This window comes from Strix uralensis, chromosome 4, assembly GCF_047716275.1.
Source record: "Strix uralensis isolate ZFMK-TIS-50842 chromosome 4, bStrUra1, whole genome shotgun sequence".
NCBI lineage: Eukaryota > Metazoa > Chordata > Aves > Strigiformes > Strigidae > Strix > Strix uralensis.
This window is the reverse complement of record NC_133975.1, coordinates 28,337,403-28,409,491: the sequence shown is the minus strand read 5'-3', so window position 1 is coordinate 28,409,491 and position 72,089 is coordinate 28,337,403. Positions and strand designations below refer to the sequence as shown.

Below are 72,089 nucleotides of genomic sequence, written 5' to 3'. Positions count from 1 at the left end.
GACTGCAAGCCTTCCTCCGAAAGACCCCCGAAGACAACCACCAGGAAGCAATGCGCAGGCACAAAGATGATATAAACATTTTAGAACTGCTGACACAAGCCTTTTGAACTAACTCCACCTTACTTATGCATATGTATGTTTGTATTGTGTTATCCTATGAATATGCATATCTACACTGTATAAATTTCTGGGAAAATGTGCTGTTGGTTTGCAAGCTTTGTGGAGAAATACCCTTGCACCCCTGCACCGTAATAAACATACCTGCTTTATAACTCTTCAGGAGTTGTAGAGTTTGTTTCCATGTGTCACTGTGAAGAGCTGAGTAGCCGCAAAGTTAACTGGAAAAAAACCCAGATGCCAAACTCGAGAATACTGAACATATCCTCCTGCTACACACGATGGCTATATACAGCCTTCCTTGTTATTGTTCATATCTCTACCCCAACCTCAGAAGAGGTTTCATCTTGATATAATACAGAAATGTTTTACAGTGAGAACAATCCTTCACTAGAACAACCTCCCCAGGGATGTGGTGGAGTCCCTATCACTGGAGGTTTTCAAGACGTGACTGGACAGGGTGTTAGATAACGTCATCTAGGCTCCCTTTCCCACGAAAGGTTGGACAGTCTTTTGAGGTTTCTTCCAACTTGGGCTGTTCTATCATGCTATGAACTTCTTACTCACATACCTTTAACTAAATTGACTCTAGCATAGAAAATGGTGTTGTCTGCTTAAAACTGTAATTATGCCCCAACTGTTCCTGAATTTCAAAGTTTAGTATAAGAGCAACTTTAGAACATCCCACTTTTGAAACAGCCACCAACTGACTATAACAAATTTGACCTCAACATCTGCTTTGTTATTAATTTTTCTCTCAGTCTGATTATACAGTATTATAGTTTGGAGGAAATAATCCAGATACTCCCTATTTGAATATGGTTGTCATTTCATTGAAAAGCCTTTTTTTCACAGGAATGTCAATAATGACTTCTGCTGCCCGCACTCTGTCATGTGAGAGCAGATTGGACTCAAAAAATGAGCAGGGCTTGCTTCTGATATCTGGGAAGTTGCCTTGGCCAACAGATCAGCAAGACCACCCTCCCCATCCACTCCCTCTCCACTTCCCCATTGTTCATTGTTCACTTCAGAGCTGGGACAGGAGGTTACCATACAGTAAGGGCAGAAACCGGCTGCCACAGCACTGAAAACTGCAACCCCCTGTGACTTTGGTGCCTGACCAGCTGCAGCAGTGCCAGATGGTGGTGGTTTCATAGCTCCCCAGCTCTGTTGCGTGCTGCCACTGCCTAGGTCCTGGTAGGGGGGTTCCTCCGTCCCAACAGGAGAATAAGGTCTCGCTCTGGTGTGTGCAGGCATGCCTGTGGTGGAGCAGAAGGCACACTGGGAGTGAGCTCAGCGTTAGCTTTACATCTAAGATGTCTTCAGCCAGTTCTGGCTCAAGAAATTATACAATTACAAAAATTCCTAATCGTTATATGAGGCTTACTGAGCTTTTCTGAGTTACCTTTTCTCCCTGCTTGCCTCCCCCTTCTCCCAGTGATTCGTCTTAAAATCATCTTTTGATTGACAGCTGGCTGAACATGAGCCAGCAGTGTGCCCAGGTGGCCAAGAAGGCCAATGGCATCCTGGCTTGTATCAGAAATAGCGTGGCCAGCAGGGACAGGGAAGTGATCTCACCCCTGTACTCGGCACTGGTGAGGCCGCACCTCGATTACTGTGTTCACTTTTGGGCCCCTCACTACAAAAAGGACATTGAATTACTCGAGCGTGTCCAGAGAAGGGCAACGAAGCTGGTGAAGGGTCTGGAGCACATGTCATACGAGGAGCGGCTGAGGGAACTGGGGTTGTTTAGTTTGGAGAAGAGGAGGCTGAGGGGAGACCTCATCGCCCTCTACAACTACCTGAAAGGAGGTTGCAGAGAGCTGGGGATGAGCCTCTTTAACCAAGTAATGAGTGATAAGACAAGAGGTAATGGCCTCAAGTTGCACCAGGGAAGGTTTAGACTGGATATTAGGAAGTATTTCTTTATAGAACGGGTTGTTAGGCGTTGGAATGGGCTGCCCAGGGAGGTGGTGGAGTCCCCATCCCTGGAGGTGTTTAAGAGTTGGGTCGACATAGCGCTGAGGGATCTGGTGTAGTTGGGAACTGTCAGTGCTAGGTTAAAGGTTGGACTAGATGATCTTCAAGGTCCTTTCCAACCTAGATGATTCTGTGATTCTGTGATTCTGTACATTGGTCTCCTATAGATTTGCTTGCTAATATCTGTATCTAAAGTCTTCTTCCAGTTACTGGTAGAGAGTTGACATAGGATGTAAGGGAGCCCTTATAGCTAACAAGACTTCTCTGTCTGCAAAACAAATATTTAGACAGCATAATATACTCTGATTTGAGCCTTCCAGTTTCTACGTGCAGGTAAACAAGATGTCATAATGGTTGTCATGTGAAATATGACTTTCATCTTTTACATGGATGCAGTTGAAGCATCTGAAAGCCAAGAGCCTTGTCCTTTACAAAAGTTTGGGTGAACAATGAAAAAAAGCACTGGAAATATCACTTCTCCTTTACAGCTAGACCTTCTCTTTCAGCTTCCTTAGCTGCACAGGGACTGTACATCAAGGCTGAGAAGAGATTTCTGCTCAGCTGCATTAATGATAACATTTCCTAGGTGCATGAGAAATGCTTGAGTAATTCTGAGGACAGTATAACAGAAGTGCCACTACAAGCATTGCAAAGGGACTTTTAATGTCATGATGTTAGAAATATAAGAAAATGTGATTTTTTTCTTAGAAGCATTTGACTCTCTTGTCACATCCTCCTTCTGCAGCCTTATGAAGTTACAGTATACAAGGTCTTGTAACATTTCTCTTCATGGGTTTTTAATGGAGCAGTGAAAAGTATAGTATTGAGTACAATATTAAGGCAAGTTTGCAAAAGATATATTTGACCTCTTCTTTATTTGTATTAAATCAGTTCCAGTGTTTAGGGCACAGCTGCTGAATAAGATGGAGCAAGATCTTTCACGCTGTTCCTCAGTAATGCCACCCTCAAAGCTGCACTATATGATTTAAAACTGCAGCTACGTTTGGAAGGTGGAGATTACACCATCTTTCTTGAATTTGCTGACATCAGCCTCCTTGACAGATGGCTGTTTGTGGGCATATGGAGAGAAGATGATGGATAGCCTATATTTCAAAAGGCAGCAATCAGTCCAGCAATGAGCTCCATGCATCATCCAAGTTGTGCAGAAATGGCATAAATCTTTTTTTCTTCATTGTAATCAGGCTGATCATGTGTTAGAGCTCAAAGAGGGGGTGCATCCAGGTAGTTTCACACTTCACAGTTTCCTGGAACATTCTGTTAATTATTTGGAACTTATGCCTTCTGAAGGAAGAAAGAAGCAGGTTGGCATCTGAGCTTGTTTTCTGATGATGCATTTCCATATGCTGCAATCTCTTGCCATACAGTGAGGATCAGAACATCTGTCTAACTGATCTTCTCAGAAGCATCAGCATTTTCCAATTTTTTGTTTCTTTTGGTTAGTGATGGCAACTCTAAGACCAAAGGTGCTCTTCAGACTGAAGTTTGTGTTCTTTTCCAGGAAAACCCACATATTTATCAAGTGTCCATTTGGCTGCTCCAGGACATTTTCCATCTTTGAGAACAATCATGATTGTGCAGTTAATTCCTCAGTCCTAAAAGAGATGTGTCAGCATTGTGAGTTGTCCTTGGCTGCAGAAAAGTTGTCAAGGAGTTGAGGTGTGTTATAAATTCTTGAACAAACAAGGCTGTTCTGTCTTCCAGACACTGACCTGTCTCTTTCATACTTTGTAGTGTGCCTTTACCTACAGATTTCTGTACCCTCTGAGCTGGTTAAGTGGGGATTGCTTAGTTTTTCTCTAACTTTTTTTGTAGACATGAGTTAGCAGTGCCATCATTATGCGCAGTTGTTTTGTTTTTTTTTTTTTTTTTTCAAACCTGTTTGCTAGAATACTACTATGATGCAGAAAGCTGGTCTCAGCTACTCATTAGCAAGGTTCTGTATGTCCAAATCATCTTCTGAGAGCAGACTGCAGTCTGTCTTTTCAAGGGCAGAGCTACATCAACCTCATTACCTCCATTCAGGCACATCCTCAGAGAAGTCATAACAGTTTTCCCTGTCAGATGTGGCTGTGAGAGGGACTTGGGAGTGCTCTGCCCTTGACAGCACAATTAAGGGCACACCCATGTGCAGTAAAATCAGTTTAGGGTGACCCTGAGCTGACATGTTCCCAGTTCTGCAGCAGCACCAAGGCTGAGGCATTCAGACTCACAAGCTCAACCACAATACTAGTTCAAAAATATTTATGCACCACAAAAACAGCTTTAATGACAAAGGACATTTTCTGTTGTTTTTTTCAGTGTATAAAATATTCTAATGAGACTGGGAAGGGAAATGTTCCCACCCCACATCGAGAGTCCTGGTCAGGACTGGAATCCCAGCAGGGGCTACAGTCTGGCTTCCCAAAATCCCGCTACTACACCCTGCTTATCCCCCCTTTTTCCACATTGTTGGTTCTCCTACATTGGCAGGCTAGCTAAGGAGCCCAGGACTGCCAGGCTCACACCCGTGCCCAGCATAAAGACAGATAAATACTAATACATCTGCATGTCATCCTGTGGTAATTCCTATACGGGTCTTCTAACACTAATGGTCTTGGGCAAACTGCCCTTTTACAGTCCCAGAGAAAGGTCACAGGAAGCTGTAATTTTGATTTAACCCAAACCATGCAATTATTCATGTCATGAATGAGCTTTGGGGTCTGGTTCTTTTTTGTTTGGCTGGGGTTTTTTTAAATAAAATTAACAAGGTCATCCATGTAAATCTCAATTTATGTACCCAAGTAAAAAGAACACTGAGCACCAATCTGTTCATTAGTTTAATCTGTGATTTAGGAAAAAGCAGTAGAGCTTACTTCGTTTAAAATGTAATGTAACCTTTTGCGATGCTTTGTTCTTTACAGAGATCTTGAGAGTTTAGCAATCTGAATACATCTTAATAGGATAAGATTTAGTGCAAATAAATCTCCTTCCACTCCTTCAGCCATCTCTTCTTTGTTGTGTGAAAAGGCTAAATGATTTGCTGTAGCAAGCTTTTTTAACATCTGCGGTAATTTGATAGCAGGGATAACCTCCAAGCCCTCTTACTCTACAGAGACCAAGTCCTTACAATCCATTATCTGTCCAACAATTTCTAACTGCTGCCAACCAACTACTGTCTCCTTCTGTCTAGCCAACAGTCAGAAACAGGCATCATGTGCATCTGCTCCAAGCACCACATATGAGGCAGCATCAGCTTTGCTTAACTGTTGCCATTACTAGGTGAATCATGTCATTTATTCAGGCCATCAACATAAAAAATATTTCATAGTTCTGTCCCAATAAATCAAATTTGTTAAGTTGAAAATCCAGTGAATCAGTGGCATTGAAACATAATGGCACCCAAATGAAATGCTTCATTTTTCAAAGACTCTAATGGGCCTAGTCATTTCTCATTTCACAGTCTGTAGCAGATTTATCAGCTAAATTAAAAACACATATTGCTGGACTTTGAATGACAATATAAATATTGGCACCAAAAGATTGAGGAAAGACATACTGCCTTCTTCTAGACAGAGCCTGAACTTCACCTCTAAACAACTGAACTGATATTCTGGATTGTTCATATACAACTGATGTGTGCAGGGGTGTAGATCTTGTATGAACTTAAGAAAAAAAGAAACCAGCTTTGCATTAAAACCAATAAGTGGTTAAAGGGTATCCATTTGCTAAAGTATTTCTTTGTGGTGATCAATAATAAGCTAAGCATTCACATGCTTACCAAAGCTAGAGAAAGTCCATGCAAGTCATTGGTGTGAGCAGTTACCAGATGGACAGGGATACCCGGTGCCATTAAGGACACTCTACAGATTGCTTAGTCAAGTGCATTCTAAAACTAATCTGAAAGAGCATTAACTGATGCTCAAAATCAACAGTATAAAGTGATGCTTCACTCCCAGGGATTCTGAAAGTGACACAGTGCAGGACGGCAGGATCCTGCTCCTTCCTACAGCTTTTTTGCCTCAGTGGCACAAGTTGGATTCCCATTGTTCAAATCAGCCCCAAGTTCTCAAAAGTGCCTCTTCATGCTCATTTGTCAAGGTATTAACCCACATTTTATAACTTGTTAGATGCTTCTGCCTTCATAGATTCGGCATGATTTTTTTAAGTGATCTGATCTCTTTCCCTGACAACCTCTAGTGCGTCCAGACCTTCCTTAACAACATGCATGCTCAGTTTTAAAAAATATATTAGATCATCAAAAAAAAGAAAGCTAAAAGCTGGATTAAAACTATTTACAGTATCAGTAGTTGTATCAAAATATAAAGGTGATACAATTAGAAACAAGTCATTGTTTCATACAAATATATATATGTATAAATAACCTAAAACTATTCCTTTCTAACTTTATCAACACATGCATCGTCAGGCCTTGAAAGTTTATGGTGATAATTTCTCATACTAATGATTGCAATGTGCTTAATAAATTAGATGTTGCACTCTCCCTTTGTACTTGCATGTAGAATTTTTTCAGTCTTGAATTGCAAAAAACTAGAACTATCTCATTTTCCTGATTGGAGTTCAGATACAAGTGTCTGGATCTGTCTGGGAGATGTCTACTTTAATGGACAGCAGAGTGCTGTTAAAAGACTCACTCAAGCCCATAATGGGTACAGCACAAATTGGAATCTCCTGCTTCAGCTGACATAAAAACTGTAAGTTTTCCTACTGTGCACTGGTCAGGAGTTATCAGCTTTCTATTTTCTAACAGAGCATTTAAAATTACTATAGATTTTTGTTGCCATATCTCACATCTTTTAATGCTGATGCTATCAGAAGAAAATTATGTAAATAAATCTAAGTTTGTGTGGGAAGAAGAGTAATCAGTCCCCTCTTGCTTCATCTAGTGAGGGAATTCTTGAGCTGTATCACTATTTCTAGAAGTCTAGAGAACTAAGGAAAAATCAACCTTCAATATTGTGAATAAGAAAAGCCTCAGGCGTCACATAATACTTATATCAGAGAAACAAAGGTCATACATGCATGATTGTCAAAATACTAGTATGGGACAGTATAATTTTTAGGATTTCACTCAAGTCGTATATAGGAGATTTTAACTTTCCATTTATGATGAATGTATTCAGAGGCCATAGCAGGGGAGGGAAATTCTGAGAAGTAACCTTGGGAGTGTGATTTGGGCTCCATTTACTACAGAGGCAGTGAATTGAGGTTTTTTTATTTCTAAACTGAGTGGGGACTAGAGAAAGCACTATAGCAGGCAGGAATAACACCATCTCTACAACCGCTGGCTCACTGTCTGTTGTTAAAACTAAAGCAGTGTGCACCAGTTTTATTAGTCATTTTCTGATCAGAATTCCTAAATTAGATGTTTGTGGGCATTTGTACCACATAGCCCTGCATGTGAATCCTATGAGGGTTTCAGCAGGAGTTAGGAGCTCAGCTAGTCAGGACTGCCACAACTTAATGCATTTTTAGGCCTAAAATAAAGAGGCCTGGCAAATTTAGGATTAGCCAGTTCCTGTGGATCATTTGATTGACAGCAATTTTGAATTTAGAAAAAAAAATCTCTTCTAGGTGCCAAAATGCTTTTGCAGTTTTGAATTTATAAAATAAGATCACATCACTGTGTAAAGTACTAGGTAGTTACAATTTTGCTGGCCTTTCCTGAGGCAGAGATTTTTCTTTACACATTTATTAAACTGTGTGACACACCTGTGTGACAAATTTATTAAACTGTATGACACACCTTCCTCCTTGAACAATTCCTAATTAAAAGATAAGTGCTTCAAATTTAATGGTTTTGCCACTTTGTTTTACACAGTCATTATACCCTGATCTGTCACCTCTAATAGGACTTCTAGGCAGTTACTCTGAAAACAACTGAACTGATTTGTCCCTGACCATGAATTTGTTAAGAGCACACTTCTACTCCTTACATCTGTTGTTTCTCTGTTTTATCACTCTCATTTATCTCCCTACTGCCTTTTTCACAGCTTCTTCTATTTTTATAAGCTCTGTAATAGCAGCTTCTCTTGGTGTGACTGGGGTGTGTGTGTCTACATGTTTTAAAATAATCTGAGCCTGGCAGCTGAGGAAAATACCTGATCCCCGAATTGCCCTTTGGGTTGCGTATCCATTCTCTGTGCAAGCAGCTGCTACCCCTCAGCTGCAACCGCTGCACAGTCCCCTCTCCTGCTCCTGTCACAGGCAGGCAGAAGGTGGAAGGAAGATAGACAGCTACTGCCCAAAACAAGCCTGGCCCCAAGAGACTAGAGAGGGAGGCTCCATGTCAGCCTTGTTTTTCTCAGCACTCAGTGCTCAACAGTAGAGAGGACAGCATCAGGATCCCTGCAACTGCTCCTTGCTCCCCATCAGGCCTGGACTCATGTCTATGTCCACATATCACACCCCTACATCGGGATGTCACCACACCTACTGTGCCAGCCACATACACCAGGAGAAAAGGACCTATATACATTTCTCCGCTACTTCCCCAGCTGTGACAGCAGCTTTTACAGAAGGCTGTTCCTTGCTCAGCAGAACAGCATAAACCCTTCTTTGCTCAGAAGCATGTGAAAAATCTTAACTCATGGCATCTCTGATTTTCTTCCAAATCTGTGGTTCTTTTCTAAGGCCTCTCCACAAAGTGCAAGAAACTGACAAAGTTGAATTACTTCCTAAAATTGCTATTGAAAGGACTTAGGGTGTCATGCTCATGGGACCAGTGCGAGAAGGAAAATTGAGTAACTTGCCATTCTGAAAGTGGTGAGAGGAAAACTGGATCACTAGACAGAGCAAAGCAGGAGAGCATGCTGTAGTTCCCATGAAAAATGGGAGACTGAAAAAGCAGAGAAGGAGAGGGGGTTTCTTTATTATTTTTACTTTTTTTAAGGAAAAAAAGACACCTTCTTTCTTCCAGTTTGTTCAGTGAGGCAAATTACATTGCACCTAACCATGCATAGGAACAGAGATTCAATGTTACACAGTATACAGGTCCATCAGGTTTGCACTAGCAGTGAGTACATAGCTGCTTTTAAACATTCCTTATCTTCCTGCCTTTCCACCATGGGAAAACAGTCCTGTCTCCTGTGAGAGATAGTCTGCAGGGGGCATTATAAAGCAAGCTGTATGACACTTGGCAGGTCAGAATAGTGTTTCTGGCTTTGGGTGTCTGTGTATCTCCTTAACACAGTATGTTGGCATACACTGCTTCTCTAGACATATTTCAAACTGTTTTAGTCCCACCTGTTTTAACCTAGACCCAGACAATGTTATTTAGGGCTTTAGTTTCAGAATGGCACAGAATACTAGAAGCAAATCCAGCTACTTCATGCCTAACTATCCTTGGGGCTCCTTCCCATCAACCTAGTTAATTTACAAAGATTTAAACCTTTCCATTAGTATTGCCTCAAGGCAGATTCTCTTTTCATCCCCAGTAGCTGTGGTGGTAGAATAATCTATTATTACAGTGCCTTTAGCCTCATTATCTCCTTCTTGGGTAGAATCAAGATACATTTTGTTTGGGTTTTGTGGTTTATTTTCTGCGGGACTGACTTTTAGTCCCTTGCTATCAGTTTGCAAATATCATTATTTGGGAGGAAAATCTGGCATACTTTTATACTGAGTCAAGAAACCCTTAAGAAGCCTCTCTCCCAGGACATGGTTACTTTCTTTTTACTTACATCTTTCACTGTGGTAAGCAAAGAATGCTTTTAAATTGCTTTTGCTGCATAAATGAAGACATCACTGTTTCAGGTTTTGATATTCTGCTGTAGTATATACATTAAGCTACTGCACTTTTAAAACTGTAGTCTTGAGTCTTTAATGTTATTAACTTTAAGAATTACTTTAAAATTAGTCTAGGCAGAGAAAATGAAAATTCAATATTCAATACTAAAAATGAATACAAGATTAAGACATTTATTTCAGGCAGTGTAATCTTGAATGTTTGCTGTCTCATACGCTTTGACTGCACTCAGAAATGAACACCCACAAGAACATTATTATTTCAAAAGATGTAAAAAAAGGTATAGCTGTTTTTCTTACTTCTGGTACATGCTGCATATCTTCCTCCCGCAGTCTTTTTCAGTTGTCTGAGGAACTAAATGTCCATACACACATACAGCTGCTCCCCCCACTTAAGACATTTCAAGGGACAGCTGCTTTGAATTAGTTTGACTTGCAATGAAAGATAGCTATACTAACTACTGTTAAAGTGTAAAAGCAATGGCAAGTTTACCACAGATTAGTCTGCTTTTAAGAACCTTGTTGGCATGCATTAAAACTTGAAATATTGGCTTTTCTTTAAAATATAGATATCAAGAGTCAGAATGACTGTTTAACTTGAAAATTGTAACTATAGGTCAAAGCAGAGTTTAGTAATTCAGGATTCTTGAAAAAGGAGGAGATAAAGCTGATCATAACCCAGTATTTCTCTAGATGGTAATGGCTACACTAACATCTGCTTTTTTTTTCTTTTAATAATTCAGACTCTAAGAAAGAACAGACTTCTCCCCCTTATATGCCAAAGTCCTTCCCTATTGTTTTCCAGAGATACTTCTTTAAATATCACTTCAGTCAGCTTGATGACACTCAGTTGATTCTACAAACAGGCTTAAAAATAACTATCCATGCCTGTGTCTCACAGTCTTTATGTCCCATCTTGGTCACCAAGTGATACTATGATCAACTGTCACTTGTTTTCAGAGAGAGCTGGGATATGGATTGCTGACACCTCCCCATAGCCAGTTTACAGTAACAAGGGAGGGAAGGGCAATAGATGAAGGGACCCTGATGTACACCTCTTTAGAGACCTTATTCCATTAGTGGGGCTTCCAGGTGTACCAACATGAGAGAAAATGCTGGGAGCGGGGAAGGTGAGTGTAGATCTTCTCCCAAATAAATCTGGGAAGTCGGGGATGCAATTAAGTCAGAGAACATGGGGCAGAGAAGCAGGCACAGCAGGTGACAGACAAGCAATGTGCTGAAATCCTGTCTGTCTTCAGAGTGTGGAAGACTGCAACAAGCTCAAGGCTCTTGACAGTATGAAGATCCAAGGTGAATTTGTTGGATGTCTAGTGCCTTTAAGAAGAAGATGTTCCACTATTTCTAAGGCTGGATTAGTGTGAAAGTGCTGATAAGAAAAGGCATCTTTCTCAGATCCAGAGATAATAAGAAAAGGGGTAGTAGCTTTCTGTACCAACCATTTCTCTCTAGACCTGATTTATCTCAATGCTTAACATATTTAAGAAGTTAAAACCATAGTGCAACTACACTGTGGTTTTAGTTCAATGGTATCTACTTACTAAGTTTATCCAAACTATAACTGACGTTTTTGCTGAAAAAGATCTCCCATTGCCTGCACATAAATCCATATTCCTCTCACTTCTAAAATACTTCAAGTGTGCTGTGACCAACTTGTCTCTCCTTGACAAGAAGTTACATTTCCAGTGACCCTCTTGGGATTACCTATTTTCAAGTATTGAAAGTCTGCTGTCTTACTGATGTAAGACCCATCTCTGCAATGTACCACAAATGTTTTCTGAAACAAAGACCTAACAAACATATGTCTAAAGTCTTGCCTTATAAGGACAATTTCCACACCAAAACTCAAGCTCCATGTTACTATTTTCTCAGCAGTAGACCCAGGGTAAGATCTTTCATCCCTATCACTCATTCCTGACGTTGGTAGCAGATTTAGCATTTTTTATGGGAATGATTCTGTGGCAGTACTGTTAATGAAATCTGCTAAAAGAACCAAATAAAACAGGTTGGGTGAGCCAGGAAGAAGGAGCTCTGCTTTTTGCTTTTAAGTTGAACATTTGCTATCTGGGTACACCCAAACTGTTGAATCGGCCCAACTGAGGGGACTGATAACATCTCAGAAAGTGATGATGGAAAAGGGTTTGGAACTTCTTAAACTAGGTTAGTCACCAAAAGAGTCGTGACATGGATCTACAGTTCCCTTCATGCTTTGGTAATATAGAAAGAAACTGTGCCTCAGACAAAAATAATGGATAAAACTGTAATTTATATTCATAGGTTTTTATTATGTCTCTGTAGATGTGTGTCAGTCACTGATCCCTATAAATTACATTTCAAAAAGCAGTTGGGCATGCAAATAGGATCTCTAAGGGGAGCTAGTAGCACAGCTTACAGATGGCATTAGGTGAAGCAAGTAAGAAAGATATTACTAAAGAAATCATTATTTTTTAACTGTAATATTACCCACCTCTACATACAAAGATAATGTGGTAGATTCCTGTGGCTGAGAGCTGCACAAAATGAAAAAAGCAAATTGAATACTTGTTATTTTGAAACACCAGGTGCCCACCAAAGCCTCTCTATCACTCCTCCTCCTCAGCTGGACAAGGGAGAGAAAATAGAATGAAAGGCTTGTGGGTCAAGATAAGGACAGGGAGAGATCATTCACTAGTTACTGTCATGGGCAAAACAGACTCGACTTGGAAAAAATTAGTTTAATTTATTACCAATCAAATCAGAGTAGGATAATGTGAAATAAAACAAAATATTAAAAACCACCTTCTCCCCACCCCTCCCTTCTTCCCAGGCTTAACTTTACTCCTGATTTTCTCTACCTCCTCCACCCTGAGCAGCGCAGGGGGATGGGGAATGGGGGTTGTGGTCAGTTCATCACACACTGTCTCTGCCGCTCCTTCCTCCTCAGGGGGAGGACTCCTAGCATTCTTTCCCTGCTCCAGCGTGGGGTCCCTCCCACAGGAGACAGTCCTCCACAAACTTCTCCAATGTGAGTCCTTCTCACAGGCTACAGCTCATCATGAACTGCTCCAGCGTGGGTCCCTTCCACGGGGTCACAAGTCCTGCCAGCAGACCTGCTCCAGTGTGGGCTCCTCTCTCCAAGGGTCCACAGGTCCTGCCAGGAGCCTGCTCCAGTGCCGGCTCTCCATGGGGTCACAGCCTCCTTTGGGCATCCCCCTGCTCTGGCCTGGTGTCCTCCCCGGGCTGCAGGTGGAGATCTGCTCCACCGTTAACCCCCACAGGCTGCAGGGCACAGCCTGCCTCACCATGGGCTGCACCACGGGCTGCAGGGGAATCTGCTCCGGTGCCTGGAGCACCTCCTCCCCCTCCTTCACTGACCTTTGTGTCTGCAGAGTTGTTTTCTTTCACACATTCTCACTCCTCTCTCCATCTGAAGTTGCTGTTGTGCAGTCTTTTTTCCCCTTCTTAAATGTGTTATCCCAGAGGCGCTACCACCATCACTGATGGGCTCAGCCTCGGCCAGTGGTGGATCCATCTTGGAGCCAGCTGGCATTGGCTCTGTCTGACATAGGGGAAGCTTCTAGCACCTTCTCACAGAAGCCACACCTGTACTCCCCTGCTCCAAAAACCTTGCCACACAAATCCAGTACATATTCATGTAGCAGAAATATGGCTTCTTCCAAAAGTTTGTGAATATCTTCTATTTATTGTGCTGTGTATACCATGGGATTAACCTGAACAATCCCATAAAAAACACTAAAATGCACTTATTTACTGCTGAAGGTCAGTGTTAGCAACACATATTGCTGCAGAATTGCCCCTCTGCGCATCCCAAGTGGTGAGGATATAGCTGCCTTAACGTAGGCAGCTAGAGCTGGCTTGAACATTCACCCCTCACATTACTGCTATCCTGTTAGCACCTGTACCGAGCAGCGTAGATTCCTTCTGATCATATATCACAATTCTCTCCACCCACAGAACATGCACATTGTGTCTAACCTGTGATTAACCTGACAGTTTATCCCTGACATCACTGTTTACAGGCCATTATTTCCAGGTGAGCCCAGATCACAATTTGGTTACCAGAGAGCTCAGAAAGCCAAGTTCTGGATGCGGCATAGCACCGCTTACCCTGGATTGAAAAAGCATGACCTTCACACAGCAATAATGCTAAAAGACCTAATGACATAGCAAGCTGCACTCAAAAGGTCTTTCATAATGCAAAATATTTGTATGCAGGACTCTTCATCAGAATGTGATGAAACAATGTAGAAATGCCTAACTATGAGTTGAACTCAGGTGCTGGCTTAGAAATATACATTGTACAAGTGCCAGAAAGTCCATGAAGTCTACAGAGGAAGAATCCCAGTAATTGTATGAATCATTTTGCATGAAGCCTCAAACTAAGTAACACACAATGGGATCTACAGTATGCTCTCTCCAGCAGGTGAGAGTTAGTTATGAGGGCCTGGAGTCAAGATTTAAATTGAACGACTGTAGGGAGAGGGCTATGAGTGTGTAGTGTTTCTCAATGCTAACTGAACTATAATTTAGCAATAGGTATAGCTGAAGAGAAGACGGGAAGGTATAACAGCAGCTATACAACATTTTTCTTAGCATCTCACTTGTATGCAGTCCCCATAAGCAAAAATTCATTAGATTTATCTCCTGACTTGATCACTTAATTCTCTTTCTCTGACATTTTCCAAGGTCTTATCTTGCCACCCTTTCAATCCTTCTAAAATGCTGCTGTTATGTAGGTGCTGCACTGGGGCCAGACTTTCAAAGCTGTTTCCTACATCCCTAGTCCCACTTGTTTCTTGTTTTCATCCCTGCTTTTTCCAAACCACCTTCCACATTATGTATTATTCTATTCTTCAGTTTTGCTCTCTCCCTGATGGGATATCTTCATCCTGTATGGTTCTAAATAATTAATACTTCAGTACAGGTAGCACTTTATAATATATTTTTCATTCTTGCACCATTCCAGGAATTTCATTAGCATAAGGGTGGGATAGATGCATATTGAACTAGAAGTTTATTTACTGCAGTGCTCTCAGTTCCTATTGTAAGATGACAATTGGATTTCATTAGAGCCAAAGAGTAAAGCTGCTGGTATACACTGTCATTATTTGGTTCTTATTTAAGATTTTGAAAACAAAAATTAGCATTTAAAATGCTGAGAAGAGTAAATTACTAAGCCCCTAGGCACCAGAGATATTCACCTAGCAGGACTCGAGTTAGGTCAAGTCCTTCTGCTATACTGGTTTACCCTGGATTACCTTGATATCTGCATTAGTGATATACCATGCAGTGGGATTCTTTTCACACAACTTTATTGACACCAGCAGCCAAATGGTGTTTTTGCACAGAAATGGTGCACTCAGATGGGATTTCCTCCAGCCAGGACCAGGGCTGGCACTGAATCACTATCACGGAGTGGCAGATCAATCCTAAAGTCATTCCTGAAGAAATCTCTGTTCAACACATCAGTGCGACTCCGTATCTAGATGTGATGACACACAGTGTTGAATCTTCCCCTGACCTCAGGAGCTTTGGATTTTGTTTGTTTTGTTTGCTTCTTTCAGGGCACAGTTTTTTGCCTGGTAGAAAAGTAATAAAAATAGCACCCAAATAAAGATTTCTGGTTGCTAATTCAGATCACAGAATTAGGTTTTAATGCTGTTCAGTTAATTATTCAGTGGCTTTGACTTACAGCAATGTGACTGACAAAATGTCTCAACAGAGTATAAGATGATGGTGATGCTAGGTCATGATAGGTAGTAGTTCATTGACCTTTTAAACCAAAACAGGGATGTGGTTAATTTAAAGAAATCCTCAACATGTTAGTGAATCTGGTTTTAGCTTTGGAACAACCCTGTAGCAGTGGAAAGGTGGCACAAGAGTGAAGTCTTTCTTTCCCCTTCCGATAAACCTGTACATCATGTCACATACTGTTAGACCCCAATGGGAGCCATGACCAAGATGTAGCAGTTGGCTGCATGTACAGCCCCTGCAGAAGATGGCAGTGCCCCAGCCCAGCTGAAAGGTTTCACCAGTTTCTTTGTACAGGACATAAGAGGCTCCAAAATTAACTTTTGGTGTTGACATGTTCTATAGGTGGCTCCACCTTGCTGATAACTTGACAAGTGCATGCTCTACCTTGCAGCATCATGATGGAAAGACACCATCAAATTGTTGTCAACAGTCTGACACTGTCCAGGTATAGCCTCACTATCCACCATGGAAGTAGACATGCAGGTTCTGCCATGATGCAGACTGTCATCATGACAACATTCTGAATTCTGGAGCTGGTGTTTGCCACCTCATGCCCACTGCACAGGCTGGGAGGTCCGGCCCAGATTTTGCTGATCACATGAGATAAAGCAAGGTGTACGGCTATATATTCAAACCACATGGAACCCATGCTCTGAGACATAAGTTTGCATAAAGTCATAAACTTATTCATGACAATGAAAACTCTTGCCAGTCTTCCCAAAACAGTATACTGAGTCTCGAGGATTATGATCAATCAGATCATTGATCTTTGTAACGAGCACTGTCCTGAGCACATGGTGGCAATTAAAGGCAATAAGATGAAAGAGCGGAAGACAGTAAAGGCAAGTTTTCCTAATTCTCAAGAGACTGAACAGACCAAAAAAAAGAAAGCTTGAGTGACATGAGTCAGAGGTCAGCTGCCTCTGAGCGAGACACACAGATGACTGCTTTGCATTGCCTGTTAGGTGGAAACGCATGGTGTGCACCCAGGGCCAGCTTCTGGCATGTCCTTCACTGCTGGAAAATGCATAAGGAGGATGTAAAGTCCTCAGATCAAAACAGTTCTCATGAAATTGAGCACAGGTGACTCTCTTCACTGGCTAATCTACAGGCACCCTCTGTGATATACTGTCAAGTGTTCAATCAGTACACTACTCTTACTTTAAATATTGGATTTTTGGATTGTATTTAAACAGAAAAGACTCCACTAGATGTACCAGCTGAAGTACATAGAGCAGAAGGAACACAAGTTTCACCCAGTGCAGCTTGCATGCATCCATCATCTCTAGGGCACAGAGCAGTTTATTCTTCAACTTCTTAATTTAGATAGGCAAGCTGAGTGTAAGGGATTGGTAGATTTCTTGTAGGATAAACTGGTATATATTATACAGTTTTTGGCAATTATCAGTGGTCTACTGATTTTGCATTTTAGAACAAATCTCCGACCAATTCTCCAGTACCTCTGGGTAACCCACATTTTCAGTTTTTGATAATGATTTATTTCTATTGACATACTAGAAATAAATATAATTTGCTTATTTCTAAATAGATCTCAAACTCATTTCAATGCAGTTTCTGTTAGCAAAGGATTTAACTAAATAGCAAAGGCTTCCATCAGAAACCTCAGCTGTCTCCCCTTCAGAGCAGCACAGTTGATGAAAAGGCACTCTCATATATTCTTGTAGAAATAAAACATTCGTCCCATCTTTTCAGTACTCAATCTTGATCATCTTCATCTTCACTGCTAGTGAAGTGGAAAGACCTGGAAATGGGTTCTGCTTCCTTTCTGACGGTGCAGATGAGTGATTTCATCTTATCTGAGCATCACTCATTACTTTCCCTAGCTTTGTAGCTATCCCGAATCATTTCCTTATATTCTGTGCTTTCATCAAAATTAGAGAAATTGAAATTCTTTGAAGGATCAAACTTAAAGACACTTGCACTGAGTAGCTTACAGTTACAAAGGTTAGAAAAACAACTGTGCTGTCTATTTGGTACTCATGAAAAATTCTCTGTGGCAAAAAGTGACACTAAGGTTTCTTTCCCTTTCTTCCCTCCTGCTCTGGCTTTGTTGTCTTTCTGAGATATTTTTATTAACTCTTCAACAGTTTGAGAGGAACAAAAAACATTGTAGCTTTTCGTCACAAGGTCAAGAGCAGTATTTTTATCTTATTCTCTATAACAGATTTGCAAGTAAATTTTTGTGGCTGTAACTTTCTGTATTTTAACCATAACTCTCCTGCAGAAATGTTGCAAGAACCAAGACGGATCTTAAAAAAACCCACAGAAGATAGAAGAGGGATGGGAGAGAGAACCATTTTAGTGCTGAGGCAGAATACCTCCCTCTGAGATATCCCGTGCACTTCTTTTCATTTCACACACAACTCATTCTTAGGCATTAAACTAAACCCTACATTCAAAGTTTGTGTATCCTACTTTGTTCTACTGTGATTTTGGAGCAATTTCTGCCTCTATCCTATCTTTGTTAGATGAGTCTCAGGCCCACTCAGAAAATTATGCCAAATGGTTATTGAACAGAAAAGGTGAATCATGCTTAATATTCTCAATGTGCAGCTAGCCAGAGAAACAGGAAAGGCAAGCTGGTTTTCTTCTCTTACACAGAAGCAAAGAGAAAACAATCTTATCATCAAGACTGAAAGAGTGTGGGCTGATTTAGGAGGGATGGAAGAACTGAGGGGAAACATCACAGTGATCTTCAAAGAGAAGAAAGGCTTCTGCAATGACAAAAGGAATCCTTGATGCCACGACCTTTGCGTAAGGAGAAATGTAACTGTATCAAATTACACAAAGTGGAAATTTAGGTTAGACATCAGGACAAACATTACAATAGCAAGGATAATCAAGCACTGGAGGAGACTATGAAATAACCATCAGAGAAGTTTTTAAAAATCCGGCTAGACAAGAAACAGTCTGGAAAGATATGGCTACAACTGAAGCTGAGTAATGGACTAAATGGTCTCTTAAGGTCCCTCTCAGTCCAATACTTTTTAATGACACTGTGATTCCACATAGACTTATGGCCTATTCATGCCCTGGATTATTTCCTGGAAGTTAAACTAAACACCCATAATTATTTAATCTGTATTCTATAATAAAACAACACATACTGCAATTTTTTTCTTCTGATCAAAAACACAAATGGGAAACCTTTAACCGTGTTTTGTACCTGGAGGGACTGGCCTTTCCTCTTGTTGCTCACCAGCAGCACCCGCAGTGTGCTACAGTCCACTGCATCTTCTGGCACGAAGACCTACCACCACACTTTCCAGAATGTCTCATTTAGCCCCAAAGGGTCCAAATTTTTTCCTGGTATGGAACATGAGGTAACAGACAGAGACAGCAGCAGAATGGTCAACAATTTAGCCATTTTATTAATGACTATATGAGTGACATATATTATGCAACTGTACTTATGAGTGCATAGTTTCAATGACGCCAGAAGAGAAAGGACAGCACAATACAATACCAAAAAAAGAAAACAAGCACTTCCTTGAAACATGATCAAAAGATCTTGATTTCATGGTTGGGTTGCTGTTGTCTGAAGGGATCCTTATCATACTGCAAGTTACGTAAGCCAGCACCGGCAGCACAAAACAGTGGACTAAAAAAGCACTCTCAAAGAGAGATGCCTAGATTTCATACACTGAGTTTGCACAAAAAGTTCACATATAAATCTGTAGGTGGGAAAAACATTTTAGGAGAACAGACCCCTATGTTCACAAGGACAACCCAGAAAATCGCTGTCATTCTTGCCTCGGTTCTTAGGAAATGCAGAGCACAGCTTTCTAATGTCTTGGTGTTAATTTTGTGGCTGGAGTTGTTTGCAAGTCATAAAGTCAGCATTCAGAAGCTATATCTCCTAACGCTTCTAGTTTGCTGGGCACACATCTGTCTGTGCACCTTGCATTGCTGACTGACTCTTGATTGGCATTAACATACACAGAAAAAGCCCAACTGATCACTTTTGAGATAATCACAAAGTTATTATCTGTCATATAGGTGTTATAATTTTACCAGCTGTAGAAAGGAGCATAGGATATTACTGAGAGATCATCCCAGACCATGTGTGTTACTTGGAGACAGAGGGATTTGGGCACAGCAGGTCAAATCTTGGAGAAAAACCCTGAACTGCCTTGCACGGACCTCTTACCAGTTTGAGAGGAGCTGCCCACCACAGCCTCTGTAATTTCCTTTGCAGCGATTTTGCCATTTTCCAGGGCAAAAAACTGACTTTATTAATTAAAGGTCAGAGCTTATCTTGGAATTTCTGCTGCATCTCCAACACGTGGCCAAAAACCACCAATATAAACTTGCCTGTAAATTCAAGGAGTCTGACTAAATTCCCATAAGAAATAACCCTCCAGCAACAGAGTATCTGGAATGCTTTTGTCCTCCTACCTGCAAAGCAGCAGGAACAGTGGTGTGTGATTATGTGACTATTTTCACTGGACTGTAGCCTTCACAGCTAGGAGTACGTGTTAACACAGACAAAAGGCCAAAGCTTGCATCAATATGCTGATAGACTCAAATGACTGCCACATATCACGTGTATGACATGTGACTGGGTCAAGAAGAGAGTTTTAGTCCCTCATTGTCCAGTATGTGGTTTCCACAGAAGTTCTCAGGTTCTGGCCATTTTTCCCTCCCACAACTGTGAAAAAAACAAAACCAAAAAAACCCCAAAACTCACTCTTTTCTTTTTTTAAATACCACACTTTTTTTTGCCTTTTTTTTTTTCCTTTTTTTTCACTTCAGAAATATCCTCCTAGAGTGACGTGTGCATGCCACTTTAAGCCAATGTCTGTCCCACAGTAACATCTCCGTGACATAGCATTTATTGAAAATGACAGCCTAACAGATGGCAAGGCAAACCCTTTAATCCTAGTTCTCAACAGCATAGTACATTGTGCATCTGATGCCAAAGAATGTTTTTCTCATGTACGCAAAGCCATGTGCTCCCCAAAGCCTTCAAACTCCTAAAGCTCTGATGGAGGTGTCTCAGTTGTTGTAAAAAATACCATGCACCCTCAGATGATTAATAAAACTTCTTCGGTGTGATATATATATATATCACAATATAGCATTTTACTAGCTGAAGAGCTAGACAGAAAGGAAGAGGGAAACTGTAAGTGGAAGAGAAAGAAAATGACAGATTTTGAGGAGAAACTGTCAAAAAGTTTCTTCCATGCAACTGCCAGGAACCACAGCTGACCACAGAAAGAGGCCACAGGAAACAAAATAGCTTTTCATGGAACATCTTTCAGGTCACCAGCGACCAGAATTAGGAAATCAGAAAAATAAGATGCACAAGCAATTTCTATAAATTATTCACTACAAGGAAAAGTGCACATTTTTCCCATATAACAGTAATTAGGTCCAAGGGGAAAAAAAATCCCAAAACACAACAAAGCAAAACACAGCAACAATTTCTCATTTTTTCTGCTTATTTCCATATGAACAACATGAATAAATACAAAATGCAGGCTAGGAAATGTGGATTACAAATGATTTGACAAATCCTTCTCTGAATCAGAATATTACTTTACAATTACTGTCCAAGTGAAACTTTCAGACTTAAATAACACAGCATAACATTTCTTTGTGATCCTCTGCACTGGAGGATCATCAGAAGAATTTACAAGCCAAAAGTCTGGGGTGTCCCAACTTGGGAGACATGCAGGGAAGATGTACATTTCAAGCAAGTGCTATGGCTTTCAGAACAACCTCGGGGACTATGTGGCAAAATATGTAACTGTTTAGTTCCTGCTTGCCCTAAATACGTTGCTCTACCAGCGTGTCAGCAGCTGGGACTCAAGTGGGGAGTACCAGATTTGGAGGGTCTCTTGCCCAGCCCATTATCTCTCACTGAAGGGGGGACATAGCTTGTTGTGTACATCCATTGCCCCACAAACCAATATGGTCATGCAGACTGGCTGCCCTGTGAATCAGGGGAGAGGTGGCGCTAGGAGGCACTTAAACTGGGAATTGGAGAAGAAAAGGAAACCAGTACATTTGGGCTTTAATGAGGAAGCAGAAGGATGAACTGGAAAAAGAGGAGGTCAGGCAATCTCTCTTGGCGAAGTTCACTAGTTGAGGTGGGGTAGTACAAAAAGCACAATGAAACTTGTACAGGTAAAAGACTTTGCAAATTAAATGCATGTGCATGGCTGAAAACCTGTAAGAGGCCACCATGTAACTTAAACATTGACACAAAATTCTTTTTGGGTCACTGCGCACAGAGATGACACCCAACCCACACATGATGGGTTTTCCATTCTGGAGGCAGTAGCGCCATTCTTCTTCTCTGTATCGCCTCCTCTCTCCAGTGATTCTCTCCTGTGAGCCCATCTTCACTTTTCTCTTAGGGTTGCTCAACTTTTCTTTGTATTTCCAGCTTACACTGTTTTTCCACAGCATTGACCAACAGTATGTTCTTCTCAGCTGGCTTCTGCTGTGTCAAGAATGCTTCCTATCTGTAGATAAGTTTGCAAGCCAGTAAATTTTAATTTCTTTTTTATAAGAATACAAGAACAGCTGTACTGAGTCAAACCAAAGGTCCATCTAGCCCAGTAGATGGTTTTATGATGGGAAAGGAATTTAGCATTGTGTGTGCCATTTGTTCTTGAATTGGAAGCAGCTGAAAGGATGGAGATAACTGTCCCTTATTCTTAGGCAGAGCATTTGACATATCCCCAGAATGATCGGAGAAGGTCTTCACTAAGCAAGTGGTCATCTGTATGCAAAAAAAGTCCATGTGATTTGTTATCAGTACATTCCTACTATACATCAGCAAATCGGTTAAGAGCTGACTTCTTCCAACTGTTTGTGGCTTATTGTTTGTGGATTCATGCCTTGCCTAAATTGAAATCAGCAGGAGCATCTACTCCTAGACATAATCTGGCTGTGCCAATTGCCAACAGCAATTACAGAAACTCATGGGGAACATTGGCTGCAGGTTACTGAAACAGATGTCAGTTGTAGCAACACAGGCATGAGGCTAAATTTCAGAGTGCAAGCAGCCACACGTGCCACATGTAAGTTCCAACAGCTCCGACCACAAACCAGACCAACAGCTAAAAATCACAATTTGCAACCATCATTCACATTCAGAGCACCCCCTATTTCCATTTGCCTCATGGAATCACATACATATCGCAGTATTAAAACGCTTTTTTATTTCCTAGTAAGGTTTTATAAGCTTACCAGAGTATGAAAAGCAGAGAGGTGCAGATGTGACAACAAGCAATTAGAAATACAGGCTCATTTCTATTAGAGGAGGACACTCATTCTAGGAATAACGCTAATAAAATTCAGAGATTAACCATCCTGGCAGATTTTTTTTCTTAATCTATTGAGTTTTAAAGCAAACGGCAAGAAATGCTTCTGCAAGTTTTGTGCTATCATCACTCACAAATGTGCACCCTTTTTAATTCACATCTTCTTTTGCACAGGTGAAAAGAGGAAAACATTTTGAAAATGCTGAATACACTTATCCAAATAATCAGTACAGGCAGGTCTACCTCATGTTAAGATCCGGCCTGAGTCTGCCCCACCTTGTTTTCTGTTCACAATCTTATTACCACAAGCACAGTCTCCTGTCCTTCCAAGGTAAAAACCCTATAGCGACAGCAGGATCAGCACGGCAGAGTGAGTTTTACCACAGCTTTGTATGCAGCACAAGCCAAACAAGCACAAGCACAAACCTGTAGGTCATCCCAACTCCCAGAGTATGTCCTGTACTCTCTCAAAGTACCCCTTGCCCCTCAGGAAAGCTACAGAAGATAATATAGATAATATGCAGCCTGTTTTCTGCATTATCTAAACATCCTGGGGGAGTGCTAGATAGCCTGAAGAAAAGAGCTCCCCATGTACTAGCTGTTGTCCCACCAAACACAGGCAGCAACCAATCTGAAATTTCTGAAAGGAGTTCAGCACAAAGAATGAGTTTTCCTCTAACCAGCAAAACATTCATATCTAATAACATATAAATTAACTGAAACGGGGCACTGTCATAAATGTTGCCCAGCATAATGGAAATAACCTGACACCAACAAGCAATGTGACAGCTCTAGAAGCCTGGGACTAGTTTTATATGCAGCTAGACAAATTATGTGCTGAAAACTGTCTGTAGCAGTTGTCTACATGGTTCAAAGGAAGACTAGGAGAAGCCCTATCCTTCCTTCCAGAGGAAGACATCAAGCATGGTAAAGCCCCAAGAGACGAAGACTATGAGAGGAAGGTGGAATAAGTGTGATCTTTAAGGATGGCACACTGATCATGGAGAGGCACACTCTTGTGTGCAAACTTAACGAAAGACGGTGACATACCTTAAGCCCTACTCCGGTGAGTCGTTTGGCCATGCCTACGCTGCCGTTACATCCATGCCTACAGGGCAATTTTTGTCAAATTGTCTGCGGGTGCAACTCCAAGTGTTGAGAGCTCAGCAGACAGTAGCCATCCTAAGCATTTGTCCATGTTTTCCTGCCTTTCCTACTCTGTGACTATGTGATTTGCCTCTGTGTGGTCCTAGAAGATGCAGGAGGTGCTGGAGTGGTGGACCCTTTCTGGCTGCTCTGCCTACCTAAGCCAAGTCCTGGCATAGTTTCGAGCTTCCCTGAGTGCCTGCTAAAAACAACATTTAAAGCCAAAAGTAAAGTCAACCACAAATTTATTTCCCTTTTCAAACTGCACTAACCTTGAGGTGAATTAAGACATGCACACTCTCTCATATTCTGTCTTTTGTGTCAGTATTATCCCACCTTTAGAAAATGAATAGAATTTATAGGTTTTGAAGTAAATGGGTTGCCTTCTATATATTTTTAGATCTTCAAAAAAGAATATGTATTTGGAAAGCCTGGCTCTACAAGGACTTTGTTAAAGAAATAAAGGATGCAGAGTCAGGGACAATTCTGGCCTTAGGTCTTTCAACTCCTCTGCCTGCTGATCACCACCCCTTTAGCTTGAGAGGTGGCAATATAAATCAGATGAGTCAAAATAATGGGCTATTTCTGTTTGGTACAATAAAAATATACTTTCTGGAGGCTTTTCATGTCCAAATATCCTCTCTTATCCCATGTTTCATCACATGACCACTCAAACCAAATAGACTAAGGTAGCTTTAGGACATATAAATAAATTTATAGAGGGAATATTTAACTTTGTAAAAATTTATATCTCTCAAAGGTAAAAATTATACTAACAAGTTGATGAGAATGATCAGTATTTCCAGCGCCACAGCCTGAGGGAAGTTTTGACTGGTCCCAGGATGGGGGTGGGATGGATGGGAACCACCTCAGCCACACACCAGCATTCCTGTAGGAGATCCCTGGGTCCTCATATGAGAACAAAAATCACATCAAAAAGAAGTCAGCTATGCATTAAGAGAGAAAAAGGGTTTGTAATTGGGGCTCACCTGGAGATATGCATTTTGTCTCTGGAACTGCAGGAAGCAGGTACATACACAACCACAAACGGTGCAGTCAGCAGATGGGGACAGAAAGCCACTCCTGTAGGGATTAAAAGAGAATGCTCCTGGAAGAAGAATTTGTTTAAGCCTTCTCTATTTTCTCAGTTCATTTGTAACATTCCCAGCTAGGGCATTATCTTCCCTTTCAGGAAATAATGACCTAGGTAGGACCCAAGCTTCAGCAACTGCACTAAGCTCTACTTGCCAGTGGGTTATTGCAGCTAAGTGTGAAGTAGATTCAGAAAGCCTCTGGTTGAAAAGATAGCACAATAAATACCAAGTCAATCAAGATAAACATCCATCAGTAGTTTGCTGCACATTCTGCAAACTAGGTGCAAATATTCTTCTGATCTGTTCAAGCCATACCTCTGTGTAGCCTGACTGAATGGCCGACATGGCAAATAATACCATCAGTTTCAGAGAATCACAGAATGGTTTTGGTTCAAAGGTACCTTAAAGATAATCTAGTTCCAACCCCTCCTTTCCAAAAATAAGTTTCTATACATTGAAAGAAATTACCTGAGAAAAATAATATATGGATTCCATTTTACTGGAGTCTGTATTTTTGATATGATTTTTTTTTTAAAAGGAGTATAAAGTTGATTATTATCGTTTCATGACAACTGTTGAAGCAAAGAAACGAGGCAGTAAGTAAAACTATAACGAACACAAAGTATTTAACATTGAGTACTTAACAAACTAATGATTTGCAACGCTCAATTCAGAGGTTAAGAAGACCACAAAACCAGAGCAGAAGCAGAAACGGTCCGTAAAGGGAAAGCAGCAATCTGAAGAAAGAATACCGTACAAACTGTCCCGGCTCAGCTCGGCTCGGCCTAGCTCGGAGCGGCTTGACCCAGCTCGGCCGGGCTGGGCTGGGCTGGGCTGGGCTGGGTTCGGCCTGTGGGCGGTCCCCTGCTGCCACCTGGCGGTCGCCCCGCGGCAGCGCCCCGCGCCCCCCGCCCTACCGCAGGCGAACGGGTCAGGCTGTTGAAATAACATTTTCAGAAAAAAAAAAAAATCTTAAAAAACCCACAACGGATGATATTTGAAAAGTTTGTTCAATACATTGTGAGACAGTAAGTCCAAACTACATTTCCTGAAGCTGTTTTACAACCCTGGTGTCTCTCCAAGCTTTTCTAAAAAAAAGGCAAGGTTGGTTTCATAAAAGTGGGTTGCAACATTATTCTCCTTACAAGTACTAATAAAAAACACTGAGCATGATTTTTCTGGTTATCTCCCATCATCTTCGAAAGCCTAGCGTGAAACTTTAAATCCTGGTTTAGTATTGCACAAACACTGTCAAAGGAGAACATTTTCAGGAGCATTAGGGACTCGGAGCTCCCCGATACTCATCAATTACATATACCCAGAAACATGTCCAAGCACTCACCTGATGGATGGCCTGTGGATAAGCTAGTAAAAAGTCTGTTGACTGCAAAACCAGGGAACCTATTTCCCATGTGTGTAGCTGGAATAGGATGGAGTATTAAACATATCCTGCATATTTTTGTGCCCAATCTCAGGAATATCTACAGAAACACCTACTGCCTCTGCTGCTTTCTCACTGGTTTTATGCAGCACATGGCAATATGCCATTCTAGATGGACCAGTCAACATCAGGGTCAGTCCCTCCCGTTCCTCTGCACTTTACCATGGACTCCCTGTCCTCTCAAAACATGATGGCAGGGAAGGCAGAGAAGTGCAAGCAGCCATCTATTCACCTGTCGGTATATTGTGACACAGCACTACAGATATACTGTGTGCCTGCACTATCACCTCCTGAGAGAAGATAATCAGAATACTGATTTTCCCATCATATGTGCAGTTAAAACAGAACATCTGTTCATGTAAGAATCTGAAATGACTGATGCCAGCAAGATTTTGAAACACTGCCACCTGGGCTGTAATTCATCTGACTTCATATTCATATATTCACTCCATATTCACTCCATATAAACCTCCATATTCAGGCTATTCACATTTTTCTGAAGGAGATGCTTAAGATTAGCTAGAATTCAACCACCCAGGACAGATGTCTTATTCCCACCATCACTCAGCAGATCACATTCTGGCAAAGGTCCTGAAGACGGTTTGAATCAGCCGACCCATGCTTTAATCAGGCTGCCTAACTGGGCAGACAAGAGTCAGCACACTGAGCAAATACCCCCACTCAAATCCCTTGTCATTCACTCTTGCTCCTTAACGGCTATCACAGCACCTCGTGCAAAAAGACCTCAAAACCAGTCTTCTTCTAAAACTTCCGTGAAGCACTAGACCAAACAGGGATTCACTGTAGAGAAGAAAAAAAAAAAAAAAAAAAAAAAAGAAGTGTCTCCTCATCACACTGTGCTTGAAGTAAGGGCATGACTTCTGTCTTAAGCCTGCAAAGGACCCTGTGCTTAATACCCTTTATTTCTACCTTTAGAAACAGCTTCAGTTCACAAAAGACACCAGATGAGTGAACTCCCTGTTACGTGCATTTCACCCCAGTCATATTCCTGGAAAAGCTGGAAAGGCTCACTCATTCAGCCCAGGGAAGGAGTGGATTAGGAGAGGGGAGAGAGATAAGAAAAGACAGAAACTGTGAACATCTAAACTCTGCACTCTGAAAGGAACAGGCTTAAGCATCATCTGAGAGCACTGTCAGAAATTTATCTCAACATCCCTGAATACATAAGAATGTTCCACACTGCAGCAGCACAGCCAACCATCAATTTATGCACTCATACCTATGAGGCAGCTGATGCTCGCATCAGTAATGAGAGAAAGATCTGACCTGGAGGGAATGTAGCAGGCAGGTCTGCCTGCTGGTTCAGGCAGAGATGCTTGCAGAGAAATACCCCAGCACTCCAGACACACATGGGAAGATGATCAGCATCAGCTCTCTCTGCATGGCAAAATAAAGTACTCTGAGTAGCAAATTCCATCACTGAATCCCTACTTTGAAGAACGGAAGAGTTCACCAGCAGTGAGGTAACAGGGGGATGGTACAATACTCAAGTCATGCGCCTCTCCCCTCATCGCCTTTATTGCTTACTCTGTAGCCATCGATTTTTATGTTCAGAACCAGCTGGTACTGGGTAACTGTCTGTTTTGGTACAGATTCTACCAGAATCCATGTAGGAAGCACCAACACATGGCAAATAAGAACAGAAATGGAAAACAAAAGCATAGGGTGCTTATCTCTTACCGTGTGTAGCTTCACAAACTGGCTCAAAGCGTTGCCTATGAAAGTTAAGATGGTGCTAAATACTAGCTAGATGCTTAATTTGTGTCTCTGTTGGTATACTCTTGGCATCACAGAATCTGATGTTTCCTTTTTTACTGGAAAATGGTTCCAGTGGGACTGTTGCATAAAACATAAAACTAAACGATGTCACATGCCATGTACTCCCCAGCTCATAGAAATGTGGTGAGATCTAACCAAACAAGCTTTGAAGAAAGCTGTGACAAGTACAGGGATATATGAGCATGAGAAACTCTCTTCAGTCTTTGCAAGCAGTAAGCAAAGCTGCCAAGTGGATTCAGTCCCCTCAGGCTTATGTCCAGAAGATAAATGAAGTTACCAGAAATTTAGCATGCTTTAGTCACAGGAAAACTGAAGACTACTGACCCAGTGGCATTAAATGGAGTAGCAGGGGTAACTACCACTGTCTCGACATTCTTTCAGAGCTCTGAATATTTAAAAAAAACCCCAGTCTTCTCTCCACTGCAGTTTTCCTCCTTCTCCCCATACAGTTATCACCCTCCAAAAGCTTTCAGTTGCTATGTTATTTTGTGTCCTTGTTCCTGATTTGCACACCTGTTACACAGCAGAATTGTGGTGGGATGACCCCAGCTGGAGGCCAGGTGACCACCAAGCAGCTCTATCACTGCCCTTCTCAGCAGGACAGGATGGGGGAGAAAATAAGATGGGAAAAAACCTCATGGGTCAGTTTAATAAAGCAAAAGCAAAGGCCGTACATGGAAGCAAAGGAAAACAAAAGATTATTCTCTACTTCCCATCAGCAGACGATGTCCAGCCACTTCCTGGGAAGTAGGGCTTCGGTACGTGTAGGGGTTGCTCTGGAAGACGAACGTCATAACAAATACCCCCCCTCCTCCGCCTTTCTCTTAGCTTTTATTGCTGAGCAGATGTCATATGGTGTGGAATATCCCTTTGGTCAGTTTGGGTCAGTTCTCCTGACTGTGTCCCCTCCCAAGATCTTGCCCACCCCCAGCCTACTGGTGAGGGGGGGAGGTTGGAGAGAGCCTTGATGCTGTGGGAGCACTGTTCAGCAGCAGCCAAAACACTGGTGTGTTATCAACACCCTTCACAGCACTGTGGGGGCTGCTATGGGGAAAATTAACTCCATCTCTGCCAGATCCAAGACAAGAGTTTAATTCAGCACAGTGATAAGAGGTAATCCTTTTTTTTTTTTTTTTTTTTTTAAGTCTTTTCATCAATTACTTGTTTCTCAACCTCTACATTTAATGCCTTGGCAAGTATCTTCATTGCAACCTTTCTGGCTTCTTCTCAGAATCTTTCCTGCTGTCAGTGTCCATTTGAGTAATTTTCCTTCATAGGTCCCAACTTTGGTCAGGATCCTTTGTTCTTCAAACTAAAAAGGAGAAATCTGAAGGAATAGCTACCTTGTTAAAAGACTGGATTCAGCCAAAGGTCAGGTGGCCCACCTTAGGTAAAACTGATGCAGCTTGGTTACTATTGAAGTACATCCAGTTTAAATTCCTAGTGACTTAAAGACAGGTTTAAAAAAGCTGCATAAAAGCCACCTGATCATAGCAGATATATAAAAATCAGATCACCACGACTAGAGTAAATGAAATAATACTTAACAGAAGGGGGCATTAAGAAAAAAAAAAAAAAGTCACAGAAAGACTGTTTCCAGAAGCAACATAAAGACACTGGGATTTTAAATACCATGACTGTGAGATTTTAAGAAATCTCTAGTTATGCTACTCAATTAAACCTAATAAGGAATTAAGACTTTGCCTAATTGCTAGCAACAATATTCAGTGCACATAGAGCATTCTGCATCTGCTACTAATTAGAAAGGAAAATCTGAAGAATTACATGGAAAAATCATACCCTACACATCAGTATACTAACAAGGAGAGGCAGAATTGAATATGCTCACAAAAGACAGGGAATTTGTCTGAGAGCACGTCCAATAGAAGTAGCTGACAATATTGCCAAGTTTGCTAGAAGGCAACAGACACAGAAGGTTGTTCAGAATTCAGAGGCAGCAGAAAAAAGTGCAAGAAGCTCCACTGAGCGTAGAACAGCACATCATATACTCTCTGACCTCCTGGAGAATACGCAACATGGCAGAACCTATTATCTGAATTTTAAAGTTTTTCACTAGTGATGAAAAAAGTGAGTTTTCAAGTTGTGGAAACCAACAGAACTTGTGTGAAAGATCTGTTTCCTGTAACAACTTCACACTCAGAATGATGAACAGGATAAGGAATCTATGGTAGGGTCATACTTACAGGGTAGAGCTAGGAATGGGATTAGAGAGGGGAAGCCCAAAAGTTGAATGATGCTACTCTGCCAACGGAAAAGGGAATAATGCAAACAGCTATTCTTGCTGTACCATCCATTTGGGCATGCTCCATTCCCATCTTGTCAAGGTAGCAAGTGTACGCTAGGGTAGAAATCCTCAGAAACAATGACCAGCTTGAGATCAGGGTAGCTAGTAAGGATTTTAGGGACATAGAGAAGCCTGCTGCTGCTACCTTCAGCTACAAGCTGGCAACACTAAGGATGAAAAGAAAGTGAATAGACAATCCTAGTAGGGTAGCAGGGAGCCAATGAAGAGAGAAGCACTGATGGATACTTGCAAGTGAGAAAATAATTAAGTAGTCCCTTACATTGAGCTTACATTTTGGAGAATAGCACTCAGCAGGGGAAAAAAGTATCTCCCCTTCAATTCTGGGGATGTGATTTCAGGCCCATACGTACCTAGGTGTGTAGTAGTATGAAAGAAACTTACTAATTAGTCTGTTATATGCAGAAGTTGTTTACCACTGAAGTGTTATACATGGTCCATATAGGTAGGAAAAAACAGAATGGAAATCCAGAGGCAAAACTTAGGTTGTTACACAGAATCTGAAAATCACAGCCTCCACTGCAGTATACTCTGAAACAATGAGAGCCACGGAGGTTCAGAGCATGACTCAATAAATGCTGCAAGAGAAAACAATATTCTTTAGGACCTGGTGAAATTTTTGAGATGAAGACTTTATAAAAAGAATAGGCATTAGCTAAATCAAGTTGCTGATATTTGAAAGTTAAATTCAAATAAAAGGTAGATTTTGAAACAAAGGTGTCATGTCCCGCTCAGACGAGGGAGACAGAATCACAGAATCATTTAGGTTGGAAAAGACCTTTAAGATCATCGAGTCCAACCATAAATGCAACAATGCCAAGTCTACCACTAAACCATGTCCCTAAGCACCAAATCTACATGTCTTTCAAACACCTCCAGGGATGGTGACTCAACCACCTCCCTGGGTAAGCAGAGAGCATATTGCAGGGAAAGACAAGAATCTGACAAAAATCACCTCCCCCCTCCACAAAATGAGACAAGTGACTCAGATTCGCAAATCCCCAATGGAGCAGACAAGAAGTCTCCAAGTCCAAGCATTTATTAACTACCCACAATGTACTAATTGAACACACGATAATTGGCTAAGTATATAGCAAGTTGTGGCAAGCAATACAATATGCTTTGCATTTCTTAATGGGAAAGGGAAAAGAGGGAAATCGAGGGAATGGGGAAATACAGATCACCAGTCTGGGTTTCTGCGCTGATCCCACCAGCGAGGGTTCCAGGAGGCATCCGTCTTCTTTGCTTCGCTGCACTCTCTAGGGCCCCCCCTTTCTCCCCCCCCTCCCTTGATTTATACACACTTTCCTTGGGTCCGTCCCCTAGGTCGACCCACATACCTACATATCCCATGTACAGGGAGGGGTAAGGTGTTTCATGGGATGATGTAATTAGCATGATCATGTTAGCCTTTGTTAGCATATTGAGGGGTGTTAACTTTAATATGCATTTCGTGGATAACGAAGTGAAGTTCATTCAGTGGACAGATGGCCCTTGACATTCGTCCAGGTGCACCAGAGCAGAGCCATCCTGTCTCCACAGGGCTCCCTCCTCCAGCTGCATCTTGTGTTATTCGGGCAGCCTTATCAGCTTCAGCCTCCACACTATCCACCCTGTGACTCACAGTTTTGTCTTGCGAGTGTTTGAGGCATTTCTTCGATCAGCCTCAACTTTTGCTTTCTCAGGCTGCTTTTCTTAGTTTCTCACAGTCCTGGTTTCTCGTCTCTCACAAAAGGATATTTTTATTGGTTGCCGGCTAAGACCCTGAGACTCCAATCAGATATATTTCTCTTCACAAGTTTGCAAATGCACCTTTCATGCCCTTTGCAAAGCATTACTAAATCTTTCTAAACTATGTTGCAGTACTTCTAGTCAGGTTACCAGAAGATGTATTATTATGTTCATGTGAGTATGACTCCAGATTTTTTTTTTTTTACACCCCCTCTCCCTTTAGCCTTCAATCACGATCCCTTTCCTCAGTCAGTTATACTCCTGCCCAGTGAACATATTTATTTTCTAATATGGTAAGGCCTCAGTGAAACCTACAGCATAAGCATACACATATATTCAGAATCATGCAGCTTTCTTTTTTTGCGTCCTCTCCTTGTTTCCCTACTCAGTTCTGAAGAAGCACTCTTTAAGACTATTAACTCTTTTCCAACCAGCAAGATCTATCTCACCATAGCTGTTTAGATTATAGCTTAGCTATATCTACAAAATTACTTGACTACTTTTAAAGCAGTAAGTTGATGTTTTACCTATAATTTCTGCAGTAACTATGAAGAGCCTCTTTTGTAGCTGCTTCAAGCAAATACCTAAGTTAAGTGAACTTTTCTCATTAAGATCTCAGTGTGCCACCTGCTTCCCCCAAAACAGGAGCTCCAAGTAAAGGCCTTATGCAAAAACCCTACTCTAGCAAAGTCTACAAAGCAGGTTAGCCCTTTTGCAGCACTCTTTACCCACTCCAAGCCACCAGCAGCTTCCTAGGCGCTCCCCTGAGGGTAGGCTGCTCCTTCACTGATGTCCCAACGCTATAGTGGGCACCAGGCGAAGCGTGAAAAAATACACCCACGGCCCCGAAAACCCGCCTAGACGAGGCCGCCGACCCCGCGCATGCGGGGCACCGCCCACCCGTGACGTTGTATCCGGTCGCCGCCAGGTGTTTCCGGGTTGCGGGCCGGGTTCCGTTGGTGGCGGAGGGGCTGGTGCTGGCTGGCGCTTCGGCGGGCGGAGGTCTTCATCCTCCTTCCCGGTGCCGCTTGTGACCGCTGCGGGGCCTCCCGGGGTGAGCGGGGCCGGGCAGGGTAGGGTAGGGTCGCGCTTGCTGATGGGGTGAGGCTGGGCCCTGCGCCGGCCGTGCGGGGTGGGGTGGTGCCCGCGGGCCTGTGGGTGGGGAGAGGCCGCGGGGCCTGGGGCCGCCTGGGTGGGGAGGTCCGGCCCGCCAGTAGGTCTCTGCCTCTAACAGTGTAGATTCACCAAACCCCCGGAAATCCGCGGTCGTTCTGGTGCCGCTCGCGGGTCGCTCCTCTTAGAGAACATCATCGTGTTCCCTGGGTGAAATGGTTAAAGCTTTATGAGGCCTACCTAGAGCCGAGGGATCTCTTTCTGGTGGCCTGTTTTTCTGTCTTCCTTGAGGAAATGTGAGTGTTAACTTTTTCCATACCTGTGGAATAGCGTTTCCTCTGCAAAGGTGAGTTTGACTTGTCACGGTTCTACTCTCCAGGGAGAGGAAGTAGCAGAGTCAACACAAGGTGGTGTTCACTTCCTTCCTTGTTCAGTGGGACGAGCAGATATTGCCCTGTTAAGTACTGATGTAGTTTTAATTCACAGTTTTTCTAAAACTGGCCTCTCATTTTGGGTCAACTGAAAGTAGTGTGAGCTAGTGGTGGTTTGGCACTTAGTTGGCTTTAGGCTTCTGAGAGCTGTGTTGTTTTCTGGCTAATGCCAAGCACGCTCTGACCTGGGAGAAGAGTAACAGCAGAGTGGCTAGAGAGCCTCAGTTACCTGACTGGTGTGGGCAAATGAGTTTCACTTAAATGCAAGAGATGCTCATGTACTTTTAACAGCCAAGCTTGTTTTCTAGATACTCATCTTAATAGTTGATATATTTGTACTTGAAATTAGAGCCTATAAAGAATAACAGTCTGGCTTCTTTTTAAAGTTATGTTGAAAAGAGAAAATGTGACCTCATAAGTATTTTTTTTCCTATGAATTGTGAAGCTTTCAAATATCTCTTAATGCTTCAATTTTTTTTTTTTTTTTCAGATTAGTAAACTTACTGAAGCATTGTTAAGGAGCTAGACTGGGAGTGAGAGGAGTTTTAATTGTTTACTTCCAATTATGTATTTTGAATATAGAAGCATGGTGTTATTCTGGGCCTTATTTTTGAAATTTTAGGCATTCAGCTGATCATAAGAAACAGGAGTTAATCTCAGTGTTTGTTTACTTATTTGTTTGCTTTTATTTCAAGCAGAGTATTTCTTCTTTTCTAACAGTAACAACTCATTCAGAGGTTGAAATTCAAAATGGCCTGTTTATATTTTGTTTTATCTTTGTCCTGCAAGTTACTTTAAATTAGTCTTTGAATTTTAATAAATATTTCGCCTGTAACCTATCACTTGGATTCTGTAGCTTTTCTTTTGATTGTCCAACAGTCCAGCTTGAACTAGGACTGCAGGAGTGCAGTATACTTATGCAAGTAAAATATATTTATATATCCACTGTTTATATTTTATATCCACTGTAATTCATCAGTGTAAAAGGTAATCTGTTATCTCTTCTGTAATCTAAGAGTTTTACAACTATTCATATGGTGCTTATTTTTAAATCTTTCACATTTTCTCCAGGTTTAAGTTTCTTTTATCGTACAAGTTTCTCACTGCCATAATGAGGCTAGTAATTCTTGAAGATTATGATCAGGCTAGTGAATGGGCAGCAAAATACATCTGTAACCGTATTATTCAATTCAAGCCAAGTCAAGGAAGATATTTCACACTTGGTCTACCAACAGGCAAGTTTTACTGAAAGCCTATGTAAATGACTAAACCAAGAACTATGTTTGTATCGTTGCTAACATATAGTATTTATAAGAACACATATATATTTTTGATAACACAATGTATTTTTAAATATGGATTTTATTTGTGTAAAAAATTGTTATAAAGTTTGAGAAGCTGAGAAATAACAAATTTCTTCTATGTTGAAAAGCATTGTAGCAAAATTTGACTATTAAGAGATTTAAATGCACTGAGAATGCGTGGATACATAGAACAGTAGAAAAACTTTATTTAACAGGGAGTACACCCTTGGGATGCTACAAAAAGCTGATAGAATATCATAAGAATGGAGATCTCTCTTTCAAATATGTAAAGACTTTCAACATGGATGAATATGTAGGTAAGATGTGCTAATTATTTGAGAACACACTATACTGATAATTTTTTTCCATTATTAAAAATGTTAAATACTTTGTCAAAGCAGAAGGTCAGTCGAGTATGTTTGTATGCAGACTTCTGCCCATGGGATCATTTTAAGGGTTTTTCTCTATTCTTTTATCCCCAAAAATGCAAATAATAAACAGGTGGATCCTGGGCTAAGTTCAGTGCTTCACAATGTTTCTGTAGAAAGTATGTTGTTGTGTAATATTGTGACTGCATTTTTTTTTTTTAAGACTTTACATCCTTTGTAATAAGATGTATGCAGAGGGAATGTAAACAATTACCTTTTGCATGCCAACAGCAAATCTATCTTCTCATTATAATTTCAAATATTACTTCATCAGACTTAAGTTTGCCCTGCATGTGCCCTACACTGGTTACACAGAGGCTAGAATTAAGGCTGTTTGGTTAAATCTTGTAATATGTTAATTTCACTCTAAATGATTTCAGGGCTTCCTAGAAATCATCCGGAGAGCTATCATTCCTATATGTGGAATAACTTCTTTAAACATATTGACATAGATCCAAATAACGCTCATATCCTTGATGGGAACGCTCCAGACTTACAGGCGGAATGTGATGCATTTGAAAAGAAAATTGAAGAAGCAGGGGGGATTGATCTTTTTGTTGGAGGTATGAGGAAGTGCTCTATTGTTAGTTGCAATTCAAACAAATACACTGACTCTTTAATCACTATTTTCATAACTTAGCTAAATGCAGTTTTTTCAGTTACGGTGTCAAAGTTCTGTGACTAACAAAGAATCAGTATAAATACCAAAACAGGATGATTGGTGTCCAAGTTTGTAATAACTTAATTTCAATGAAGTTTTGAATGGGTTTTTTTATTGAAAATGGGTAACCAAAAGGAAAGAATGAGTCCTAAAACTTCTTTATTCATTTACAATGTTTGAGGATATTTGTTGGCTCGCAGGTCTGGTATGATTTACTTTTTTTTTAACTTTGAAAAGGCATTGGTCCAGATGGCCACATTGCATTCAATGAACCCGGATCAAGTTTGTCTTCAAGAACAAGATTAAAGACTTTAGCAATGGACACCATTTTGGCAAATGCTAAATACTTTGATGGAGACTTATCTAAAGTACCAACTATGGCGCTAACAGTTGGTGTGGGTACAGTGATGGATGCTAGAGAAGTAAGAACTCACTTAGTTCAAGTTGCATGTATCTGTTTTCAAGACTGGTTGGTATTGATACTGGGATTGAAAGTAAAGAGACCTTTGTTTTGCAGGTGATGATTCTTATAACAGGCGCACATAAGGCTTTTGCACTGTACAAAGCAATTGAAGAAGGAGTCAACCATATGTGGACAGTTTCTGCTTTCCAGCAACACCCTCGTACTATCTTTGTGTGTGATGAAGATGCTACTTTAGAACTAAGAGTTAAAACTGTGAAGTACTTTAAAGGTGAGCACTGAATCAGAGGTTACACATTTAAAAAAAAAAAAAAAACAAACCAAATTTTAAATTATATTGATTTAAGTCTAAGTCAACAGTTTATAGTAGCTAATGTGTAATGCTATATATTAAAAATACTAAATGTTAACTTATTTCTTGTGAATGGAAAAGTGCTAGGAGGCATAACTTGTGTTCCTTACATTCCTGACAAATCTACTTTGGAAAAATACTTCCTTTGCTTCCAATTTGAAATGATAGTTTAGTAATCTTCAACTGTCTGTAAACCAGCAGCAGTCTGGTGTTCCAGAATACTGGTCTTAAATATACTGGAAAGTTTCAATTAAAACTTGATACATTTATTAAACGTGATATATTTTCATGCTGCTTTTGCTATGTGCTGTAATGTGCTGTCTAGCAAACCTCAAATGTGTGATACAGACTTTGAAGCCACCTGTGGACACTTTTTATACAGTGCAATTAGTGTAACAATCTATACTGACTTTGAATACATTGCACACTTCTGTTGTGCTTTTCATATTTGTAGTAGGTATATTAAGGCGAACTTTCTTTAAGTTGGGATTTTTGATAGTAATTGAGACTTCCTAGATATGAATTCTGTTTCAGTGAGACTGTAGAAGCTGAGAAAATTTGTTTTCTCCTAACTATACTAGCACAGAAAATGCAATTGTGTAAATCAGTCATCTTGCTCACTAGCATGGATACCTGTAGTAGTTGAGGCATCTTAGATGAAGGTTGCAATTTCTGAAATTATTTTTTAGAGCATTTTATCACTAGTGTCCATATGTTTTAGACTGCAATTCTGGCATTAATGTGATTTTTATCCTGATATCACTTGTGGCCAACTTGTTAATTTTGAATTTTTTCAGTATGCTTTTTTCTGCTATGTACTGGGGCGTGTGGCATGTTAGTCTTTACCTGTATCACACTGCTAGATAGTACTTGTTGTTTTCATAGTTAAACTTCTAAATGCTTGGATATATGAAATACAGGATAATGTTTAGAGTATAAACAAAAGCTTTCCTTGGGAAAGATATAAACCAATGTAGGTATCAATGATATTGAACATTGTTTTAAATCAAGGGCTACAGCTACAGCATTTGAATGTGTGCTGTTGTGTCACACTAATTACCCAGTAATACAGAGCAATAGAATTCTTAAAACGGTTGTTTACTTTAAACTTGCTTAATTTTACCTACTCTCAAATCAGTGAGATTTTTCCCCTTTTAAGATGGAGGTGAAATCAATGTGGGTCAAATTTGGAATTATTTCTGAATTTTGATCTTCAGGTTAGACTTCTTAGGAAGTTAGGTAGTTCTTAATACTGCTTATTGTGGTAGCTATTCACTGAGATTTTTCACCATTTAAAAAAATCTCAAGATACTACATGAAACTTCAAATTTTTTTGATAATCAAGTACCATACTGACTAGTAACTAATCTTACTCCACTTTTTCTTAACTGTCTGGAAACCTATTAGAGGCTACAATTATCAGGTGTACTTATGTTCTTATTGGAAAAGGGAAAGGTAACTTTCTTGCAGACTAAAGCAGAAAATGAATTTTGAATTTACTAATTAGTCGGCAAATAAGTCGTCAGGATAGTTTTTTCCACACTTGTGCATGCTTTTAAAACTGTATGCAGAAATCTGATTATTCAAAGCATACTTGAATATACAGTGAGACCTTCCTTTGAAATAGTTGTTTTAGCATCTATTAAGTAAGGACTCTGGTGCCTACCTTTAAAAAAACCTTTTGTTTTTAACTTTTCTGAAACAATGTCACTAACAGGATTTAAATATCCTTCATTAAGTATGGCAGAGGCAATACTTTGTAAGCATTTTTCATGCCTCTAGGAAGTGGGTAATCATCTCCTTTTCATTTCCCTTATTTAGAAAAGAACACTGGTACGATGTGAAATGCTTTAAAGTTCAACATACTGTTCTAGTTTGAGTAATGTGTGCAGCTGTTACTTTCAGTACAAATGCCTTTTGTATCAAATGTATATACTTAATATTTTTGCACTTACTGTTAAACTGAGAAGTATTAGACTTGATCTTTCCTGTGTACATCAGCCCAATAGTTATCCTTCATGAAATCTAAGAAACTGTGTTCTTTAGTTAAGTTGCCTTCTAAGGTTTGGGGTTTTTTTTTTTTTTTTTTGCACAAGTATCTGAAGCTAAGGCATTACCTCTAGAGACAAAATGAGCTCGGTTCTCGAATCAGTTATAGGTGTGTTGGCTGTTTAGCATGACTGAATGTGTCACCAAGTGGAGAAGGAAATAGTAACATCTGCGCTATATATTAAATCACACACTGATTAGAAATAGATGCTGCATAAAATGTCTTTTGTTGTGGTCACCTACAGTAATGACCTCAGATTGTATAGTCACTCAAATTTCACACTGCTGCAGTGACACTTAAGTTTGCCACTACATGCATCATGTAGCAAAGGTATTTGAATATTCTTTGCCATAGATAATCACTAAAATGTGCACTACTGTCAGACTTCTTTCGTGGTTTTAAAGATCTCTCTACTTTTAAAGTTCCATATTACTTAAATTTGTAATTTTATAAGTTAATCTTTAGTTTGGTGCTGAAATGGACTTCTACTTTGCAGGTAGTGAACACTGATCAGGTACTGTTATTAGTTCTCAAGGTGAAATGAGGTTAAAACATACAACTGACTGAATCTCATACATACCTAGATGTAGGTAACATTTTTATTAAGTTGTAACAAAGTAAGAAAGAAGCACCTTCTTTTATTGCTCTGTTCTCCAGCACTTTCCAAAACGGAAGTATCTGAATAGGAAAAAAAAAAATACTATCCATAGCTGTGATTAGGAGGACTTGTATATGACCAAAAAAAAGCCCAGCTAGAATAGAAAACAGCTGAACTACTGAAGTTCTGAATCTGCATTAACGGTCTGGATACTTTTAGTTTGGTTTTGCCTGTCTAGGACCACAAGTATATTATTAATTACAAAGACAGTAATACCATGATGCTAGAACACTGCAATTCAAGCTGTAAAAGTATCAGTACATCTGATTTCTATGACACATTGTGGTATGAGGGAATTCTATGTTGCTGTTTATGCAGTTTTTAATACAAAGAAAAGAATGGGTGGATCTCATGTATTCAATTCATTTGAAGTATTCCAGATATACTTTTGGACAGATTATTATCAGAGAACTGTCTCATCCCTGCTTGCTTTATACTGCAGTTGTCAATAGTATTCAGGTGATACAGGAATATATATGTTGTCTTTTATCTTCTGATTTTAAACTACTTCAGCCATTGTTGTTCTTTTCAGTGAACTACTTAAAATGTATACTTTGAAGCAAACTCCAGATAAAAATGTGGATAGAAAGACATGTTGAAAAAGTATAACTAATGTAAAGCTGGCATTGTTGCTTTCCCCCCCAAGGTTTAATGCATGTGCACAATAAGCTTGTGGACCCACTGTACAGTATGAAAGAAAACTGAAAGAAGAATTGAAGAGGAGCTCCATGTGGGTCAACAGCAACAGTTTTAGGTAGCAGATGAGTTCACTGCTATGCAATATGCTGAAAACTGTTTAAAATGGGGAATCCTAGGTACTGTATTTTTTTAAAAGGTCCAATATCTGTACATTCACATTCCATGTGTTTGCTGTGTTGTGCATTTTGCTTTAACATTTGGAGCTCTGTTGTTGGCTGGTACATAAATGGAACAGAACAAACCTGTGGGATACTGCATGTTATGTAGGGGGGGGAAAAGCAGAGCACTTATTCTCACACAGCAGTGTAATGCATCTGCCTTGTGTTGAAGAAAATGGTATTTTATTTCCAGGAATTTGTAGGTTTTGGCTTGATTAGTGTAACTACGTTTTGCATTTGTGTCTCCAGGCAGAATGGTTTTGGCCTTTGTCAATACTATGGACTTGTAATAGTTGTACAATTTCTACGATGAAATGTTCTGTTTACATATATCTAATGTACACTGAGCTTTTGCACTTGGTTGCCTTAAATTTATCTTAAAACAGTTTTTGGGCATCTCAAGTCCTGCTGTACAATTCAGGCAAATAAAAATACAAAAACAGTGCCTAAAAATGCACCAAATTCTTGAAAGTTATAACTTATTCCACAGATAAAAACATTAAACTTCTGCCATAGCACTTTTTCCTCTCATGTATTTCAAATTACTTTAGGATTTTTATATTTTTGGTAACTGAGCTTTATACATAAGGAAAAATCTAAATGTTCATTTCTGGAGGTACCTGTTTAATTGTACCATTGATGTTACTATTAAATGCCTGAAAAGAGGTTAATTTACAGGAATATGTCTGCAAGTTTAACACATAATCATTTAAAGTCAACTGTTAATCACTTTGCAATAGTTACCTCTTACTGTATCATTATAAACATTGAGCTGTTACAAGGAATGTTATTTCCTACTTTGAATATAAGTAAAACAAATATAAATCTATAACTTAAATTGTTTTGTTTCTAATATAAATTCTGATGTGAACAAATGCTTCAGGGTTTCAGGGAGATGTTAGGAATTTGTGCCTTCTTCCACCTAAGGAGGGGAAGTTAAGAGTGTATTGATTTAGACTTTGGGAGGGGGGGAGTTGGTGGAGCATGCCCCTGTGTTAAATACTCAGTGGCAGAAAGTGCAACAAAGCATAACTTCAGCGATTTAACTTTTCACCTAGATGAAAGGCAGGTAGCCTTTACTGCAAACCACATTACCTCCCCAGGGATGTGATACAGTCCCCAGTGCCAGAGGTTTTTCAAGATGCAATTGGACAGGGTGCTAGATAATCTCCTCTAGGCTTACCTTTCCCATGGAAAGCTCCCATCTTTCAAGGTCCCTTCAGACCTGGACTGTTCTAAGATTCTATGAAACTACACATTCTTCCATCCTTCTGTCCAGAGCAGTCTGAGAAGGCAGGCCTAGTGTTTCAGTTCTGAACAGCAGATTGAACAAGCACAGATTTAAAACAGGCTTTCAGGCTTAAGAGACAACTTCTGCACTTAATGTTTTTGAAACATATAATGCAACATTGAGGGGGAAAAGTTTAAAAGACTGTGCTTCAGGAGGGTGCTGTTACATGTAGCAGATTACCTACAAAATGCATAAGTGTGAGATTGAAAAATAATCTTGAATTTAGGTTACTGTTAAAGGAATTCAAGCATGTTTTTATCTTAATGACCATGATCCATCTTGTGGCAAATTTGGGAATTCTATTGAGGAAACAGTAGAATTTAGGTTGAAGTGTGAGTGGAAATCCATAGCTTTTATATCCCTTGACTTCTAAAAGCTTTTTCTTCCTTGCAACTCCTTATCTTTGTTCTTTAGTCCAGAGCACCTTTCAGTTCTGTTGGCAACCTTACTAACTAAAGCCCTTTTTTGTGTTCTCTCAAGATGCGTGAGACCACAGAATTAGTATCTCCCTTCATAACTACTGGAATTTCTGTGAAACACAAGCCAGTTTAAATACTAGTACAGTAGTACCTGTACTTGTCTGAGTGGGTCTAAGACAGTTTCTGCCTCTTCAGTGGTTTTCCAGTTTCTGTTAAACTTTTTTCTAAAAGTTATGAATTCCATGGGATGTAGGATTCTACTCTAGGCCCTGTAAATTTACAATTTCACTTTATTTTTATACTACTACACTTTTTATAATTTCCATCCTTAAGATACTTCCAATTACTTTCTTACAAAATACCAATTTTTCAATGACAGTACCTTTCAAACTTGTCAACTACCAAAAATAAGTCAACACTGTAAGTTACATTAAATATTACCTCTTACCCTGCAGTCCATTGTTAAAATCTAAATGGCAAAGCAAGCATTTTCAAGTTCAGTAAGTCTTTTAAGTTATTGGTTCTTTAGTAAATGAGTAAATTCTAACTTAGCCTGGCACATCTACTTTAGCATTTTATTCTCCTTTTTCTCAGTAAGATTTTAAAGTATGTTTCAAAGGTGAGAGGGGAAAGAGAAGAAAAAAAAAAGAGTATATATTGGATAGAATCAGGTCATTTTGTGTCAGACTAATGCTTCATTTACTGTAACAGTACTAACCAGTTCATTTAAAGTCCTTGCTCTCAAAACTGATGTCATGTGCAAGTCCTCTCAGAATTAGACTACAAATTTGTATTTCTTCTGCTTCAGATGACTATAAGGCTAAAAGACTGAGTTCTAGTCTCATTCTCAAGGCAGCTTTATTCATGCATGTAACTTGCATTTAATTAGGTAACATATTTTATGTGTCCTACGGAGCAACTTTATGATAAAGATTTATTACTTGGGTAATCTCTAGCCTTATTCCTCAGTACAGAGCCAGTATTTTCTCTCTTTTAGGTCTATTTAAAGGGGCAGGGGGGAAATCTTGCTTTAGCTTCTTTACTCTTAGCACATATTACTATGTCTGTACTTAAAGGTATCTCTGTACTTTCTTATATGTTATCTTTTAAGATAGCATTCCTAACTTTTTTTAGGGGAAGAATAATAGTAATGTTAATGATAGAGAGCCTTTAGCCACAGCATCCTTCCTTTCTTCAGGATCAGCAGTGTCCAGTTCAATTAAATCCCTCCAAGGATTTTCCCAATTCATCTTTCTACTGGGGTTGAAATAAAAGAACTAGTTTATTATTAATCAAGCTCAAAGTGTAGTTACAAGCCTAAATTTAAGAGCAGCCTTTCCTGGTGATTGAGTACTTTAGTAGCTACTACTAGCAATTTGTTCTGTAAAATATATTTAGTAACAAGAAATGAAGACCCACATTAGACCCTGAAGATCTTAAAAATAAAAGCAGCTTAAAAGCTTTTGAAGGTGGGCATGCAGTTGTAAACACAGTATATAGCATGGTCATTAACTTGTGTTTATGATTACTTTGTTTACACTTCCAAAAGCAACAGCTTGTATTAATCACACTTAACTACAGCTTTCAAGTGAGAACTCGCTGACAAACTTCAGTACACGAACAATGTAAGTAAAACTTCAAGTACACTGAGGCATGTTCTAACAAAACCTTCATGCCAAAGGAATTCTTTAAGGCCTGAATTGGTCTTATTGGTGGAGTAGTTACATATCTTGTCTTAATATATTAAAACTTACAATTTCTTTGGAGATTAGCACAGTTAGGCTGTATTAATAGTAAACTGACACACTTTAACAAGTTTAACAAATAGTGTGGTACATTAAAAAAAGTAATGATTAATTTTTCCTGATGTGATTTCCCAGCATCATCATGATTTCCTGACAACAGCAACTTTAGAAAGTAAAACAGGAAGTAGCTTGATACTTTCATGGCAACAGTTCAAACTTTTTTTTAAAGAAACAGCAGTTTGTCTATACATACCTTTCAATTATTTTTATAAACATTTTGACACATTGTTCCTGTTCTCTCATACAAAGACTTGCAATGCAAAAACCCCATAATTATTTTAAGTGTTAAAAGTACAAAAACATTGAAATACAATGAATAACAATACGATGAAAGCTTTTAAATTCAGTCAAGTCAAATGACTTTAATTTCATAATCTACAAGTATCTGTACATTTTAAGTATAGAGTCCTTTCAATTTATCTTCCCACATATAATTAATGTGCACCATTTAAAGTCAAGTATGTTCCCTCTCACAGTGGTAAATTATACATTAGCTCATTATGCTACTGTCTACAAAAAGTTGAGAGAATAATCAGCTGCATGTCACTGATCTCTACTTGTCAGTTTGTCTCTTTAAAACACGTATAAAGGCATCTCTGGGTACTTCCACATTGCCAATTTTTCTCATCAATTTCTTCCCTTCTGCCTGCCTCTTTAAAAGCTTCATTCTTCTTGTAATGTCTCCACCATACTGTGAAAAGCAAAACTATTTTAATAAGCTTAAATGCAGTTATAGTACATTTCAGCAACACTAAATTTAAGGGCTTAAAAATAGTCAGAAAGGCTAGTTCTATTACGATAAAAGATTATTTTAGACTCTAAATAGTTATGCCAAAAGGCCACTAGTTAGAACAAGGCAGCAAGTAAGCATGTTCATTTGGAAATTGAGGACTGAATTCTATTACCTAAATATATACATTCACATAAGTCTGGCTGACATTAGATACAACCTATAGGATATCCAAATCCCACTGGAACAGCAGCAGGATGCCAGCTCAGATGCACTGTGGCATCTTGTCTAGCACTAGGTGCTCACGTCTAGATAAATTAACTGAACCCTTATACAGGGCTGAACAAGCACCATCCCACATATGTGCCTAGCAGAAGAATTCTGTAATAGTTATAAGAAAGGGACACTTGTTTAATTTTTCCAACATGTTCATTTCAGGGAGCTAAATACAAGTGAAGTAAGAGGCATCACATTTTTCCTATGCTTTGTTGAGTCTTGTTGATGGTCAACAGTTGTGTAACGCCTTATCACGATGTACTACTGAAAACCCAAGTAAAAGTCTAGTCACAATCAAGTCTCTAAAGAATCACTTTTATAGTTTCTTAAATTGCCTGAAAAAAAACAATTTAGGAAACAAACATGAAGTTGCATGTGTGTGTGTACACACACACATTTATTATATGGATACAACTATTAGAAAATGATGAGACAGGAGTGAACATAGACACACTCTGTTGAGTTCACTGAGTGTGTAATTTTGAAAAAGCCTTTCTGAAAAGATCTTTCTGATCCACTCTTACTGCAAGCTGCAACCAGAGGTTACATGAGTTGAATTTTCAAATTAAAGCTTAAGAGTATCTGTTAATATTCCCCTGACACTTAGGACTACAAGCAGAACGTGTCTTTGCTAGGTTTCTAGGAAAAGATAGGCCTATGATGTTAGCAGGACTCTTAGGGTTACATACATCACAAAAAACTAAAAAAAATACCTACGCATTTTGCCACAACGTTTTTTCTGTAGGCTTTCAGCCTGTAAAATAAAGTAACACATATGCGTTAACACATTAGAACATCTCCTATATGTGAAGCTAAATACTGAGTTAAATTGTTAAGCCTTGTTTTTCTATTAGTTTTGTAAGATGCATTGGAATCACGACATTTTCTTATTTTGTATACACAAGATGAAATTCTGAACAGAAGACTTAATTCACATTTCTCTAGAAATATCCCTTAGGGTGTATAATATGTACATAAAAATTACAATCTTGCCTTTTTGTCTAGGATTTCTGCTATGATTCACAATAAGGGTTACATATGCATGTATATAGATAGGTACACACAAATTCTTACAGCACTCCTGCTTGGATCGCTTCCTTTAATTTTTTACTACAATTTAAATACTATTTAAACAGAAACAGCAAAAATATGACCAGAAACACAACATCAAGGAAACAGTTTGCTCTAAAAGAAGTGAGTGCTGATAAGAAATAATTGTGTGTTCAGCTTGCAACATATTTCCTTTGGAACAGTACAGTTCAGTTGGTTTTTTTGCTGACTGTCTCAGACATTTAAACTATTCTATAACTAGCTAATTTTTTTCAGTAGTAAAAAATTTTTTCTACTGCCAAAGAGGAAGTGGACACATGGGTGTTGCAAGTTATACTCTACCCACTAAGTGCAGTGCTGACCAGAAGCAATTTAAAATAAAAATATGTTTTTCTTCAAATAAATTTATACAAAGTTCTTAGTCACAGTCACAGCTCAAATATATAAATACATCTTTTTTCCCCCAAGAGGTCCAAGTAGCATATACAAGAAAAATACAACTTTACAGTGGAATCAAAGTACTGTAATTTATAAAACTATTTAGATAAGACATTGAAAGTCCGTATTTTAAATAGCTTAAAACAAGAAAAAAAAAAAAAGAAAATAGAAACAGAAGGGCTTTACTTACGTTTCTCTTGCTATGATTTTCTTGCCGATAGCAGCCTGGATGGCTATTTCAAACAACTGTCTAGGTATAGCATCTTTTAAACGTTCACACAGCAATTTACCAGTAGCATATGCCTTATCACTGAAAAAGTAAGTCACCAGTGTTTTTCAGAAAGAGTAATACAACCCCAAAAATACATCCATAGACCAAACTGTTTGATAATGGGATTTTAATAGAGGCTTTCCTTTTTTAACTCAAAAGATAAGCTGATCAGATCGTAATTTTACATCTAATAAGTGGTCTCTGTGTTTCATACAAAACAGGTGATAAGATTGTATTAACGGAAGGTCTTCAAATAAATTTAAAATATTTATAAAACACCTTGATTATCACACTGAAGCCATTTTGAATACTGTCACAGCTTCAAATGCAATTTTTAAACTAGGTGATCAAGGAGGATTTTCATTGATTGTAGGCCTGAAAGGTCAGAAGATCTACATATTACAGAAACATTTTTAAAACATCTGTTTTTATATAACAAGAAAAAGATTATGTGCTTTTGTCATCTGCTAATAAAAATTATCCAACAATTCAACATCTGCATATGCTTCAGATTTTGGAAAGAGAAAATGACAAAAAGTCTAAAGAAGCTACTAAACAGATACTTTCATGAGCCATTGGAAACAACTGGGTCTCTTCTCTCTAAAAACATCCATATTTAGCAAACATTTTTTAGCAACACACAGCTGAAAATAGTTGCCTTGATTTCAGCTGGGATAGAGTTAATTTTATTCCTAATAGCTGGTACACTGCTGCGTTTTGGATTTAGTGTGCCAACAGTGTTGATAACACAGGGATGTTTTCATTACGGCTGAGCAGTGCGCTTAAGCTAAGTCAAAGGCTTTTCAGCTTCTCACACCACCCCACCAGCCAGTAGGCTGGGGGTGCACAATAAGCTGGGAGGGAGCACAGCCAGGACAGCTGACCCAAACTAGCCAAAGGAATATTCTATACCATGAAACATCATGCTCAGTATATAAACTGGGAAAGTGGGTTGGGGGGCGGATCACTGCTGGGGCATTGGTCAGCAGGTGGTGAGCAACTGCATTGTGCATCACTTGCCTTTTCTTGGGTTTTATTTCTCTCTTCTTTTTATTATATTCCTTTTCATTACAATTATTATTTTGTTATATTTTATTTCAGTTATTAAACCATTCTTATCTCAACCCACAAGTTTTACTTTTTTTTTCTGGTTCTCCTCCCCATCCCACCGCGGGGGGAAGCAGGGAGCAGGCAGCTGGGGTTAAACCACAATAGTTTTACATGTTTTCATGTAGCAACAATGTGACTCCTTGCTACCTGTATAAAACAAACAGTTTAAGCATGAAGTACTTAAGTATAAGTTCATTAAGCATTACAGCTTTAGAAGTTACAGATATTTATTTGTATAATTAGGACAAATAATAATGGCTAGTTTAATACTGAGATTACTGTAATCTCAGTAATTCTTTATAAATGTAATTCAGCATAATTCTTTTTATATAGACAGTTGTAGTCTGTTTACAATGAGAGGACTCTGAGAATAACTGAAGGAGGAACAAAATGAATGCTGACTACTAGTTAAAAAAATAATTGATCAAGAAACACATGTTAAAGCAATAACTAACTTTTGCAAAGTTGGACGCTCCATTTTGCTTCTTTTCAAAGTAAGAGATGCAGGTAGATTGCTAAACACCGCATATTTATGAAAAACACATTAAATAGAAATTGTATATGAGAGAGTTATTCCACTCCAGCCCCATGATCTTTCTGAAAAAGTATGGGGTTTATTTTCCTATGTGGACTTTCTGAAGTTAAGGAATTCCAAGGATTTCAGGATTGCAGTTATGAAAAAAAATGTGAAAATGCACAAATTTTTAGCAACTACGACTTAGTATTTTTAGGAGGACAAAAAAAAAGCCAGAACAAATCCCTGAAAAAGTTGATCTCAGGGTTACTGGAAAGGGATGCTGAAGTTACAGAAGGGAGCCTTATAAAGACTTTGTGAGAAGAAAGCAAGAGGAGGCTGGAAACATGAAGGCATTATTCTCACCAGCAAACAAGTAATTCCTGAAAAACTTACGGAAACTGAATCATTTTAGCAAAACATTTCTGATGTAATTACATCCACTAAGTATTTCTCCTGGTACTCTGGCTGGAGACAAGATAACAATAAACTTCTACAGGAATTATTGGGAGCATAAAATAAATATTTTTCTTCCAGTTTTTCAGTAATAAGTGTCATAAACAATTAATCTGGCATCTCCTAGGCTAGTCTGTATTTAAATTTTTCCAGCTCTTTAAAAGATCAGCATTTTGGATTTCCTTCTCTTCCCTGCCCTACATTACCACAAAAATACATCTAGCAGTTAAATGCCTCTTTTTCAGATCATCTCCAAAAGTGGTAGTGTGGTGAAATCCTCAATGCTCTTTTCATACATATTTGTCATATATTAGTGATACATATATATGTTTTCACTGTATATTAATAGAAAGTCTTATTTCTTTGGAATAGAGAATCCAGTCAACCTACTTGTGTATGATTGTTGCCAGTTCTTCAACTGGATTTCCATTTAGAAGAATATCCATTTTGATAAGGTCTGCTGCCTGGTATCCTGCATCTTCATAATCAAAACTAAACAAAATGAGTTTAAAAATTAGTGATGATTTTGTAAAAGTTATATTCTGCATGCTTTCTTCCATAAATTTTAAGTTTTAGAGACATTTATTAATAAAACACTCAAACTTTTTATTAAAATAGCACAGTTTTTAATAGTCTCTCAGTATGTCTCCCTTATACAAGACTGGACTAGCAATTTACTGCAGATAAATCTCATTTCCAAGGCAGAAGAAGACATCATCCTGTCTTCCAGCTACTGAGCAAGGTAAAATCAATCAAAAATCTACATTCTTAATGCAATCTCTTAAAGAGTTTATTCAAACACTTCTATCTAGTTGGAAGTTCCTTAAAGCTCCAGGCAACAGAACCCTTCAACACAGCTTCTGAACAGTAAACATCCTTGATGTCACACAAATCAAACACTGGATTGTTTTCTTTTCATCCTCTCATTTGACAGACTTTTTATATGACCCTTACTATCATTCTCTCTTTCAATCAAGTTTTCATTTCCAAACAGTATTTCTCCTTTGGTAGGTATGGGCCTTGCTGTCTGTCAGTTTGCACAAATTCTTAAAATGGAGGAGATGCAGAGATACATGTATTTTCAATATCTCTCTCTCTCTTTTCTTGCCTCCTTATTTTTGCTATGCTTCTACTTCAAATATACACAAACCCAGGCAGAACACATCTTTCCTTATCTTTATAAGGAATATTTAAGAAAATACAAACTCAAACTAAATTCAGTCCTTCAATAAAATTCATTTTTATGATTATAAAATGAATCATGTAATTAGGTATACCAGTTCCTGTCCAAATGTAATATATCTTACTAACATCTCTGTGTATCAGGTTTGTAAGAGCTATTGAGTCTCCTGTGGCATAAGCCCATCTACCATGCAGTATTTTCCCTTCCACTAAACTCAGAAAGGCTCTTCACAAACAGCTGAGCATTGTTCTACCCTCTGAATTTATAGAATCTACCCACAATAGAACATTTTGTCCCAAAATAGAGATGATTTACTTTATTTCAGTAATAAAGCATGTAAGTAAAGTAAGTGTTGTTTGGTTTAAATATAGCTTGTTGATTGTTTTTACTAGCTTTAATGAATCAGTATTTGGTTATTTCCCCTTTTCCATCAAGAGACAAAACAGTAAGAAGTAAATTTTCAGTGATTCCTTTGATAGAAAATACCCATTGTCACTTTAGACAAGCAAAAACCATCTAGATCTTACTCATCAAGATGAGCAAGTGCCACTTTTTTGGTCACACTTGAAAAATACATGCATCACCACAGAAAATGGTTGTTAGGTAGTGATGCACTTTTAGTGTTTTTCAGATGTATTGCCATCAATTTTCACAGTAAGTCTAACTCATTAAAGGTGAAGTAAGACTCAATTTGCAGCACCATCATAAAAGAATATGCTTCACTTGTGCTCTTCTATACCTTCTCCTCAGATCTTTTTTGTTCCCCCCATCAGGGTACAGGGTAGGGGGAAGGGGAAAGGGGTATAAAGGAAGTACAAAGGAGGTAGTTACCTTGCATAACCAGAAGACAGAGACTTGAGAGCATCATAAAAATCCACCACAATTTCATTCAGTGGAAAGAGGTATTTTAATATAACCCTGCGTTCATCAATGTACAACATATCCTTCTGGACTGCTCTACGATCCTAGACAAATAAAAATTGTTTCAGTTCTCCTTGACAGAAGTTTTCTACAAATAAATAGAAACCAAATTTAAATAAACAGCTATCCAGTTACACAAGAGAACTCTTGTGCTTCAAGCCCCAAAGTAACTTTCTTATTGGCAGTTTGCTAAAGCCCCAGAACAAATCACAGCACCATCATAAATGAAGTGGTTGTAACTTAACTGGACAAATGATTCAAGTCTATCCTTTCCAAAAGCTACATTTCTGAAATCCTTAACAGCTTCTGCTTACTGCTGCCTTTTCAATGTATAATTATTTGTTCATAAAATCTCACTGAAATTAGATTTTCACATAACTTGGAGTATTGCACAGTAGGACTCACAGGCTCATCTTCTTTCCTGCCAGGAGGGTGTTTTTGAAGTTATTTTAGGAATTCTCTTTAACAGATGTTATACTTCACTGTACTGACACACAAGTACTGTACTCTTTGTATTATGTATTTTGAAACGTTAAAAGCTAAGAAAAATATTGTAAGAAATTATATAAGGGCAATATGCATGGCAGTTAAAAACATTTTTAGTTAAAAGTATTCCAGATACACTTGGGGAAACGTGATTGGCCATCACGATCATAAATTTACTTCAGTGAAGTACTGAAAACATACATGAAGCCTCAGTAAAGTGTTGACAAAAGCTGTATTTCCATTAATATACTTCTGAAAAACAACATATCTCATTCCCCTGCTGGAGATTCCATTCTTTCAGTAAACAGAAATAGCTATGAATGGATGCTTGACTAGGTACTTTACTGTCACTGAACTTCATCATTAACTTTCACTACAAGGATTCTGTAGTTCCGAAGTAATTTTACACATAAAAAGTTTAAATACTCTTGAAAGAAAAAAAATTATTTTAATAATCACCAAAGATACTATTTACATACTAATATCCAGTATCTATCTAGTATTTTCTCTTTAAGTATGATAGGAAGAGTTTAAAAATGCAAATGACAAAACTATATACCAACCTGACACAAAGCAATTATTTTCCCAATATATTCCTGAGGTGTTACAATAGTACCAAGAACAGTTGGCTCTAAATATTCAGATACTGAAAGTTTATCAGGAAACTGAGCAGGGTTGATAATAGTAATCTCTGCTTTCCTATACTCCTGAAAACAAATAAAACAGATACTGTAATTTTATAAATAAGACGACTGAGTAGAAAAGGAGACAAAAACAGCATTGAAAAAATGCTAAAAAATGTTTCAGTTGCTTGGAAACACTTGTCAGTTATGTAACGCAATTTTATACCAAGCACAATTTTAACAGATTTCTACATCACATACAGAAATCCCTGATCAGCATATCCTTAAATATTATTATATAGAAAGATTACAGGAATTACTTTCACTAGGAAAATGTTTTTTTAAGCATTTTATCCAGTGAACTTTAAACAGAAGTGCTTAGAACTAGGACTACAACATAGAGTTATCCATAGAAATAAAAGAGCCTTTCTGTCCATCTTGCCATCTTTCCCTTGCCTGTAGAGCAAGCATCTTCCTTCTTACTCCATCCTGATCCTATAAGGTATAAGGCACAGCTTCAACAAAACACCCGCTCCAAGTATTCTGCAGTTTGGTGATGAGGAAATTCTTCTCTAAATAGAACTTTGGGTTCAGGCTACCTTACAGGCCAAAGTGGGCTTAGAAATTAAGTTTTCACTTCCTGTGCAAGTGCTTTCAAGTATTTCTTGTAGTCCAACATCCCAATAGGGCTGCAGTTATCCTTCTGAAGTAAGAATAAAAGGAAGGTCATGCTTATCATGTACATACAATCTCACACACACACCAAAGCAAGTGACTGTATCACGTCCACTGACAAGACAGTGTTCTTGAATAATGACCCAACTTCCAAGCACTGTTTGAAATCGGTGTCCCACATCAGCGATCCCAAATCACTTACACACCAAAGGTGTCAACTACTTCATTCATAGCTGCTACACTGCATAAGGAAGAAACCAAAACAACTGGAGAGAAGAAGGGTCTATGCCTTACACCTTGCAAGTACAGCAAGGTTTCTTACACAAGCTGTTTGGAATTTACAGATTTTCTGTAGTGTTTAGAGTTACATGTTGGATAATAATGAGCCAGCTTATTTGCAGCCTCCTTTCAGCAGGTGCTTGTAAGTTCACCTCTCTCACTCTCAAACTCAAACAGTTATTTTTTTGCACCCATTTCAATAAAGTTTGCACATGCCTAATTCACTGTGATCAAAAACTCACTTGTCTTCACCAGCCCCTGCCAGCCTACAGTAGCATTACAAACTATTTCTAAAAATGTTAATGTTTTCTGACTGGTAACACCTGGAAGATTATTGCACCTGCTTTAAAGTCAGTCCGGTCAGTATGCACTTAACACAATACAGCAAGAAATGAGTCCTTTATTGCCATTTTCAAGGACAGGTATAAGATGTGAAAAAGAAAGTGACTGAAGTGGAAAGGGGAAGGAGAGTTAACATTCTTTAAAAAAATCCACTAAAAAAAGTTTTAAGTTAACTATCGGTGTTTCTAATGTTTACCACAAAATAAAGTACTAGTCAACATTAAAAAAAAAAACAATGTGTAGATGCTTATTATAGGAGGCTTTTAAGCTGCTACTTACATAAAGCTGGATTAAATTTAACATACCTTTATCAGCTTTGCCGAGGAAAGAACAGCTTTATATGGAACTGTAGGTGCAGTCACAATAACAGACATGTTATACTCTTGCTCCAAACGTTGATTAAAAACTTCCATATGTAAAAGACCAAGGAAACCCAACCTGGGGAAAAAAGTATCCTGTTGGTGAAAGTATTTGTATATCCCCTGGAATTTCAGTGCGTTTTTTTCCCCATCCAGTATGTTTACACTGCTAGCCTGGCTATATCAGGCACAGCAAAGTCTCCAAATGATCCTACAGTTGAACAGTATGAGTCTTTGAAAACAAAAACTATCAATCACAACAAATTGCATACTCTGTGCAAACACAATGCAAGAAAATCAAATGCTTTCGAGCTTTACCTATCATCACTTTGAATTAAAGATCCTAATCTTGAATTCATTTGAATTCAACCTTCAGTTGACTTAAACTTGCATTCTTAATTTACAAACCATTCCAAAAGTCTCACCTCCATCCAGCTCCTAAGGCAAGGCTGCTGTCACGATGAACAGTGACACTGGAGTCATTCAATGTCAGCCTTTCTAAAGCACTTTTGAGATTATTATATTCTGTTTGATCTACAGGATACATTCCTGTCAAAACACATTAGATAGAAATGATGTGGTAAAGAGCTTTATCTATTGTGTACTTAGCTTTCAAACACACCTCTTACAGTGAACACAGTAATAAAATCAGAAATAGCTTACTTTCTGTTTCAACTTTAAAATGTGAGAAACAATATAAGGATTTTTAAAAAAAAAAATTAGTTAAAATGTAATAAAGTTTTAGATTACCTCATAAAAACAGGAATAAACATTCAAACCATAATGGTAGGGATACTGTACTCATCTAACCCTTCACAGTTGTGGAAGATGCACAATTGAGTATAACCACAGTTTTGCAGGGCTTCAGTGTAAACATATAGCTTAAGCATAACTAAATAAGCAGACAAATTTCACCAAGATGTTCCTTCAAAGGTAAGAGTGACCGGCAAAAAAGAAAGTGCCACACCCAACAGAGTTTAAAATGCTTCTGTATTTTTTGAAATTAACAAAAGCAGCTGTCTATATAATTACTACCTGAAATAAATTCTACTGTATCACTTTTCACATCACCATGTGTTCAGAAAATGTTGATTGCTCTACAACAAGAAGCAACACATGTGCATAGAAAAAGCATTATTTACAGGATTACACTTTCCTACATTCACTGACCATCTAGTTTCCATGAGACAGTTCAAGTGAGTTTTACACATTCCCCCACCACAAGTCTAGAAAGTGATTTCTAGGATTTATTTATTTCTAAAGCCATCTTCCATAGTACTTGTTGTAGTTACTGAAGCTGGTGGAAACAGCTCAACAGACCTATATAAGCTTAAAAAGTAAAATATTTTACAGAATCATTCTGAGTATTAGCTTTGAGTTTACCATCTTTAAGGAAGAAAAACCAGCTGCTAATTTTTAAAAGAGAAAATCATAGTAATTTCAGAAATCTAATTATCCAGAAGAATTGCCAAAAACTTACTTCTTTAAAGCCTCAACCCTTCTTTTCCAGCTATCAAGAGTTTACTGGCATTAGAAACAGTAATCACAGCTAAAAACATGTCTTGTATTCATATAAAACCACTCTGCAACTATTATTAATTCTGTTAAGTCACAGAGAAAATTACACAAAGATATAGAAATTACAAGCCTCTAGCTTAACTTTCCTAAAATTCTAATCCTCACAACTCAATATACACATATATTCTTTTAAAAGATTTAATAGCTCTCTTACTCTTGTTACTGGAAAGAAGTAATCCCACTTCATATCACTTTAGTCCTCACCTGCAAAAACCATTGGCTTCGCTGACTTAAAGCCAGGCAAAGGCTCCACTGGTTGTTTATACAAAAACAGTGTGTCTCCTATTTGGGCTTCTGTCACTTCTTTCATTCCAGCAATCAGGTAGCCCACCTGTCCAGCATATCTAAATAAAATTGGCATTATATGGACATGCTTCTTGGCATTATCAGTATTTCCACTATTTTCCCAATTTACTTAGCTCAGTCAGAAATTGAAATAAATGACAACCCCCTCTAAAATCCTGTATGCTTCTCCTCTGGCTTATGAATTTTGTCTCAAGGGACAAACTATCTGTCGACTCAAGTAGCTCTATTTCTGTTACTGTTAAACAGTACATTTATAGTTCTGGATTCTGAATTTTGTGCTATTCAGAACTGGAACTAGAGGGAAGTTCTCAGGGATCTAAGACAGAACCAGAACAGTTCCCAGCTGCCAGCATAGCAAACTCCATATACTAAGTGACAGAAACAATGAAAGACAAATGACTTCCATCAGCACATAATGATGTTAGGAGAGGAACCCATGATAGCTTAAGAGTAAAACACAGTCTACCGGTTTTGTCTGGAATGGAGTTAACTTTCGTCATAGCAGCCTTGTACAGTGCTGCATTTTAGATTTGTGACTAAAATGGTATTAAAAACATACCAATGTTTTAGCTATAGCTGAACAGTGCTTGCACAGCAGGAATGCCTTCTCTGTCACTCTGCCCCCCCCAGCAACTAGGCTAGAGGTCGGCAAGAGGCTGGGAGGTGACAAAGGCAGGACAGAGGACCCAAACTGACCAAAGGGATATTCCATACCATACAGTGTCATGCCTGGCAATAAAAAACAAGGAGTGTAGTCTTTCCAACATGGCCGTTACTTGTAGACTAGCAGGGCTTGTGGGAGGGCTTGTGCATTATTTGTTTTTATTTCTATTCTTTTTCCTTCACTTATTAAACTGTCTTTATCTTGACCCACGAGTCTCCTCACTTTTGCTCCTCCAACTCTCTCCCTCATCCCACTGGGGTTGAGCAAGTGAGCAAGCGGCCAGTTGGATGCTCTAGTTGCTGACTGGGTTCAGCCCACCACACACAGTAACACAGACTCACTGAGAATCTCCCAAGAAAGTCATTAACACACACTTGGATGAAAACTGATAAAGCTTCTCTGCTAATTCTAAGTACCTGATTTTCTTCCCACTGCTGCCATGAGGAGCCAGTTTCTGGAAGCTGTTGCCTTCATGGATTTTAAGTTTTCCACCCTCAAAATATGCTGCAGCAATAACTAAGATGAAGCCCCATTCCCTTCCACTCTCAAACAAGGTAGTGCCTAGAAATAAATTGGACAGCTGAATAAGAATATCAAATCCTAGTCTTAAAAAAACTAGCTGTCCAAATGTTCCATGTACTATAGCTGATAGAATAGCTTCCTCCCCCTAGCAGTGCCCAAAAAAGCAGTCCCCAAAAGTTTTTGCCTCAGCACACCCAAAATGGAAAAGACTGACATTGAGCATTAAATTACAAATAACCATAAAAAACCCAGCCACCAAAGAAAAAGAACAAAAAACCCAGACATCTCCCAGTCTTTACCACTCAAAGCAAAAATCAAACGGAAATGCAGGATTTGCATCTCACACCAATTTACAATTTGTTCCACTGTAAGAAATTTTTACTTACAGCTTATGAGTTGGCTGTTCATTTGGAGTCAGAATTCCAACTTCATTAACTTCGTATCTTTTCTTTGTGTGCGCAGACACAACTTTATGCCCTTTCTGAATCTCCCCACCAAAGAGTGCAATGTTAGCTATGACGCCTCGGTAGTGGTCAAAGGTAGAGTCAAATACTAAGGCTTTCAATGGATCAGCAGTATTACACTGGGGTCTGTCATAAAAAATTGAAAACAATATATTAAGCAGTGTGCTTTTCTTCTAATATTGAATGAGCAAGCACCCCCACCCCAAAAACTTTCATAAAATCATAGAATACCAGGATGGATCATCTGGTTCAACCTTTCTTGACAAAAGCACTGTCCAGACAAGATGGCCCAGCACCCTCTCCAGCTGAACCCTGAAAGTGTCCAATGTTGGGGAATCCACCACTTCCCTGGGGAGATTATTCCAGTGGCTGATTGTTCTCATTGTGAAAAGTTTTCCTTTTGTGTCCAGTTGGAATCTCCCCAGGCTTAACTTGTACCCATTACCCCTCATCCCTTCCATGTGACTCCCTGTAAAAAGGGAGTCTCCACCTTCTTTGTAGCCACACTTTAAACACTGAAACACGGTGATAAGGTGACCCCTAAGCCTTCTCTTCTCAAGGCTGAACAAACCCAGTTCTCTCAGCCTTTCCTCATCTGGCAGGCTTCACAGTCCTTTGATCATCTCTGTGGCCCTCCTCTGGACCCTCTCCAGCCTGTCCACACCTTTTTTGTATGGCAGGGACCAAAACTGAACACAGTATTCCAGGTGTGGCCTGACAAGCACTGAGCAGAGTGGGATAATGACTTCTTGATCTCTGCTGGTGATGTCCTTGCTGATGCAACCCAGCATCCTGTTGGCTTTCTGTGCCACTGCAGCACACTGCTCACTTCATTCATATTGAGCTGCTTGTCCTCCAGGACACCCAGGTCCCTTTCCACAGAGCTGCTCCCCAGCCAGGTAGATGCCAGGATGTGCTGCACTCCTGGATTTCCCAGGCGCAAGACCTTACACTTGTCCTGTTGAATTCCGCAAGGTCCTTGTTAGCCCACTCTTCCAGCCTTTCCAGGTCTTCCTGCAGAGTGGCTCTGCCTTCCAAAGTGTCCACTTCCCCACTCACTTTGGTATCGACAGCAAACTTCATCAGGTTACACGTGATCCCATCATCCAGATCACTTATGAAGACATTAAACAGCATTGGGCCCAATACCGATCCCTGGGGGACCCCACTTGTGACAGGTTGCTGGTTTGCAAAGGAGCTATGTACCACCACCCTCTGGGTGTGGCCTGTCAGCCAGTTCCCCACCCACTGCACAGACCACTTGTCTAGACCATAACATACCAGTTTCTCTAGGAGGAGGCTGTGGGGAACTGTATCAAAAGCCTTGGAGAAATCCAGGTAGACAATGTCCACCACTCGCCCCACATCACCCAAACAGGTTATTTTGTCATACAAGGCGATCAGGTTTGTCAAGCTCGATTTGCCCTTGGTGAATCTGTGCTGGCTTTTCCCAGTCACATGCTTCAGCCCCCAGGAGGATTTGTTCTGTAACTTTCCCAGGGATTGAAGTAAGACAAGGGCCTATAACTTCCTGAATCCTCCTTTAAGCCCTTCTTGTGGATAGGGGTGACATTAGCCTTCTTCCAGTCTTCTGGGACATCCCCCAATCTCCACAACTTCTCAAAGATTATGGAGAGCGGCCTTGCAGTGAAGTCAGCCAGCTCCCTTAACACCCTGTGAGAGACTGAAATGTCATATGACTGTCTCAAAGCTTGCTTGTGTCTATGCAAGCCTCCAAGACAAGCTGCTGCGGCCTGTGAATTGGTCCAGGGAATGTTGCCCAGGGAAGTGGGAGTGTAATGAACGATGCACCCCCACACACTTCTTTGGACTCTTTAGACAAGCTTCAAAGGGGAAGAGGTGTACTGAGTTGGCCCCATCGTGTAGCCATTTGTGGCTCTATTGTGTACACCAGACACCATGCATGCATTGCTAATGAACTGGTAAGAGGCAAACGTTTCTGCCCTGAAGCCACATTCAACAAAACCTGTGGGACCAGAGAAAAAAAAAAACTAAAGGTGGGCAGATATGCTAATAAGCTGATACGATGAACTTAAAAATGCAACAGAAACTTTGCTCCGGGTGCATCCACCATTGAAGCCAGATCTGTGTGCACCCACCACCGAAGAACTGAAGACTGAGGACCAACGGGACGCCACTGGATCCATGGTGGTGACTATTCTTGAAGCCCTATCCTGCATCCTTGCTTTAGTTCTGTCTTTCCTTCCATCCTGTCCTATCGCTACCCCTCTTCACTTTTTGAATAATAAAAACCTGTTTGGGGTATACGGCATTTGACCTTGTTTGTGTGTTAAATCTTGCTTTTGGGATCATATTGAAACCTCCCCTGACATTGGATCAGGACACACCCTCGGGTGGATAATGTCAGGGTCCATCAATTTGTAGGGGTCAAGCTCCTGTAACAGTTCACATACTGACTCTTCCTCCACTGATGGTGGGTCCATGTTTGCGTCAACCTGGATTTCTGTTCCTCACAGAAGTGAAGAAAGTGTCGAGAACCTCTGCCTCTTCAGCATTGTTGGTGACCAATTCACCTCTCCTTTTCAACAGCAGGCCAATGTTTTCCTTCTGCTTCTGCTCGACTTATTATGTAGAAAATCTTTATATTTTATTTCCCCCACATGCAATAACAGTACAAACATAACAAAAACAAATGCATATTCATCCTACCCATTTCACAACAGGCAAAACCGATGCTTAAAATGTTGTACTATGGGGGACAACAAAAATTCAAGAGTTACATTCCAAATCTAAGTTTAAAAAAGTCCAGATATTTTGGTTTTCCCATCTTTCATGGAAACCTAATGTCAGATTTCCACTGTGGTTTCTTTTAACTATAATTATTAACTAATATGAGGACTACACTTATTACCTAATAGTAGGAAAAAAGAATGAAAAGCAGTATCCTGATTGAAACTGAACTGTAATTTAGCAGCTTTGTCATCAAGTTCTTAGATAAAAGTCTATTTTAAAGGTTGGGTTCAGGATACAAAACTGTAAACACAGCAGATTTCAATTACCTTTATCATTTTAACAACGCAATGTTCAAAAGCAAATATCCTCAAACACTGAGTTTCAGGGAAACTCTATAAACAGTCATAAAAGTATTGCCTTTAGTGGCTCACCTCTCATCTTTCATTTCAGACTGAACTTATTTTCCTCTCCCACTTCTTAAGAATAAAGACATCTTCTCCGCTGATACTCATACATTCATTTTTTTAAAAGGTGTCTCAAATCTGAGCTGTCATTTTTTCTGATTTGCAATTTGAAACTGACTTAACCAGCTCCGACATTAGATTTCTCCCACATCTCTTTGTATTGACGTTAAATCAGATTAATACTAAGTGCAAAACTACTGCCAATACTGTATAAATGCAACTTGTGGTGTCCTAATTAACCTTACAATGTTTCATAATTAAATACAGACTTACGGTGGAATCTTCTCAATGACCTTTTGAAGAACTTTTTCAACATTTGTTCCTTGTTTAGCAGAAATCTAAAACAAGTCCAACAACAATTTTTTAAGACACGTCTTACACTCATTATCTATTAAATAGTGTCACGTTTACTTAAGACAGTTTTGGTGGCCACAGATAATACTACCCAGAAAAGCACTCTGAAGCACACTTTAGAATGTTATTACAATGAAATTCTTCTTTGATCATAAATTATTCTAAAACATTTTTTTTTCCTCTCCTGAATGGCAATTATTGTTATGGTAAAAATGAAAACAATTTACGGACTCACAATGAGAAATAATTTTAAATCTATCTGATGCCATTTATCAAGACATATTAGAATTTTTAACTGAGAAGCATGTTCTCCATTATGCTTTTCCAGGAGACTGAAGAAATTCATGTATGTCAAAGACAGGCTGACAGATGCCACCCTGTTGATTTACTATGTGTACATGTCTTTCATTAGTTACAAAGTAGATATAGTTATACAATCAGCCATGTTATAAAACTTTAAGAGATCTTACCCTTACACATTCATCTATAGGGATATCAAAGAGCTTCTCTATTTGTCTTTCAACTCTTTCAGGGTCTGCATTCTTCAAGTCAATCTGAAAAACAATAAACTGCTAAATATACAGGCAATCATATCTCCCATATGATCCAGCACTGTAGCTTCCAAATATACAAGTCAAGGAACCTTTATGTTTATGAGTAAATACTGAATGTCTTCAGGAAAAGATCTTTATCAGGATTCATTTTAGAAAAAGTCATCCTTGACTGACTTCAGGAAGGATCCCCTCTATAACTAGACTATTTTTTGTTTGTTTCATTAGGCAAAACACCTTTGTCCAAGAGGTGGTGAAAAATCTTTATTTTACAAAGTAATTCGAAAGCATAAGTGCTACCTATACTGTTTATAGAATCAAACATTAAGTACAATATAAATCTACAAAGAGCAATTAAGCTGAGCAGTAACTAATCTTGTGAGTCCAATCCTTAAGCCCACAAAAATTGTATAAACCACAACATTTAGATTTCATTCAAAACTAAGACTACACTTTTTAAATATGAACCTGCTACTCATGTAATCTCTGTGTATCATCATTAACAAAAAGAAAAAAAAAGACACTAAAGCACATGGAGGACTATATGGATAATCATAGAAAGAACATTTGAAGTTATTTTTGTAAAATGTATTTTGTTTTTATTCACCAGAAAAAAAATATTTTAAATGGAAGGAATTCCAGTGCTCATGAACTGGTGAATTTAAATTACGATGGGCTACAGGATCGTTACATATACCCCAAATTATCTACGTCCCTCCTCTCCACACACCTTCCTATCCACAGACAGGAGTCTTAAAAGTCAACTGAGAAGTGACAACGAAATTATACAAGTTAATACATCACTAAGGCAAGCATATACATACAAATACAAGACAACTTAAGCTCACACTGACAGCCTTCTACATGGCTCAAATCCGTAATTCCCAATTTGAAAACCACAGCAGTTAAAAATCTGGTATTTCAAAAAGCTGCATCACAACCAGCCTGCACCGCAGAGCACAGGTAGGTTAATCCACACCTTTCTGGCCATTCAGGCCCAAATCACAACCCCACACAATGCTACAGGCTTGGGGAGGAGTGGCTGGAAAACTGCCTGGCAGAAAAGGACCTGGGGGTGTTGGTCAACAGCCGGCTGAGTATGAGCCATCAGTGTGCCCAGGTGGCCAAGGCGGCCAATGGTATCCTGGCTTGTATCAGAAATAGTGTGGCCAGCAGGAACAGGGAAGTGATCTTACCCCTGTACTCGGCACCGGTGAGGTCGCACCTTGACTACTGTCAGTTTTGGGCCCCTCACTACAAGAAAGACATTGAGGTGCTGCAGTGTGTCCAAAGAAGGGCAACAAAGTTGGTGAAGGGTCTAGAGAACAAGTCTTATGAGGAGCAGCTGTGGGAACTGGGGTTGTTTAGCCTGGAGAAAAGGAGGCTGAGGGGAGACCTCATCACTCTCTACAACTACCTGAAAGGAGGTTGTAGCGAGGTGGGTATCATTCTCTTCTCCCAGGTAACAAGCGACAGGATGAGATGAAACAGCCTCAAGTTGCACCAGGGGAGGTTTAGATGGGGTATTAGGAAAAATTTCTTCACTGAAAGGGTTTATCAAGCACTGGAACAGGCTGCCCAAGGAAGTGGTGGCATCACCATCCCTGGTGGTATTTAAAAGATGTGTATATGTGGCACTTAGGGACATGGTTTAGTGTTGGACTTGGCAGTGTTAGGCTAATGGCTGGACTCGATCTTAAAAGTTTTTTTCCAACCTAAATGATTCTAAGAAATTCCCATAGTGGCTAAACATTCTCATCAAGTCAATCTGAAAACCTGGAATGCCACAGCTTCCGTTTGTTCTCATTAGGATAAAATATACAGTACTGAGTATTACCTAAGTGGATTATTTGATTGCAAACTGTAACTGATTTAGATTTCCTCATCAAGATATAATTTACATAATGCTTCTGAACTTGATTTACCATACAGACTCCAATAATAATTTTTCAGTGCTGCTTGTAAAATGCTTCTACATGTATTTTATGAAATAAACTGAAGTTCCCAGCAATTACTGTAAAATATTAAACAGACGGCAAATACACAAAGTTCTTATTAAATTCTGGTTATTTTTTCATTACATACTTCTATTGAGAATACATTTACCAATCTTCTACACATTTAAACAACCCAACTATTTAAAATGAAACTCTAAAACCTTTATTACCTTATTTATGACAGGAATTATTGCAAGCTGTGCTTCAAAAGCAAGATAGAAGTTTGCCACCGTCTGAGCCTGAATACCCTAGAAAATAAGCATTAAAAGTTTAACATGGCATCTTCCTGAGTTTTGGTGTTTGGGTTTGTTTGGTTTTTTTCAGACATTCTATACAATATAAGATTACCTTGCTATTCTATCTTCACTTGGGGGATGGAATATAAGTAAAGGTTATTGATTATACACATTGCTGAGAAAGATAACATTCCTAGTTATCATTTCTCGTGATCGGAATATAAGTAGATGAACTAATAATGCTGTATGTGTGATCACGTACATGGATTTATTTATAGGTAACAGTATTATGTACATTATGCATCAAGTACATATTTTTGTGTATGTTATTTATTTCTGAATAGCCAAGATCATAACAGGTACCTCAAAAACCACATTCCTTGTCCACAAAAACCTATTGAGAAATGGACTAAAACAAAGAAAAGGGGACATTTATCATGGTAATAAGACTGTAGTTACTCCAGAGGGCAGGAACATACCTTAGACTTACCTTACAGTTATTTTCAAAACAGAAAACAAATTATAAGTTTGTACCTCGCATTTCTTTCAAAAGGATGGCAAAAGAACAGCTCTGATTAGAAAAAAAAAAGACGACTGCCTTCCAGATCCAAGTACCAGACAAGGGAAAACAGTGATAGAGATGCTAATGAATGAGAGTGTAAAGCCTAATATCACAATTGGACCAGAGAGGGAAGAAGGGGGAATGGGAGAGAAGAGGAGGGAAAAAAAGAAGCTATTTGTTATTTTCTCCTTTGTCTACAACAGATCAAGTGGAAAATTACTTATATGGGGATATTCACTATGGATATATGGGCCTAACTTTTTAAGCAATATAAAGAAGAAGCAGAGAACATTTATTAAAAAAAAAGAAAGAAGTGAGACGTAAGTCTTGAAAGCTACCTCCAGAATTCAGGCTGGCAGGAGAAATATTAGCAATTATAATGAAAAAGTTGAGTTTGTAAGCATTCTGACTGAAAGGTAAATAAAGAATACCAAATAATCACATAATATTTAAATGTGACATCAAAAATTATATACACATTAAATATAAAAAGATCACTGAAAGATCAATCAAGAACCTATTCATCTAGTGGATATAAAACTTCTCAAGTTTCCAGAAGAAGTTTATTCACATTTGGCTTATAGTGTCCTTTAGCTTTAATGTTGCCAGTACCAGTTTGTATTATAGACGATCAAAACCACAAGAGCAATTAGTCATAACTAACAGTGTGGTTGCTTGAATGACCTGTCAAGCTTTCCAACAACAAACTGGAGGTACTTAAGTAGGCATTAGTACAATAGCTAGAAGTTCTCCAGACTGCCACTTGCAAAGGTCATACTCTGTAAAAAAGTAGGATCTGATTCTTCACTAATCCTGTGCCTTTATTGCTATGTCATGGAGCTGCAGTATCTATCAACACACAAGTATTTGTCTACATTTTTTTAAAACTCCCATTACTCTCTTTCTACAGAAAAAGAGCTTTTATAGAAATAAACGAGCTTTTATAGAGATAGACTAGGGACAAAAACACTGATGGAAAAATTAAAAAAAAACCCCAAACTAATTTTCTCTCTGGTTTGCTTAAAGAAATTACTGAAATCTTAAGTAGAAAACAAGAATTAAGAACACCTCATTTGCATCCACTACAAGTAAGACACCTTGACAGGCAGACAGCGACCGTGACACTTCATAGCTGAAATCTACATGGCCCTGTGGAGAAAATAAATGTTTACAATTTCAGATATTTCTAGAGTCTTTTGCAAAGGTTTCTACATTACTATGTTTTCATTTGTGTAATATGTTCACAATTCTTACCAAAAAAAGAAACTGAATAAACACAAGAAGCCAGAAATCTCCTACTTTTAAACATAAAGACATATAGCTTTGTGTGATTTTAACACTGTTTATACTTAACTTACTGGCGTGTCAATAAGATTTAAGAGGTAGTTTGCTCCTTCATGACTGTAAAAGAGAGATGCAGATTGTGCTTTAACTGTAATTCCTCTTTCACGTTCCACTTGCAGTTTATCCAGCACTTGTTTATTATGGTGAGTTTTAGCAATTGTTCCTAAGATTAAAAAAAAAAAAAGTTTTATTACCTCATTTAGTACATTAATTCTCAAAGTAAATAATTCTTGAAAATGCCATTAATCAAGAGAACAAGACTTACAGCTGCAAATGAAGCTTTTCCATCTGATTAAGCTAAACTTTGATTTTAATTTTTAAAAAAAAATTATGCTTCAACTCTTAACATTTGTCAAATAAATTTTTACATATGAAGTTATATAAAATACTTTCCTGAATAAGCAGGATACAAAATATCATATAAAGTCTAAGTGAGAGATTAAGAAGTAGCAAAAAACCATTCAGTGCTAAATAATTTTGATGTTTAAAGAAACTTTGCCTCCTATCACTGGAAAACAGCTCCACGGCCCGCAGCCCCAACCAGTACTCTCAAGTGCAAAACCAGCATTATCATAGAGCTTGACAGACCTGAATTCAAAGCTGCAGTCTACCAGAGGCATCAGGTAAAACAGCCCATAGTGACACACTGGAGGTAATCATACAGAAGTAACTTTGATCAAAAGCTTCTCTCCCAGGTTTTGTTTTGCTCACCCGTTAAATGAAAAAAGCAAGACTCTTCCAAAGAGTATTTCTGAGTAGCTAATTAAGCTCTGCTCTGAAATTAGTCTTATCTTGGGAGATACAGCAATAGCTTTCCAGCTTACCTTAGAGAACCCTCTAAGGCAACCTCTGTTCGTCTCTGCCAAGGAAAGCCTAGTTCCAGAGTCACTTATAGTTACAAAGATCCCTTAGCACGTCTGTTTCTCACCTTCACTTTAAAGGGAGGTAGTTTTCCTTATCCTCAACAACACAGAAAAAAACCCACTGAAGTCCAAGAAGCACTCCACTAGGACAAAATAAGTACCTCTGAAGATGAAAGTAACACAACTTCACCAATACTTAGTGAAGGAAAAAGCAAGTTTATATAGCAGCTGAGAATCCATGGAATTTACACTTAATTACTGGCAGTTATTCTACACACTAAATCTAAATCAACATAGGGCTGTACATTTCTAAAACTTACAAGGCAGCATCATATCAGTTTCAGTACCAGTGAGCTCCACCACCATGAAAGGCAGTTGTTTACGGTTTGCTCACAAGAGGACATACCATTACTGTCATCTAAGTACAAGAAGCTGAAGTTCCTCACTCTTTCAACAATGCTTTTGAAAATGACTCTGTCCAAAATTCCCAGATAATGACAGTCCCTGCCTCTGTCCACCCCAAACACTGGCAGTAAACATAAACTTGCTGTATACTGATCTATCAGCCGATTGGTCAGGAATGAGAGGAACGGCATCTTGAACAAGGAAGTACTCTCCTTTTCAGTCTCTTTCTAAAGTACGTACTTTCTTGAGTGAATTACATGCTTCCTTACCCCTACTTGTAAGCAGATCTCAGCCAGAAAGAAAGTCCATCATATTCACACCTGTAGCACTACACAACTGGCAGCCTAAAAGCTGCCTGACAAGCAGCCACAAGCAACCTGGCGCTAGAAGAGCAAAGATATTAGAAATTTTAGTAATAAACAAAGCTACAGAAACTTACACATCATCTTACATGTCAGGAAAAGGTAGTATAAAACAAGAACGCTTACCTGTAATTTCCAACAATCTGTCTGCTAGTGTACTTTTGCCATGATCTACATGAGCTATAATACTGAAGTTTCTAATGCTTTCAACAGGATACGTCGACATATCTAATTTTTCCTGAAAAACAGAAATTTATTTGCATAAACCATGGTTACAGTCTCCACACAGTATGACCTGGCCTTAAAAAAAAAATTAACTGTTTTCTCTAGAAGAGGCATAGGTTGAATAGAGATAGAAAAACTTAAATTGCCATCAGTGTTCAAAATACTAGCATTTCACTTTAGTCATACATATATACCTATTTATTACTCTGAATAATCAGTAAGTATGCTGGAAAGTGTTGTGAAAGATACTATGTTCTTATGAATACAGGGAGTAGACAAACTTAAAACAGTTTCAAGTATGCTAAACTACTAAATTTAAGTATTAAGAAAACTGGATTCAGGGGACCATTAGGGACATCATTCTTCATAAGCATGATAGGAACACTGCAACATTACCTAGTAGCCCAGGTAGCAGTGACCTCATCATAAGAAGCAAGCAGACTTTGTGGAAAAGGAAGCTACAGGTAACACTTATCTTGACTAAATTTAACAAATGCAGAAAACCATCCTGGCTTCCTTGGTTCACACGCAGAAACGTCCAACACTACTAAAAAAATTTTCTTTGTGATATTCCCGCTCATTCCAAGTAATACGGCATTTTGAAGAAAAGTGGCTTCTTTGCTTTTCAAAGCTTTCTGCACCAGGAACCAGGAGAGGCCCTAACAGCAATCAGTAACACTACTGAAAAACTCTGCTCGCCGCTGTCAGAGGTACACAACGCTCACCTCTCTCACACGGGCTATGCATGCAGCTCCGGACCAGGCAGAGAAGCCAGCCCCGCGTTCTCTGCTAGCACCAACGCCGAGCATTGCAGGGTGCCCCAGCTCGGAACGGCAGTTCCCATTACCGCGGCGACCCAAGCGCCCCTGCAGCGGGAAGCACCCACGCCGGGGTGACACCGCCTGTCCGGAACGGCCACCTTCCACGCGCAGGCCCGCCGCCTCTGGGGACTCGCCACAGACCAACTTCGGGCAGGCAAAACAACTGCCCGCACCCACCCACCCCCCCACCCTTCCCAGGCAGCGCTGCGGACTCACCTTCCCGCGGGAGCTGCACAGCCGCTGGCACGTCCTGGGCCCCGTAGGCAGCCAGGGCGGGAGGCAGAGCGGGGGGGCCGCGGGGCAGGGGCTCCGCAGCCGGGCCCACCGCATCGCCGTCCTGCCGGCGAGGGCCATCGCGCTCACGCCCTCACTGCGCGGCGGAACGCTCGGCAGCCTCAGCCCCCATGGCTGCAGTAGCTCCTGCCCTGCCCTGCCCAGCGGCTGCCCAGCCACCCCAGCACCGCCCTACAGCCCGCAGCACGAGGCGCGCACGAACGGGACGCAGCACGCACGCGCCGGAAGCGCTCGCCGGCGGCGACCGGAAGTGATCAGAGGCCGCGCGGTCGTAGCCGGTCCCACCCACCTCCGGGCAGCGGCTGAGGGGGCGGCGGCGGCCGGCGCGGCCCGGCGGCTGGATTCAGCCTCGCCTCAATAGGCCGCGCCGCCCGTTGTGCGTGTTCGCGGCTTGCGGGGCCGCGCCTCTGGCCGTGGGGGGTGGCTGCTGCCCGCATCATCTTCGGGGGCGGCTCCCCGCCGCGGCGGTCGGCTTGGCGGGGGAGCCAGCCGGTGGGGTTCTTGTCCGGGTCCGAGCTGTGCCCGGAGAGTTTCTTCCATCGGCCCCGTCGTGCTGCTGCTGAAGTGCGGAAACGCCAGAGGAAGGCCTCCCCAGGGCTTTCCCCTTCTCTGTTTAGAAAAAAAACAAGACCAACGCAGCAGTTTAGTCCAGTTGCTGTTACATGATGTCCTAGCAACAACTGTTGCTGGGACGTGTTGCCCATATATTTTTTCTAGGCACCTTCAATTATTTATAGAGAGTACATATTTTAGTTTTACAAGGTTTTGGAACTTTGTTTTCCCTTTTTTTTTTTTTTTTCCCCCTCTGTATGAAATTGCTCACAAGAACGGCTTGGTCTGTGATTGCAAACTCTCCCATGCTGCTGAAAGGGATAGAATACTGCTGTCTTGAAATATTTATTTGCTGGTATTACAAAGTGATGTATTGGCTTGTGTGTCTGCTGCTTTGCTAGCATATGGATATTTTGGCCTTCAGAAGATGTGCTTTGTAAAATTCTAGAAGCAGGAGAACGTTGTCATATTCTCAGATATGTTTTTAGTGTGTTGCTCTTTATAAAAGTCTTAATGGGTTGACATTGTCTCTTCCAGATATTCTTCTATCTTATATTTTTTCCTAGTTTAGCTTCTATTACTGCCTGCACGTTCCTCTGTTTTCTTCTTACTTGAAAATTTTTGCATTAAGGTTTCACAGACCTGGGAAAACATGCAGGCCTAGGGTCACTGCCCAGTTTACATGTATTGGCTTTATCTTTCTCATTTGCTCAATCTAATCAGGATTTCAGCTGTAGCTGCATAAAATATTTCAGAAACACCGATAGACCACTTAGCTAAGAAAACTGCAAATATTTGTGTCAGATTCACAACCTAGGGATGTATCAAATAAAGCAAGACAGAGTGTATTTTGAGGATAAAACCACCTAAAGGAGGTTTAATTTCAGGATATCAGTATAAAATTCATATTCCTTTTTAAGTTTCAATGATTTGCTCCCAAAAGGCTGCATAAAAGTATCTGATATGTAGTGTTGGAGGGTGCATATACCAGCTTGGGAGCGTGCAGTAGTGAATTTGCTAACATAGTTCACTGTGCAGTGCTGATCACATCGAATTTGGGTAGTAATGAGCAGAGAGAGTCCTTCAGCACATTCATTAAACTATATATATGGAAAGAGAAGCATGTCCTTGAATGGAGAATGCATATAACAGGAGCCATGAATCCAAAGTCGTGATCCAGAGCATATATATGAGTATAGCAGCCATATTTGGAGGAAGACATTGTTCCTGCTATACACAGATTAAGTTTGATGCACTGTAGATATTGGCTTACCTGTGTGCAATATCAGAGAACATAAATGAGTACACGGCAATCTATAATTGCTAAATGGGTATTGTCTTCATTGTCCCAAGAGACAAGAATACCTACAAAGAAGGCACTCTGTTAGCAGGAATTAAACTACTATGCTTTACTGAGTATCTTCAAATACCACTACAGAGCAAAGTATATAGAGTTTGAGGAATTCCGAAAAAGCAATGGCAGAGGTAGCTAAATTGCACATCTGCACTAACCACACACATTTTTCATTACGTGACGTGCATAAAATCACATAGTCACAAAAATACTTGCAAAAGTTACTACAAACCGAATAGGGTGACTTAAGGTTGCACTTGCACTCTGTATCTCCTCCTTAGAGAGCCAAGACTTATATTTGCACCACCTGCACACCAAGCTGTCTGAATACAGCCAGGATTCAAGGAGATGTGCTGGAGCGAATGAGTTTATGTGCTCTGTCTTCATGCTCGAACTCATTCGTGTCCTGTTGGCGTGGAGCGAACACCTATGGAGCGAGTGCTGGTCCGTGCAGGGAGACAGAGATCCTTAATGTTAAGCCATTTGCAAGTCCACATATTTTAGAATTCTGAAATGAATGAAGAAAAGCAGGAATGGAACTGCGTTTCAATTATGATTCCTCATCATCTGAATACAATATATTAACTATAAGTTCAGATCGGCGGTCCATCAGTAAGCCAGGACAGAGCACAGTAAAAATGAAAAAGTCATCTGTCTTTACCTTCACTTTTCAGCTTGGATAAATATATGAAGCACATATTAAGATTTTTGATCAGTTTGCTTTGAGCTCCATATGCAATGGAACACACTTACTAGAACAATTATGGAAAGATGTCCAGTTCTGCAGAATATGTTACTTAGGGAACAGCAAATCAGTAGCATAAAGATGAATTTTCAAGTGATCCATTTACATGTCTAAATGTGATGGATGTATGTACACAATTAACATTTCCTGTACTTCAAAAGCCATTAGTTATAATGAGACTAAATTAAATGTACCTATCATTAGCTATATTGAGTAACACTGAAACCAACCACATAAAATGGTAAATTCAAATATTTACAGATTCCTGACTGAAAACATGAAAACAAAATATAAGCATGAATTTCTTCTCTGATTCCTAAGTATCTTACTATAGCTACACATGAATGCAGCATTGAATGTCCTATCAATATTTCAGTTGAAGACTTAATGTAATTCTGTTATAATTGCAATTCAGTCAGTGTTATGTGTTATTTCCCAGCAGTTGTGTTCAATAGAAACAAATATGTTCCCTAATTTATATGGTGTCATAGCCTGAGTTTTAACAGGAGTTGTATGTTTTCCCATAAACTGACAAAATTGCAAAAGTAAGCATTTACACTGTCAGTGATCTGAGTCATCTGCTAAACTTCCATAATTGTGACAGTTGTACAGAATGGAATAGCATACCATAATGCAGTGAATAATATAAAAGGTAAAGAAGCATTTCCCTGATAGTAAAATATGAGCTGATAAAATGCAGCTAAGATTTGTTAGCGTAGTATCTATATGCATGCACAAGGCC

General features: G+C 39.4%; 2 protein-coding genes across 7 annotated transcripts; one reads left to right on the top strand and one right to left on the bottom strand.

Annotated features, from left to right (window-relative positions):
* Positions 1-33,387: 33,387 nt before the first annotated feature.
* GNPDA2 (glucosamine-6-phosphate deaminase 2) lies at positions 33,388-41,573 on the top strand. 4 transcript variants are annotated; one of them, XM_074866082.1, is made up of 7 exons: positions 33,388-33,520; positions 35,082-35,245; positions 35,530-35,631; positions 36,123-36,305; positions 36,641-36,825; positions 36,921-37,095; positions 40,531-41,573. In XM_074866082.1, the coding sequence occupies exons 2-7, from the start codon at positions 35,122-35,124 to the stop codon at positions 40,587-40,589; spliced, it is 828 nt and encodes a 275-aa protein (XP_074722183.1). In that variant the 5' UTR covers positions 33,388-33,520; positions 35,082-35,121; the 3' UTR covers positions 40,590-41,573. The 4 variants fall into 4 exon arrangements, with proteins under 4 accessions (XP_074722183.1, XP_074722184.1, XP_074722185.1 ...); XM_074866083.1 differs by having other exon boundaries at positions 35,082-35,249; positions 35,534-35,631; XM_074866085.1 differs by having other exon boundaries at positions 33,398-33,539; positions 35,082-35,249; positions 35,534-35,631.
* Positions 41,574-44,446: 2,873 nt separating this feature from the next.
* Positions 44,447-68,912, bottom strand: GUF1 (GTP binding elongation factor GUF1). Of its 3 annotated transcripts, XM_074866079.1 has the most exons (17): positions 68,619-68,912; positions 67,483-67,594; positions 65,741-65,889; positions 65,451-65,531; positions 63,755-63,832; positions 61,507-61,590; positions 60,956-61,020; positions 57,426-57,629; positions 55,752-55,891; positions 54,395-54,518; positions 53,916-54,048; positions 52,255-52,398; positions 51,116-51,249; positions 49,492-49,593; positions 46,941-47,060; positions 45,980-46,016; positions 44,447-44,947 (listed from the first exon to the last, which is right to left on the bottom strand). In XM_074866079.1, the coding sequence occupies exons 1-17, from the start codon at positions 68,754-68,756 to the stop codon at positions 44,810-44,812; spliced, it is 1,983 nt and encodes a 660-aa protein (XP_074722180.1). In that variant the 5' UTR covers positions 68,757-68,912; the 3' UTR covers positions 44,447-44,809. The 3 variants fall into 3 exon arrangements, with proteins under 3 accessions (XP_074722180.1, XP_074722181.1, XP_074722182.1); XM_074866080.1 differs by lacking the exon at positions 46,941-47,060; XM_074866081.1 differs by lacking the exons at positions 60,956-61,020; positions 61,507-61,590; positions 63,755-63,832; ... (2 more) ...; positions 67,483-67,594; positions 68,619-68,912 and adding an exon at positions 56,934-57,078.
* Positions 68,913-72,089: the final 3,177 nt, after the last annotated feature.

What these genes read in the sequence shown, in the direction of transcription:
- GNPDA2 (XM_074866082.1), top strand. Translation starts at nt 35,122, where the DNA reads ATGAGGCTAGTAATTCTTGAAGATTATGATCAGGCTAGTGAATGGGCA. An exon ending in CAGTGATGGATGCTAGAGAA is followed by an intron (nt 36,826 to 36,920) that starts GTAAGAACTCAC and finishes TTTGTTTTGCAG; the next exon opens with GTGATGATTCTTATAACAGG. An exon ending in AACTGTGAAGTACTTTAAAG is followed by an intron (nt 37,096 to 40,530) that starts GTGAGCACTGAA and finishes TTCCCCCCCAAG; the next exon opens with GTTTAATGCATGTGCACAAT.
- GUF1 (XM_074866079.1), bottom strand. Translation starts at nt 68,756, where the DNA reads ATGGCCCTCGCCGGCAGGACGGCGATGCGGTGGGCCCGGCTGCGGAGC. An exon ending in CAGATTGTTGGAAATTACAG is followed by an intron (nt 65,890 to 67,482) that starts GTAAGCGTTCTT and finishes TTTTAATCTTAG; the next exon opens with GAACAATTGCTAAAACTCAC. An exon ending in AAAACGTTGTGGCAAAATGC is followed by an intron (nt 44,948 to 45,979) that starts GTAGGTATTTTT and finishes TGCTTTTCACAG; the next exon opens with TATGGTGGAGACATTACAAG.